At 47.2% G+C, this 71,809-nt stretch overlaps 1 protein-coding gene across 1 annotated transcript; it reads right to left on the reverse strand.

Moving 5' to 3' along the window:
- Positions 1 to 340: 340 nt before the first annotated feature.
- On the reverse strand, positions 341 to 55,419 carry VAX2 (ventral anterior homeobox 2). Its single transcript, XM_079991127.1, has 3 exons — positions 54,579 to 55,419; positions 16,205 to 16,392; positions 341 to 1,133 (listed from the first exon to the last, which is right to left on the reverse strand). The coding sequence occupies exons 1-3, from the start codon at positions 54,886 to 54,888 to the stop codon at positions 648 to 650; spliced, it is 984 nt and encodes a 327-aa protein (XP_079847253.1). The 5' UTR covers positions 54,889 to 55,419; the 3' UTR covers positions 341 to 647.
- Positions 55,420 to 71,809: the final 16,390 nt, after the last annotated feature.

The raw sequence follows: 71,809 nt of genomic DNA on the forward strand, positions 1-71,809 counted from the left end.
AAGCCTTCTTGCCTCTCATGGTTTTTGGACCCTCTTCATCAAGCATGCCAGTGTCCTCAATGGTTCCTTTCCTAATCTGCAATGTTCTTAAACAACTCCCAGGCCTTTTGGAGTGATTTGACCCCAATGGCTTTGCCTCTCAACTTCTTTTTTACCAACTTCCTCATTTGGGGTAAAGTTGCCTCTTCCCTCCTCCCCCCCCATTTTGAAGGGGGTTGGACTCGATGACCCTTGGGTACCCCTCACCCCTCACCCCGCCGCCGCCACCCAGCTCTATGACCCTACGAACCCCATGTACGTCCAGTCGCCCCTGCCGAAGGAGTCACCATACCAAGTCAGCTTTGTCTGTCGATGTCGTTTAATTTCCGTGAAAGGAGCACACACACGCACACACACACACACACCCAGGCACGCACGCAGAGGCACACATCACATGGTTGACATTTGGTAAAGAGTCTTCGAACACACACACACACCCTTGCGAAAGAGAAGCCCCTGGTGGGGTTGGGTGTGTGGGACTCAGTGTGAGGTGGGGTGGGAGGACGGGCGGTCAGGGGGACGGCGGCGTGGGGGTGTCCTTTTGACACTTCTCTTCGTCGTCGTTATTATTAATTAATGAATGAATTATCGTTAATCATCTCTCTTCTTTAAGGGCTGGGCTTCTTGCTGGCTAGCGCACCACTGTCTTTCCTCTCCAGCCGCGTGTAAGGCTCAAAGGCGGAGGTGCCCAGTGCGTATCCACTGGGGAGCTCGTGGAGGGTCCCCAGCAAAGGGCCGCCAAAGCAAAGAGGGGCCGCCGGCAGCCGAGGGGACGTCGAGGGGGCGGCCAGCGAGGGGACCTGCAAGCTGAAGGCCCCTGTCCCCGGAGGGCTGCCCCCGCCACCCAGGCCTGGCGAAGTGTTCCCTGACGCGCCCATCGAGGACCCGTTTCCGGAGGGGTTGCCGATGGGGTTGGGGGCAGGGGAGAGCAGGCTGGGGGCCCCCCCAGGAACCGACAGGAGCCTCCCCTGCTCCAAGAGTCTCAGGATGTTACAGGTGGCAAACGACTCTGAGGTGGAAGTGGCATGCTTCTCTGAGTCTCTGCTCTGGTCCTTCTTCTGCTTTGTGCGGCGGTTCTGGAACCAGACCTTGACCTGGGAAGGGGGGGAGAGAGAGAGAGGTGAGAGGAGGCAGCACCCATGTTGAATCCGGTCAACACTAGTCAGCTGGCAGGAGAGATAGAGGCCATGGGCAGTTTTCAGTCAGGACACAACACATTGTTGGGATATTCCGTTTAATAATAATAATAATAATAATAATAATAATAATAATAATATATTATTTATACCCCGCCCATCTGGCTGGGTTTCCCCAGCCCCTCTGGGCGGCTTCCAACAAAATAAAGGTAAAGGTAAAGGTACCCCTGCCCGTACGGGCCAGTCTTGCCAAACTCTGGGGTTGTGCGCCCATCTCACTTAAGAGGCCAGGGGCCAGCGCTGTCCGGAGACACTTCCGGGTCACGTGGCCAGCGTGACATCGCTGCTCTGGCGAGCCAGAGCCGCACACGGAAACGTCGTTTACCTTCCCGCTGGTAAGCGGTCCCTATTTATCTACTTGCACCCGGAGGTGCTTTCGAACTGCTAGGTTGGCAGGCGCTGGGACCGAGCAGCGGGAGCGCACCCCGCCGCAGGGATTCGAACCGCCGACCTTTCGATCAGCAAGTCCTAGGCGCTGAGGCTTTAACCCACAGCGCCACCTGCGTCCCTCCAACAAAATACTAAAATACAATAACCTATAAAACATTAAAAGCTTCCCTGAACAGGGATGCCTTTAGATGTCTTCTAAAAGTTTGGTAGTTATTTTTCTCTTTGACATCTGGTGGGAGGGCGTTCCACAGGGCGGGTGCCACTACCGAGCAGGCCCTCTGCCTGGTTCCCTGTAACTTGGCTTCTCGCATCGAGGGAACCGCCAGAAGGCCAGGATGAGCTCCCGTTGCTTGGTCCCTGCTCCTGCCAACCTAGCAGTTCAAAAGCACGTCAAAGTGCAAGTACCTTCTGGTGGGAAGGTAAACGGCGTTTCCGTGCGCTGCTCTGGTTCGCCAGAAGCGGCTTAGTCCTGCTGGCCACATGACCCGGAAGCTGTACGCCAGCTCCCTCGGCCAATAAAGCGAGATGAGCACTGCAACCCCAGAGTCGGCCACGACTGGACCTAATGGTCAGGGGTCCCTTTACCTTTACGCTAGGTGGGGGAGGTCTGTTAGGGAAGATGGAGCCACTGGTGCCATCTCCAGGGGGCCCTGGGGACCCAGGCCCCCCCATAATGTTTGCTGCGGGTGCCCATGGATACCTGGCTTCCACTCCTTGCCACTGCCGTGCACCACCTCCATGGCTGCCTTAGGTAAAGGTAAAGGTACCCCTGCCCGTACGGGCCAGTCTTGACAGACTCTGGGGTTGTGCGCCCATCTCACTTAAGAGGCCAGGGGCCAGCGCTGTCCGGAGACACTTCCGGGTCACGTGGCCAGCGTGACATCGCTGCTCTGGCGAGCCAGAGCCGCACACGGAAACGTCGTTTACCTTCCCGCTGGTAAGCGGTCCCTATTTATCTACTTGCACCTGGAGGTGCTTTCGAACTGCTAGGTTGGCAGGCGCTGGGACCGAGCAGCGGGAGCGCACCCCGCCGCAGGGATTCGAACCGCCGACCTTTCGATCGGCAAGCCCTAGGCGCTGAGGCCTTAACCCACAGCGCCACCTGCAACCCGATGGCTGCCTTAGTCTATTGTTATTTTAACTTTTCAGATGTCTTAAATTATTGATTCCACTTTTGCCTATTTATAATTTTATCGTTTTATCCTTTTTGTGAACCTCTTTGAAGTGGTGGCGGAGGTTGTTTTTCCAATCAAGCAGCGTATAAAATTCAATGATTAATCAAAATTAGTCCAGGTATGTATTTTAGGGCACTTTTTGTGAAGTATTCTCTGCATTTTCCCTATGCTTTTTGAAACTCTTGTCTAGTGTGATCTCTAATTGCCTCTGTTAGTCTGTTAATCTAGCCCATTTAATATACTCTAACAGTCTTGCCATTCCGTTTTTGTTGGCACAGTTTCTTTTTCCCAGTTTTTAGCAATTAGGATCCTTGCCGCTCCTGTCTGCAGGAGACTTGGTGGATATTTAAGTTATAATTAGAAAAAAATTAATAATTACTCATAAAGGAAACAGCTTATAAGAAGTAAATAAAGAGGCCAGATACAGGATATAGGAAGTCTTTTATTTGGTTGTTTATATTGTTGTATGTTATGCTCATTGTATGTTATGTTCACTTTATTGAGGGTGGATTTCTATATTTCGGGGTTTATGTTATGTTGTAAATAAAATTACCAATAAAATTTATAAATAATGAAAGAAAAGAAAAGAAAAGAAAAAAGTTCAACGATTAAGTAAATCTCCATGAGACTGGGGGTTTGCATTCCATGTACCAGGCCTTATGGATACAGAGCAAGAGTCGGTGGCAAAATCACCGTTGCTTGTGGGATTTGCGATGCTATAAATAGGGCTTGGGCGACACTAATCTGAGTGAGTCAACGAGGTCTGAAGAGGATTGTAAGAGACTCCAGAAAGGGTGAGTGATGGCGGAAGAGGAGAGAGGCAGGAGCCAAGGAAGATGCTCTAAAGACACAACTTGTGTTTCAAATGGACTGGGCCACACAAACACACCCTGAGGGGAAGAGGGGAAGCCCACCACTTGGACAGCACAAGAGTGGCTAAGTAGAGATTCCTGTCAAGTGCCAACCGGCCTGAGAGAGCAGGAGGAAATCAGGGCATGATGTTGAACAACAAACAGACTTTCTTTCATCAGTCCTGCTCTTCCAACATTCAGCTTTGTGGGATGTCTGTGGTTCAGATGTTATTAAAGAGGGAGAAAACACTTTCCCCTATGCATATGCCTTCTAGGGTTTCAGGCAGGGGACATTCCCAGCCCCAACTGAAGATGGGAAGAGCCACCGCTCAGTATCAGAGCCTCTGCCTTGAAGGAAGGATCTCCTGGGTTCAAACCCAGGCAGGGCTAGGAGAAAATCTGAAGAGCTTCTGCCAGTCACTGTGGACGATCCTGATGGACCAATGGTCTGAATGAGTACAAGACAGCTTTTTCAATTCCCATGATTGAACCCAGGACTTTCTGAATTTCACACTGAATTATGGTCCTTCCCCAATGAGTTTCCTTGATGAGACCGGTACGTTTCTTCCTATATACATAAAAAAGTAAGGCGGTCATCATGCAGTCCCCATGGGAGGATTTGCAGTGCTGCGCCGCAATCCTAGATTTGCATGAAGTGAGAGCGCAGCCCCTATTGGTGGGTTTGTAACGCCACATCACAATCCCAGATTTGCATGTAGAAAGGGGATTGGGAAGAGGAAAAGTCAGCTTAGCAGTTGTGTGGGGTGAGAAGGGGGAGCTTGCAGCGGTTCTCAACCTGTGGGTCCCCAGATGTTGTTGGACTACAACTCCCATCATCCCTAGTGAGCAAGGCCAGAGCTCAGGGATGATGGGAGTTGTAGTCCAACAACATCTGGAGACCCACAGGTTGAGAACCGCTGGCTAGGGGGTTACATACATGGGAGAGAGGAATGGTGGGGAGGCTGGTGAGTGGTGCAGTCAGGATGAACCGAAGCCCATATGAAGAGGCCTGCTGGATCAGGCCAATTGCCCATCTGGTCCAACATCCTGTTCTCTGGGAGCGGCCGTCAAGACCATATAACACCGGTCTTGAAAGACCTACACTGGCTCCCAGTACGTTTCTGAGCACAATTCAAAGTGTTGGTGCTGACCTTTAACGCCTTAAACGGCCTCGGTCCAGTATACCTGAAGGAGCGTCTCCACCTCCATCGTTCTGCCCGGACACTGAGGTCCAGCGCCAAGGGCCTTCTGGCAGTTCCTTCCCTGCGAGAAGCCAAGTTACAGGGAACTAGGCAGAGGGCCTTCTCGGTAGTGGCGCCTGCCCTGTGGAAAGCCCTCCCACCAGATGTCAAAGAGAAAAATAACTACCAAACTTTTAGAAGCCATCTAAAGGCAGCCCTGTTTGGGGAAGCTTTTAATGTTTAATAGGTTATTGTATTTTAGTGTTTTGTTGGAAGCTGCCTAGAGTGGCTGGGGAAACCCAGCCAGATGGGTGGTGTATAAATAATAAATAATAAATTATTATTATTATTATTATTATTATTATTATTATTATTATTCTCACAGCGGCCAATCAGATCCCTACTGGAAGCCTGCAAACGTGACCTGAACTCAACAGCAACTTTCAAACTTAATTTCCTGGATTAAAGGGCATCTGACCCATCTATGGAGAACCTCTTCCCCCTTGAGTAGACGTCACAGGCAAGGAATCACACCATTTCACCTGGCAGCTAATCCGCAGGCCTTTATTTCTGACTCCGGGCCGCCAACCTGGCGACTCCCTCTTGAGAATCAAGCCTGGGAATTCAAACATTCTTGCCTGCCCTTGGCAGTTGCGGGAGACCACAGGAGGAGAGAGAGCGCTCTGGCGGGTTCCCCACAGGCGTCTGGTGGTGGGCCACTGTGAGAACAGGATGGTGGGCTTGATGCGCCCCCAATGGCCCGATCCAGCGGGCTCTCCTCTTCTGTTCTTCCCAGCATGAGTTGGGCGGTTTGGCTTCTACACTGCCTCCTTGGCTCTCTCTCAACACATATGGTGGTCTCACGCCGCCCATCCCCTCTCGCTGGAAGAAAGGAAAACACATTTGGCGTTCTGGGCATCACCTGGGGGAGAGGGAAAGCCACCTGCAGCTCATTGTCTTAAGGCAGACCAAGGCAGAGGCTGTCAGCTCCAGCCTGATGTTTCTCCTTTTTTGTTGTCGTCGCAATGACAAAAGCAGGATCCAGAGACATTTATTTTATTTTTTAGAAAGGGTCTTGTCAGAGTGAGAAGACTTAATTAGGCATCCGGGGGGAACTGGAGACAAAGGCTGGGCGTATCATTATTTCCATCAGCAGCCAAGCTCTGAATCTCCCCCTTTTCACCCTACTTTCCTCATCCCCTCAATTAACTGGGCCTGGGTGGAGGAATAAAACCACATCAGCCATCATGGGAGGGGGGAGGAGATTGAGCTGGGGGTGCTCTGAAATGACCCCCATCGCACAAATAATACACACACACAGAGAGACAGAGGGAGAGGCAGCCCTAGTGCATTTTCTCCTGGCTGCAGGAGAAACAAAAGCTGGAACTGCAACCCCAAACAGAGTCAGCCGTAATTGCAAGACTCCCAAGCCTGCTTTGATCGGCATGTGAAAAGGCCGGTTTGTGTGAGCAGAGGCGTTCAAAGGAAGTGTTTGCTCAAGCCCTGGATCCGGTGGGGAGGGGGCGCAGGCGTTGCACCTTGGGCTGGGATCTGAGTTCAAGGACAGCTAGCCCGCTCCGCAATTCCCCACCACAGAGATACAGACAGACAGAGGCAGGTTCTGGGAAACTGGGCTTCCAGGTCAAAGGTTGGGGTAGGCTTATCTGTCCATAGGAGAGTCGCTGCTTGGTCATTTCGCTTGTCCTTTTCTTTTTCTTTTGTGAGAGGAATTTTAATCAGTTTCCTCTAACAAAATTCATCAAGAGGAAGACACTAGCCAAAATCAACATATTAGCATCTTGAGACTGTTTGGAACAATCTAGAAGCGCCCTTACTATGAAACTGTAATAATTAATAATTAGTCAAACCTTCATTTCAAAATCCCCCGCTCACTTTAATCCCTCAGCTACCTTGCTTCAGTATTTAAATAATGTCAGTACAGTGGTACCTCGGGTTAAGTACTTAATTCGTTCCGGAGCTCTGTACTTAACCTGAAACTGTTCTTAACCTGAAGCACTATTTCTGTACAGTGGTACCTCGGGTTATATATGTTTCAGGTTACAGACTCCGCTAACCCAGATATATACCTCGGGTTAAGAACTTTGCTTCAGGATGAGAACTGAAATCACTCAGAGGTGGCGCAGCGGCAGCAGGAAGCCCCATTAGCTAAAGTGGTGCTTCAGGTTATGAATAGTTTCAGGTTAAGAACGGACCTCTGGAACGAATTAAGTACTTAACCCGAGGTACCACTGTATATTTGTCCCAGAGGAGAGAGACTATGGAATTTACAGCTATGAGTACAATGTGCAATGGGGAAATAAAACTTTCATAAATTACCAGGCTAACAAAAATCTATCCAAATATTAAATCAACCCAGTGACAGATGCAGGATGGGCCCCGGGGTCATGATCACAAACAAGAGGCTATTTACAAGACACAAGTGGGAGGGAGATGCAATCAGATGCCAAAGGTGTTTTCTCCACTATAGGCCACATACAGGAAGCCATCCTCATCCTTCTCCTTCTTGTCTAGCTGCCCCGTTGTCAGGCTGGATTGTGGGACAGTCCTGTCTACAAAAAGGAATATTGCCTTCTCAGATGGCAGCTGAATCCTCTTCCGGATGATCCACATAAACTGAGCCACAGTTATGTCAGATGGAACCAGAAAGGGAAGGGAGGAGCCGGCCTGTCAGTCTTCCTCTCGGTCCGTCGGGCCCGTAGTGCCACCATCACAACAACAACCTCGCTTGTCCTTTTCTGAACTTTTTCTAATGCTCCACTATTTTGGAATTCACCTTTTCCACAGCTGCAATGCACTGGGTCGCCGTTTTCACTGAGCTGTCCACCCAGACCCCAAGGTTCCTTTCCTGGTCAGTCACTGCCAGCTCAGACCCGATCAGTGTCTATTTGAGATGTTATGGGTGTTTGTCCTGATGGGAACTTTCTTCCCAATTGAACCACATTTGCCCTTTTAATGCCCTTTTACGCATTTGGGAGAGATCCTTTCAGAGCCCCTTGCAGTCCCTTCTGCCTTCTTACCACCTTGAACAATTTGGGGGTCATCAGCAAGCCTGGCCACCTCACAGCTAACCCCTGACTCCAGGGTCATCCATGAGCAAGTTAACAACTACCAGTTCCAGTTCAGGCCCCTTGAGGGACCCCACTTCTTACACCACGGTTGCACTCAGGTGCTCCTTGTGGGCTTCCCATAGGAATCTGGCCTGGTCCAGGATGCTGGACTGTGTGGGCCTTTAGCCTGATCCAGCAGAGCTGTGAGTACTGTCCATTTATTCCTACGGTCCCTCTGGGTGCCCATTTATCATGCATTCATGATTATTTGTGCTCATGATGATATCAGGGTGGTTTAGGCTTGCCAGGTCTGGAGCAGCCCAGACCCTGAGATTTCAGGGCCCTAACCTGAAGCCTGGCGATGTTATGGGAGGAGACCTCTGGAGATGGAGGTTAATTGGGAGAGGGAAGCAAAGGAGGGCAGACCCCAGAATGCCTATCCTATAATTTGCAGCCAGCTCCTCCTCTTCAATTAAATACATTCTCACCCACCCAGAGAGTCAAACCTGGAGGTCCTGTAACCCAAGGGTGGTTATACGCAACATCATTTTCAATACCGTTTGTGACTGCAAACATTTCAGAGTGGTCGTCGTACTGCTTTGTTTCCAATCAGCGCATTTCTCTTAACTTGCTGCTGAAAACCCATAACCTTTTCTACCACCACAAATGTTCTAGCTTTTTTTGTTGCGCTACAGTGCAAAAGAGCCCCTTCCAGGAGGCAATAGTGCAATAATCTTGGGGGAGCATCACAAAGCAACTAATAAAGTGGAATGAAGTGTGGATGAGTCAGTATTAATCCACCACTACTGCATTTTTATTATTGCATCCATGACATATTGCAGAATATATTCCCCCACTCCCGCTGCAAAAAAAAAAAAAAAAAAAAAAGGGGGGGGGGGAGCAAGGTCCTGCAATCTGGAGATGCCCAAATTTTCTTCCTCCTGATCCTCAGCCAGATACCGGCCCATAAGCCGTTCTTATCCCATGTTCCAACAAGGCTTGGCTTATATTCTTATGATCTGCCATACGTTCCTATGCAGACACCCATCGAGTCACATGAAATCTGCAAGTAGATCTGTACATAAAGATGCTTTAAGAAGCTGCACGTTTTCCACACACGACGAAGCAGCAAAGTTCGTGCTTGTTCAGGGCGACGGTCTGAGTGCAGATTTCAGAGCAATTCCTGCATGAAAGCCCTTTCCACATTGCGGGAGTTTTGCCATGTAGGAAGCCACAGGGTGTGTGAAAGATGCGAAGTGTCGTTCCATCATCTCTGTTGCTCATGGTAATGAATTGTTAATTGCTATTATTGCGATTAATTTTTAACAGAGCAGTATTCGTTGTGCAGCTATAAATAAAATAAGCTGCTCCGACATCATTAGAACGTGACTTCTGCCAGCTTGGGGCTGCTCAGCCGGCTAGAGTCATATCCTGCCTGGAAACATCTCTCCAGGGCCACCTCCTTCATCATCCTTTGAAGAGTCAGCATGGTATAGTGGTTAGAGTTACGGACTAGCACCTGGGAGACCAGAGTTCGAATCTCCTCTTGGCTACGAAGCTCACAGGGTGACCTTTGGCCTGTCACACCTCTCAGCCTAACCTACCTGGCAGGGTTGTTGTGGGGGTTAAATAAGGAGGGATAATAATAATAATAATAATAATAATAATAATAATAATAATAATAAATAATAATAATAATAATAATAATAATAATAATAATAATAATTTATTTGTACCCCGCCCATCTGGCTGGGTTTCCCCAGCCACTCTGGGCGGCTTCCAACAAAGATTAAAAATACATTAAAATGTCATACATTAAAAACTTCCCTTCAGATGTCTTCTAAAAGTCTGGTAGTTGTTATTCTCTTTGACATCTGGTGGGAGGGCATTCCACAGGGCGAGTGCCACCACAAAGAAGGCCCTCTGCCTGGTTCCCTGTAGCTTGGCTTCTCGTAGCGAGAGAACCGCCAGAAGGCCCTCAGAGCTGGACCTCAGTGTCCGGGCTGAACAATGGGGGTGGAAACATACTGGGGGGGGGGGGAAGAACCATGTGTGCCACCTTGAGCTCCTTGGAGGAAAAACTGGCATGTGAATAAGCAATCAACAAAAATAAATCCCAGGGATGCAGCTGAGGCCTTACTACATGCAAAAATGCAGAGGGCAGTTCCTACCATTAGGCAGTGTGACCCAACTGCCTCAGGCACCATAGGCTGGGTGGCTCTTCCTCCTGAGCTCTCTCACCAGACCCTTTTGTTGGAGAAGGTAGCTGTACCTTGTCCTCTACCCTGCTGGTCTCCCTAGGGTGCAGCCCAGTGCCCCATTGCTTGTACTGAAGTAAGGTAGGATTCACTATGCTATGTAGAATGGGTGGCTCTAAGTCAGCAAACTTTTTCAGCTGTGGGCCAGTCAGTGGCGTAGTGTGGGGGGTGCAGGGGGGGCCGGCCGCACCGGGCGCAACATCTGGGGGTTAGGGTTAGGGGGCGCAAATCCACGGGTTAGGGGGCGCAAATTACTTGCCTTGCCCCGGGTGCTGACAACCCACGCTACGCCACTGGGGCCAGTCTATCCCTCAGACCATGCAGTGGGCCAGACTATATTTTTTTTGGGGGGGGATGAGCGAATTCCTATGCCCCACAAATAACCCAGAGGTGCATTTTAAATAAAAGCACACATTCTACTCATATAAAAACATGCTGATTCCCGGACTGTCCGCGGGCCGGATTGAGAAGGCGATGGGGCCACATCCGCCCCCCAGGCCTTAGGTTGCCTAGCCATGCTCTAAGTGTTCTACTGTCCTCAGACAGCAAAACATCTTGCAAATGTGTTTGGTGCCACAGTGAGATGGGGCCTTTTGCTTCTTCCTCAAAGTGATAAAGGGGATGGAGAGCAAGCCTGGATGTTTAGCCTGGGGGAAGAGAAGACTGGGGTGATGAGAACCACCTTCAAATATCTCAAGGGCTCCCACACGGGAAATGGAGCAAGCTTGTTTTCTGCTGCTCCCAAGGCGACGACCTGAACCAATGGATACGTTTCTGAGCACAATTCAAAGTGTTGGTGCTGACCTTTAAAGTCCTAAACAGCCTCGGTCCTGTATACCTGAAGGAGCATCTCCACCCGCATCGTTCAGCCTGGATACTGAGGTCCAGCCATAGCTTCCCTTTTTTTGCGGGAAATTCCCTTATTCCAACGCCGTTTCCCACTGCTTCCCGGTGCTATCCCGGATTGTTAGATATCCCGTAGACTGTCTCTGGGACAGCTGAGGCTACTGATCCCTTATTTTCAAATCTGAAAGTTGACAGCTATGGGTCCAGCTCCGAGGGCCTTCTGGCAGTTCCCTCATTGCGAGAAGTGAGGTTACAGGGAACCAGACAGAGGGCCTTCTTGGTGGTGGTGCCCACCCTGTGGAATGCCCTCCCATCAGATGTTAAGGAAATAAGCAGCTATCTTATTTTTAAAAGACATCTGAAGGCAGCCCTGTTTAGGGAAGTTTTTAATATTTAATGCTGTATTGTTTTTAACATTCGATTGGGAGCTGCCCAGAGTGGCTGGGGAAACTCAGCCAGATGGGCAGGGTATAAATAAATTATTATTATTATTATTATTATTATTGATTCAAATGACAAGAAAAGAGATTCTGTCTGAACATTAGGGGGCGGGGGGCTTGTTTGACATGAATGAACTCCCTCGGAAAGTAATGGTCTCTCCTTCATTTGGAAACTGAGGTTGGGTGGCCATAAGTCAGGGATTGCTTAGCTGTGATCCCTGCATTCCAGGGGGCTGGACTAGATGACCCTTGGTGCTCCCTTCCAACTCTACAATTCTATGATTCCGAGTATTTCGCAAGATCCAGAAGCTCCTTTGCTTCTGGGCACCACAGGACTCAGCCCTCAGGGCAAGCTTCCAGTGCTAGGGGCCTGGGACACTCGAAAAGATGATTTTTATATAGCATCTCTGTGACCGAACAGAATTCCCCTCCCCCTGGTCTCTCCCAAGTCCTGGTCCAGCACTCTCTAATCATTACACCACACAGCCACATGACTCCAGTTTCCTGCCTGGGGTGACTCATGCTGAGTGTCTTGTGGGTACTGATGTGGTCAAAGTGACATTTGTTGCTTGCTAAAGCTCAAAATAAGACAAAAGAGTCCCATTGTGTCATGAAAGCTGAGAGAGTGTGTGTGTGTGTTATGTACTAAGCTTGGATCCTAGAACGGGACGCAGGTGGCGCTGTGGGTTAAAGCCTCAGCGCCTAGGACTTGCCGATCGAAAGGTCGGCGGTTCGAATCCCTGCGGCGGGGTGCGCTCCCGCTGCTCGGTCCCAGCGCCTGCCAACCTAGCAGTTCGAAAGCACCTCCGGGTGCAAGTAGATAAATAGGGACCGCTTACCAGCGGGAAGGTAAACGGCGTTTCCGTGTGCGGCTCTGGCTCGCCAGAGCAGCGATGTCACGCTGGCCACGTGACCCGGAAGTGTCTCCGGACAGCGCTGGCCCCTGGCCTCTTAAGTGAGATGGGCGCACAACCCCAGAGTCTGTCAAGACTGGCTCGTACGGGCAGGGGTACCTTTACCTTTTACTTGGATCCTAGAACAATAGGCAAGCAGGATCCTAGAATGCAACAACTGATTGGCCTGCAGGAAAAGACCAATCAGGCTTTAGGAGGAAAGCAGAATCAGCCAGTCAGACGGGACTCATTGTGTAAATAATGTATATTAGAGAGGCTCTACCTCTCCTTTAAATCAGAACCAGTGAAGGCGGTGAAGGTCCTGTGTGAGTGTCTGGAGGCAGTTGGAGGATGGATGGCGGCTAATGGATTGAAGTTGAATCCTGACAAGACAGAAGTACTGTTTTTGGGGAACAGGGTGTGGGCGGGTGTGGAGGATTCCCTGGTCCTGAATGGGGCAACTGTGCCCCCGAAGGACCAGGTGCGCAGCCTGGGAGTCATTTTGGACTCACAGCTGTCCATGGAGGCACAGGTCAATTCTGTGTCCAGGGCAGCTGTCTACCAGCTCCATCTGGTACGCAGGATGAGACCCTCCCTGCCTGCGGACTGTCTCGCCAGAGTGGTGCATGCTCTGGTTATCTCTTGCTTGGACTACTGCAATGCACTCTATGTGGGGCTACCTTTGAAGGTGACCCGGAAACGGCAATTAATTCAGAATGCAGCAGCTAGACTGGTGACTGGGAGCGGCCGCCAGGACCACATAACACTGGTCCTGAGACATCTGCATTGACTCCCAGTACGTTTTCTGAGCACAATTCAAAGTGTTGTTGCTGACCTTTTTTTTTTTTTTTTTGAAAATAATATTTATTACTTTTCTAACAATTTAAACACTACAAAAAAGAACAATACAATACAATACAATACAAAAACACTACATAACACTAACACATTAAACTAACAAAACAAAACAAAAACAATTTAAAACACATCAAACAATTTCAGTATCTTATCTTTCATTCACTTATTTCAGCGACCTCCTCACACCTCCCTTTTTGTATTCCACTTCTGTTAATTGTTTCAGCAATTCCTTTCCATCTTCCTCTGTTTTCTATCCTATAATTATCTTAACACATTCTAACCTTATTTTTTCCTTTAGTACTCTGTTAATCTATTTATACTTAATTCCTTATAACATTTCTACTAAAGCCATATAACTTCATTCCAACATTTTTCTAACATTCATTAATTTTACAGTATTTCCATAAATAATCTTTAAAACTTTTCCAGTCTTCTTCCACCGACTCTTCTCCCTGGTCTCGGATTCTGCCAGTCATTTCCGCCAGTTCCATATAGTCCATCAACTTCATCCTGGTGATCTTCTATTCGATGCTCTTGGCTCTTTTCCAAGTCCCCTCCGCAGATCTTCTTCGCATTTACACAAAAACTTTACTTTATCTTCTACTGATCTTATTTTTATTTTCCTTCCTTTGAAACTGAAAGATAGACCTTGGGGAAACTCCCACCTAAAGATGATTTTATTCCTTCTCAGCAGGGCAACAATATCTCCATAGTTAGGCCCTTCTTTAGTTCGAAGAGTGATCAAGCAGTCTCTTATTCTATTCTTCTCTTTTTCCCCTCCTCTTCCAAACCTGAGGGGCCCTCACAATTCTAAACTCTTCTTGGCCCAAGTCCAAGTCCCAAAAGTCAGCAAATTCCTGTGTGAGAAAATCTGTCAAGCTTTCCTTCTCCAATTCATGTAGGGCTCTGATCCTCAAATTCGTCTGTTTTTCTTTAAGTTCAATCATAGCAAGCGTCAACTTACGTTCATTAAGTTGCCTCTGTAGGGCTGGGACTCTCTCTCTCTCGAGTTCCTCCGCAATCTGCCGTATCAAAGTAGATTCCTGAATCAATTTCTGGATGGTTTCTGTATTGGTATTCACCTTTTGTCCCAGATTATTTATACTAATAGTTGCAGTGTCCACTTTCTTGTTTGTCGCATCTGTTTTCTTGCTAAGCTGTTCCAGTGAATCATTTATCTTATTTAATGCAACCGCTAAGGCCTCTTCTGTCGACATTCCTCTTGGTTTTGAGTGTACTAGTGCAAAAGCAGTCGCAGAAGAAGCAGGGAGGCCTGGTGTTGAGCCTCTCCTGGGTTGCTGCAAAGTCCTCCCAGACCTTAATGTTTTTTCTGCAGTTGACTGGTCTGCTTTTTCCTTTCCATTTGCCATAGCACTTAAAAGATTCAAGGTCAGTCCCAGAGTCTCACAGTTTTTTATCTTGCAGCTGGAAATTCCCCTAGCCCAGCTCTTGTAAAGCAACCAGTTTCAGAGGCTTCCACTAGGGGGAAACAGTTTCTATTTATATTAATCAATAATGTCCTCTTTTAAACACAGTTCAAAGAATCCAAAGTTAGTTTCAATTTTCAGTTACTTTTACTCCTTTTTAAAAGCAGCCGGAGACAGTAGAAACAATGTATTTCTCTTATTAGCTAGCTGTCAATGAACGTTCTAAGCGCTGTCAATGAACATTCCAAAAGACGTCAGTCCTGCTAGCAGCCCGTTTCCAGGGTCAGAGCGGCGGTATTTTAACTTTCTTCACTCTCTCCTGCAGGCATATTCAGTCCACAACTCCCCCCCCCTCTTCTCCTGCCTCCAAGGGGGGGTTTAATGTTCTTTACCGATGGAAATTTAGTCTTTTACAATAGGCTTTCCAAGACTTCAGCTTGCAGCCTCATTGCTTCAGTCTATTTACAAAAGGGGAACGTGGACTTCCTGTATTGAACCTCCCCGTTACGATACCAAATTAAACGTTTAAAAATCCAATTCTCCCACTTCAGCTCTACTCACGGGTAGTTACTTTAGAATCAAATTGTCCACAGGAAAAAGTGAGCGCTCTCCGGCAACAGCTATGCGGCTTTGCTCCATGGGAAAAGCAGATGATTCGAAGCACCACGCCGCTCACCCCACGTCGCTCCGGACCCCCGAAACCGGGTTTCCCCGCGAGTAAGGGAGGCGCAAAAGGTGCCCGTCGAATCCCACGCTCACAGGCTTCTCCCGCCTGTGATTTTTTGCGGGTCTCCGCCTTCGCTGTGGCGGCCAGACCCAAATTCCCATGGGGCAAATTCCTCCCGATCAGAGGAATTCTGCCATTACTGGAGGCACCAACCCGGAAGTCCCTTAATTTTTTTATTTTATTTTTTCCCCACAAAAATATGGAACGCTTCACGAATTTGCGTGTCATCCTTGCGCAGGGGCCATGCTAATCTTCTCTGTATCATTCCAATTTTAGTATATGTGCTGCCGGCCTCGGTCTTGTATATTTGAAGGAGCTTCTCCAACCTCATCGTTCTGCCCAGACACTGAGGTCCAGCACCGAGGGCCTTCTGGCGGTTCCCTCATTGAGAGAAGAGAGGCTACAGGGAACCAGGCAGAGGGTCTTCTTGGTAGTGGCACCCACCCTGTGGAATGCCCTCCCTTCAGATGTGAAGGAAATAAGCAGCAATCCTATCTTTAAAAGACATCTGAAGCCCTGTTCAGGGAAGTTTTTAATATTTAATGCTGTATTGTTTTTAACACTCGATTGGGAGCTGCCCAGAGTGGCTGGGGAAACTCAGCCAGATGGGCGGGGTATAAATAATAAATTATTATTATTATTATTATAAAAGCCTGAGGTTTGGGGCCAATTCAATCACTGTTTTACCAGCTGCAATAAAGAGCTTGAAATCACTCCAGGACTCTGAGTATATTTCAGAGAGAGAGAGAAAATGAGAATGGAGGAGGAAGAGAGAATGAAAGGGAGTAAGGGAAGAATCAGAGTGTGGGGTGGAAAAGAGCGATGCCTTCTTCGGCAAAGGCACCCATCCCTCACCTGCGTCTCGGAGAGGTTGAGCTGCCGGGCGAGTTCCGTCCTCTCTCTGCCCACCACGTACTGGCAGCGCTGAAACTCCAGCTCCAACCGGTAGAGCTGCTCAGCGGTGAAAGAAGTCCTGGTCCTCTTCGGCCGGTCCAGGTCCAGACCTTTGGGAAGGACGATCTCCCGGATGGTCCCTTTGGCATCTGGGGGCAAAAGCAAAGGCAGAGCCTTGAGGGGAGGGCATCGGAAAAGGAGAGGAGCCCACGCTGGATCAGGCCAGCAGCCCATCGAGTTCCATACCCTGTTCTCACAGGGTCTGACCCTGGGGAACCAGCAAGCAGGATTCGAATGCAAGACCATCTTCTCGCCTCCTGTGGGTTCCAGTAACTGGTGTTCAGAAGCATGGCTGCCTCCAACTGTGGAAGACAGAGCCTAGCAGCACTGGCTAGTTGCCATCGACAGCCCTCTCCTCCATGACTTTGTCTAATCCTCTTTTAATGTTGCTGGATATCCCTGCCTTGTGGGAGGGAGTTCCATAGTCTAACTCTGTGCTTCCTCTGCCTCTTTTATCTGTCCCGAACCTTCCAATATTCAGCTTCATTTGATGTCCATAAATAAATAAATAAATAAATATACGGTAAATAAAAAAAAAATTATTTATACCCCACCCTCCCCAGCCAGAGCCGGGCTCAGGGCGACTAACACCAATAAAATCAAGGTAAAAGCATAAGTGGGGGGGGGGACACCCAATTTAAAATACAGGTTAAAATGCAATTTAAAATGCAGCCTCATTTTAAAAGTAGCCCATAGATCAAAACCATAAGGGGAGGGAAACATGAGGGTCAGACTGAGTCCAAAGCAAAGGCCAGGCGGAACAGCTCTGTCTTGCAGGCCCTGTGGAAAGATGTCAAGTCCCGCAGGGCCCTGGTCTCTTGTGACAGAGCGTTCCACCAAGTCGTGGCCAGTACTGAAAAGGCCCTGGTCCTAGTTGAGACCAATCTAACCACCTTGCAACTTGGGACCTCCAAAATGTTGTCATTTGTGGACCTTAAGGTCCTCCACGGGACATACCAGGAGAGGCGACCCCATAGGTACGTGGGTCCTGGGCCACATAGGGCTTTAAAGGTCAAAACCAGCACCTTAAACCTGACCCTGTACTCCACCGGGAGCCAGTGCAGTTGGTAAAGCGCTGGATGAATGTGATCCCACGGCAAGGATCCCGTAAGGAGCCTCGCCACGGCATTCTGCACCTGCTGGAGTTTCTGGGTCAGCTTCAAGGGCAGCCCTGCGTAGAGCGAGTTACAATAATCAAGCCTGGAGGTGACCGTCGCATGGATCACTGTGGCCAGATCAGGGTGAGAAAGGTAAGGGACCAACTGCTTAATACGGTGGAGATGGAAAAATACCACCTTTGCTGTGGCTGCAACCTGCGCCTCCCTGGAAAGGGAGGCGTCAAGGATTACACCCAAACTCTTAACGGAAGGGAATGGCACTAATTGGGCCCCCGCAAGAGATGGGAGTTGGCTCCCCAAGGGGTGCCAACTTAAACAAAATATTGGGGGGGAGGCAGGTAAGCCCCACCCCTCATAATCAATCACATATTTTTTTTTTAAAAAAATTTTATTAAGATTTTTTAATACAATACATAAGAATAAACAGTATAACATATATCTCAGCATAGTTTCACCACTTCTTTGGACTTCCTCTCATCTCCCGCTCCTACCTTCATTCCAATAAAATTTGCCAGCAATTTATCATCTTGATTCTACTCTTATATCTAATTTTCTGGTCTCCAATCCCCTTTAACCAAATCTTAGAAATTTAACTATAATTTAATAATTATTCAAAAAAATTTAATTATTTTAAATTGTTACATAGCTCATCTTCATTACTCCATCTAGTTTAGTGGTGCCATATTATTTATGATCCAGCATCCTTCTTAACATTCAACCAAATTACAATGTTTTTGCAAATAAATCTTGAATTTCTTCCAGTCTTCTTCCATCCTCTCCTCTCCCAGGTCTCGGATTCTGCCAGTCATTTCTGCCAGTTCCATGTAGCCTATCAGTTGCGTCTGCCATTCTTCCAGTGTAGGTAGATCTTGGGTTTTCCAGTATTTAGCGATAAGTATCCTTGCTGCCGTTGTTGCATACAGGAAAAAAGTTCGGTCCTTCTTTGCCACCCTCTGACCGATAATGCCCAAAAGGAAGGCCTCTGGTTTCTTAAGGAAGGTATACCTAAATACCTTTTTCAGCTCATTATATATCATTTCCCAAAAGGCCTTCACTTTAGGACAGGTCCACCAGAGGTGAAAGAATGTTCCTTCATTCTCTTTACATTTCCAACATTTATTATCAGACAAATGGTATATTTTTGCGAGTTTGACTGGGGTCATGTACCATCTATATATCATTTTCATAACATTTTCTTTCAAAGCATTACATGCAGTGAAATTCAACCCAGAGGTCCACAACCTTTCCCAGTCCTCAAACATGATATTATGTCCAATATCCTGTGCCCATTTAATCATGACCGATTTGACCGTTTCATCTTGTGTATTCCATTTTAACAGCAAGTTATACATTCTTGAAAGTACCTTAGTCCTAGGTTCTAACAGTTCTGTTTCCAATTTCGATTTCTCCACCTGGAATCCTAACTTTTTGTCATTTTTAAACATTTCTTTAATCTGAGCGTAATGTAACCAGTCTCGCACTTTATCCTTCATTTTCTCAAAACTCTGCAGTTTCCAGTTGTCTCCATCTTTTTCTAGTATTTCCCAATATTTTGGCCATTTGGCCTCCATATTGAGTCTTTTTCGGGCCTTAGCTTCCAAAGGTGAGAGCCACCTTGGAGTTTTGTTTTCCAATAAGTCTTTATATTTTATCCAGACATTAAGCACTGCCTTTCTGACAATATGGTTCTTAAAGGCCTTATTGATCTTAACCTTGTCATACCATAAATATGCATGCGGACCAAAAGCATTGTTAAAACCTTCCAGATCCAATACATCAGTGTCTTCGAGAAGTAGCCAGTCTTTTAGCCAGCAGAAAGCTGCGGCCTCATAGTACAACTTTAGGTCTGGCAGGGCAAAGCCCCCTCTTTCTTTCGCATCAGTTAATATCTTAAACTTAATTCTGGGCTTTTTGCCCTGCCAGACAAATTTGGAAATATCTCTCTGCCACTTCCGGAAGCACTCCGCCTTGTCCACAATCTGTAATGTTTGAAATAAAAAGAGCATTTTTGGCAATACATTCATCTTGATAGCAGCAATTCGGCCTAACAAAGAAAGTTTCAGTTTTGTCCAACTGTCTAAGTCTCTCTTAATTTCTGACCAACATTTATCATAATTGTCCTTAAATAGACTCAGATTTTTTGCTGTTATGTTTACCCCTAGGTACTTTACTTTTTTAACCACGTTTAGTTCTGTCTCTCTCTGAAACCTTTCTGACTCTGTATCTGTCAAATTTTTTCCCAGTACCTTTGTTTTCTGTTTGTTTAATTTGAATCCCGCCACCCGACCAAAGTCTTGAATCAATTGTAATACTCTTTTCGTACTAGATTCTGGCTCCTGCAAGGTCAAAACTAGGTCATCTGCAAAGGCTTTAAGTTTATATTGTTTCACTCCGACCTGAATTCCTTCCACCAACCGGTCCCCTCTAATCATATTCAAGAGCACCTCCAGAATCGAGATAAATAACAGTGGGGAGATAGGACAGCCTTGTCGTGTTCCTTTTTCAATTTTGAACTCTTCTGTAACCACATTGTTAACTATCAATTTAGCCTTTTGTTCTGAATAAATTGCATCAATCCCATTCTCAAAACCCTGTCCCAGTCCCATTTCTTTTAAATTTCCCTTCATAAATTTCCAGGAGATATTGTCAAAGGCCTTCTCCGCGTCTATAAAAATTAACACTGCTTACACAGTGTTCATGCATACCATTTGAATGGCCATGCATACCATTTGAATGGCCAAGACCACATAACACTGGTCTTGAAAGACCTACATTGGCTCCAAGTACGTTTCTGAGCACAATTCAAAGTGTTGGTGCTGACCTTTAAAGCCCTAAACGGCCTTGGTCCAGAATACCTGAAGGAGCGTCTCCACCTCCATCGTTCTGCCCGGACACTGAGGTCCAGCACTCAGGGCCTTCTCGGTGGTGGCACCTGCCCTGTGGAACGCCCTTCCACCAGATGTCAAAGAGAACAACAACTACCAGACTTTTAGAAGACATCTGAAGGCAGCCCTGTTTAGGGAAGCTTCTAATGTTTGACAGACTATTGCATTTTAATATTTTGTTGGAAGCCGCCCAGAGTGGCTGTGGAAACCCAGCCAGATGGCGGGGTATAAATATTATTATTATTATTATTATTATTATTATTATTATTATTATTACTACTATTACTATTATTATATTTTTCCCATTATCCCTATGGAGTAAATAAATAAGGGAAGTTTTTAACGTGTGATTTTACTGTATTTTTGGTTTTTATGGAAGCCGCCCAGAGTGGCTGGGAAGGCCCAGCCAGATGGGCGGGATATAAATAATAAATTATTATTATTATTATTATTATTATTATTATTATTATTATTATTATATAAAATCAACCAATGTATTTATTGTAGCATGAGATTTGGAAGTCAGAGGTCCACGCAATGCACTGCAGTGCAAATAGAGCTTTAAGATCAGCAAGGCAAGCCCTGCGCTAGGGTTTGGGATGTGAGACGGGGCCTTCTCTGTGGTGACACCCCAGTTGTGGAACTCCCTCATGCTGGAAATGCACCCCTTCCGGCATATTGCAACAATGTGTCTTTTTCAACAGGCATTTGACCACAGCTGAGACTGTAAGAGATGAGCAGCTGCATGTTTCTATACACTCCTCGAATCACAGAACCATAGAATTGTAGACTTAGAAGGGACCCCAAGGGGTCATCTACTCCAACTCTCTGCAATGCAGGAATCACAGCTGCAGAATCCCTGACAGATCGCCCTCCAATGTCTCTTTAAAAACCTTGAATGAAGGAGGGTGGAAGATGTGTTGTCATGGAAGGCATTTTCTTGGGTTTATTGAATGTAAGGTGGCCCTATTGAATGGAGACTGTACTGCAGTGTGAAACTACTAAATTGCAATTTATCAACCAGCTCAATCCTATCCTGTGGACTCAGCGTGATGGAGTTTTATCACACTACTTGTGCTAAGGGCCCCCCGCTGAACTACTAATGGGTCGGCGCCTTGCAATCAGACTGGACCGCCTTCACCCCAACAGAGCTCAGGATGAGGTAGTGGGGGGGGGGAGCAGGAACCCCCGGACCTTCGTGGCCCAGGACCCAGTCTACGCAAATAATTTTGGGGCAGGCCCAGCATGGGTACCTGCCACAGTCACCAGGGTCAGTGGCCCCATGTCATACGAGGTGTAACGGATGGGGGGCAATGCTGGCGCTGCCACTGCGACCAGATACGGCAACGATTCCCGGGAGAAAACCAGGAGGAGGACAGGTCAGAGGAGTCCCAAGGGAACAGTGGGGCAGTGAGGCCCATAGAACAGGAGGGGCCAGCAGGAGAGGCAGAAAAAGTAAATACAGAGAGGACCCACGAGGTTGAAAGGACACCGGAACCAGAACCACGACTGAGTGAGCCAGTTGCGCCAGACCAAACAGCCCCATCGCAGCCAGCATCCTCGGAACCCGAACCAGAACCCGAACCCCGGACCAGGGAACACCCCAGGCCGCAACGCACACATAGGCGGCCAGCGTACCTTGAGGACTATGAATGTGACCTCCCGGGCAGGACTGGAACTTAGAGGGGAGTTGAATAGGATCCAAAATGTACTGAGTTGAATAGGATCCAAAAGGGAGCAGTCTGATTGGTCCTAGAACAATAGGATTCAGAATGCAGCAGTCTGATTGGACCACAGGAGCCACCCAATTCAGCTCCAGGTGGAAGTGAATCCGCAACCTGATTGGCCTACAGGTAAATCCCGGAATTAGCCAATCATGTGGGGCCCATTGTGTAAATAATGTATATAAAGCAGACATTCTGGGGGAACTTCCATTCCTCCTCTCCGCTATGAGCTGAATAAAGAGCATGAAATCCACTCTCGACTCCAAGTATATTTCATCCCCCATGCCAGCATCTTCTGTTTCAACCAGCGGGGCTGTTTGTTGTATTCTACAACCGCTAATTACAAAATTACCTGGGCTGAACTTTCCTGCATCTCATTTCCCTCTGATATCTCACTGTCTACAATTCTTCCTCCGTTCCCATGGAGAGTGGTAGACTTGCAATCGAGGAGAATGCTTCATGCATTTAATACAGTGGACGGTGGTCTATGAAATCTTATGCCAGGGTAATTACTGGTCTCTGGCCGTAATAAATTGCTTGGCTTGAATAATGTGATGATAAACATTTCTTCACCTTTAAGGCACCACAGGACTCTTGGTTCTTTTCCTGCAAGAGAGGGATGTAGATTCTACCTCTCTGGAAATTGAGTTCGGTTCGCATTGCATGAGCGGGAGAGAGAGACATTGCTTTGCTGACATCTCGAAATGTGTCCCAGTTGTGGTGGCTTCAAAGAGATTGAGAATGCCTGTGCAGCAAGTCGACAAACGCCCAGAGTGGTTTAGCGATCAATGCCTCTTCCCAGGTGATACGGAAGGGGGGGGCATGCCTTCTTCACCTTCTTCTTCGCTACAATATATCCATTTATTTCCAATTGTCAATGTCAAAAGGGACTAAAATCTATAAAATTCATAGAAACTCAACGTGCCAATTTGCTCAATTTCTCTAGGACTTCATGACACCTCCCCTGTCCTCCATAATCCCTCAAGCAAGGTGTCAAGACCCTAATCCTGTCAAATCACTCTGCCAAGCCTTCCTCTGGGCAATGCCAGTACATGGACCATTGTCTTCTCATCACCGGTACTCAGGATGTGCTTATCTGCGCATATCTCCAGCCCTGCATATTCCCCCTCCCTCCTCCATATGTTAATCCTGTATAACCCAACCTCTTCTTAATGTATCGATGATGTAACTGGGATGTATTTTGCACTGTATTCTGGGACATGGAGGGAAGTTTCAAAAGTTCATGTCACCCCTTTCTCGCTGTTCAATCTCGCCTTGAACCTGTTGCGCAATAAACTTGGATCTTCTGCAGCTTGCTCCTGTCTCCAGCTGAGCTCATTTTCCTCCGCAGGGACTCACGGACTTAATCCGACGAGCTGGGTGGCAGAGTAGCCTCGCACCCAGATTTTACCGTAACACCAGGGAACTCTGGGAATTGTACTTCTGTGAGAGGAGGAAGAGGGGCTTTTTGACACCTCTCAGCGCCCTTAGTGAACTACAGCTCCCAGAGATCTTTGGCAGTAAAATAGCACTTTAAATGTGTGGCATGAATGAGGCCTTATATGCTCCTCTAAAGCTCTGTTCACACTCCTTATGCATTCCCAGAGGTGGGTTTTCCATCTGTGTTCACACAACCCTTATCCAAAATGCAAATATATCCTGTATTTTGTTGTAAGATGCTGCCTTTTGATGTGCTGTAGCTTCAGCCAGCTGCACACCAGTGGGAGTCCTTAAACTTTCCAAACTTTTCATGTTGGCAACACACTTTTTTAGATACAGTAATTCAGTTTTACTAGCAAACTGGAGGTTAAATTAACCATTTTCCAGCCCTGGGAGGAGTGTGGGGAGCATTCAAGTCATCATGACAGACAGTTTGGAAAGCTCTCCCTTAAGCTGTTCCTGTTTCCTCTCTAGCCAAGGTGCTTTGCATTGGGGTGAAGACATCAGTCCCTGAAAAACAACAATTTCACTACCTCCAAGGCAAGGATGTGAACAGACACATCAAGGAAAAGGGACATCTGCCGGCTGAAATCACACACTGCAAGTCAAACAACAAAGGCAGAAGGTGCCTGGTGGAAAAGCAAAACAGAAAACTAGGGTGGCAAGGGGTGAATTGAGCTGGCGGAGCTCAAACTCATCTCTTTCTCTCTCTCTCTCTCTCTCTCTCTCTCTCTCTCTCTCACACACACACACACACACACACACACACACACACACAGCAGGCCACTTGTCAATCCTCTGTTCCCATGATGCATGGTGGTGGGCTTATCACGAATAAGTTCCATGGAAGTGAGAGCTGGACCATAAAGAAGGCCGATCACCGAAGAATGGATGCTTTTGAATTCTGGTGCTGGAGGAGACTCTTGAGAGTCCCATGGACTGCAAGAAGATCAAGCCTCTGCATTCTTAAGGAAATCAGCCCTGAGTGCTCACTGGAAGGACAGATCCTGAAGCTGAGGCTCCAAGACTTTGGCCACCTCATGAGAAGAGAAGACTCCCTGGAAAAGACCCTGATGTTGGGAAAGATGGAGGGCACAAGGAGAAGGGGACGACGGAGGGCGAGATGGTGGGACAGTGTTCTCGAAGCTACCAGCATGAGTTTGACCAAACTGCAGGAGGCAGTGGAAGACAGGAGTGCCTGGCATGCTTTGGTCCAGGGGTCACGAAGAGGCGGACACAACTAAACAACAACAACAACAAGCTTTTTTATACAGTAACGAACCACGCACAGCTGATGAAGCTCCTTGGGGCGAAACAGGGGAATAACCAGGAATCCTTGCCTTGTCTGCCTGTGACAGCATCTACCAGTGCCAGTGTTCAAATGATTTAATGTTGTACTCTTCTAAGGAATACGTCAGATTGAAAAAGACAAGAGAAGATGGAGAAATTAGAATATGAATGTACTACGGGACAAAATAGGAATTGCATTTTGTACATGCTTGATTCAGTGGTCAACTGTATAAGCTACATTTTAATACATTATGTCACGATGTTGATTTTGACATTATGAGAAGCGTATCTAATTTTGAGAAGTAGTTTCTAGTAAATAACTTTACAGATGTTGTTATACGGCCTATTACGTTTATGTGTTTTTTCCAATTGTTTTTGCGTAATATAGGAATTCTAGTGGTTTTGATTTTGAGCCTGAGTTCAAGGCACATTTCACAGGGAGATCCAAGCTGACCCAAGCAGTGCTTGAAGCCGCCCTTGATCAGCTGATGGACGGGGACTTCAAGCCCCGCTTGGATCAGCTACATTCCAGTATTTCTGATCGGAATAACGAAGCCTGGATAACCCTAGAGAAGCTTGAAGTCAACACTGACCAGCTGATTATACTATGAGGCAGCCTGCTTTTCGTGGATGATGGAATGGTTTCAACAATAAGAAGAGCCTGCTAGATCAGGCCAAGGGCCCATCCAGTCCAGCATTCTGTTCTCACTGCGGCCAACCAGGTGCCCTTGTGACTTCCAGCAACTGCTGCCTCCAAATGTGGATCCAGACCGTTAACTATTAACAGACCTATTCGCCATGGATTTGTCCTACCCTTTCAAAAAGCCACCAAACCCAGCGCCCCTTGCCACCTCTTGAGTTCCATCGGTCAAATATCCATTGTGTGAAGAATAACTTCCCATTGCCCATTTGAACCTCACGGCCATCCTGCCTCCTTGTGTTAATGGATTATCTGCCACGGATACTTTAGCTGAGGTTCCTGTATTGCAAGGGGTTGGTCTAGATGACCCTTGGGGATCCCTTTCCACTCCACAGTTCAATTCTTCTTAGTGTATTAACTTACGGTCTGTGTGTGTGGTTTGGGAGCTGCAAGGTCAGGGAAAAAACAATGCTGTCCAGGGTTGTAAAGACTGCGGAGAGAATAATTGGGTGCACTCTTCCCACCTTGGATCAAATCTATGCTTCCAGGTGCCATAAGAAAGCTACAGAGATAGCGCAGGATAGTGCGCACCCTGGAAATGATCTCTTTCAGCTTCTGCCTTCTGGAAGAAGGTCCAGGGTTATAAAGACTAGGACTAGGACTAGCTGAGAAACAGTTTTTATCCAAATGCGATTTTGGTTTTAAACGAAGTGTAAGGTAGTCTCTGGGGACGCGGGTGGCGCTGTGGGTAAAACCTCAGCACCTAGGACTTGCCGATCGCATGGTCGGCGGTTCGAATCCCCGCGGTGGGGTGCGCTCCCGTCGTTCGGTCCCAGCGCCTGCCAACCTAGCAGTTCGAAAGCACCCCTAAGTGCAAGTAGATAAATAGGGACCGCTTACCAGCGGGAAGGTAAACGGCGTTCCGTGTGCTGCGCTGGCTCGCCAGATGCAGCTTGTCACGCTGGCCACGTGACCCGGAAGTGTCTGCGGACAGCGCTGGCTCCTGGCCTCTAGAGTGAGATGAGCGCACAACCCTAGAGTCTGGCAAGACTGGCCCGTACGGGCAGGGGTACCTTTACCTTTACCTCTTTAAGGTAGTCTCTATGGGAGTATATTGTATGTAATTATGGGGTATCAGAGTTTTAAGGGGGTTAACCAGGCTGGGATAGCTGGGATAGCAGGCTTGTTGGTTTTTGAATGTCTGATGTAGATTTTTTCAATTTCGTTGTTTTGTATGGGACAATGACAATAACGATTATCGTTACGTATCGTAGTATTAGCATAGCATTGAGGCACTGTAAGAAAACTTTCCTTCTGTTATCTCCACCCTCATTCATACTTCACAAACTACACTTCTCAACTTTAGCAGGGATTCCTACACTGTGGATCATTGGACGTGAGCTCCTTGGACAGAAAAAGTCGGACACAGCTGCAACTGTTCTTAAGTGTTTTAAATACATTTTATTTTATTTTATTTTATTTTATTTTATTTTATTTTATTTTATTTTATTTTATTTTATTTTATTTTATTTTATTTTATCACTTTTGTATTTGCCACTGTGAGCTCCTTTGGGAAGAAGCAGGGGACAGTCATTTAACGAAAGAATTAATATTGAAAGCACAGATTTAAAGATTGCCAGTCCAACTTGCACTTGGGAACAAAACTGCCGCTTTTTCCAGACCCCTTCCTTTCCTTTACATCGGTGGTTCCCAAAGTGGGAGGTGCCACTCCCTGGGGGGCAATGGGATTACCTGGGAGGGATGCACACATATGTGTGCTGGGGCAGTAAATGTAAAGGGACCCCTGGCCGACTCTGGGGTTGCGGCGCTCATCTCGCTTTATTGGCCGAGGGAGCCGGTGTACAGCTTCCGGGTCATGTGGCCAGCATGACTAAGCCACTTCTGGTGAACCAGAGCAATGCACGGAAACACCGTTTCCCTTCCCGCCGGAGTGGTACCTATTTATCTACTTGCACTCTGACGTGCTTTTGAACTGCTAGGTGGGCAGGAGCTGGGACCGAACAACAGGAGCTCACCCCATCACGGGGATTCGAACCGCCGACTTTCTGATCAGCAAGTCCTAGGCTCTGTGGTTTAACCCACAGCGCCACCCACGTCCACTGGGGCAGTAGGGAGGCATAAATGACTATCAGACTTTTAAAAGCTGTTATTGCTGGATCTAGTACATCCATTTTGCTGAATTAAAGAGTCTGAATGACTGCGAAAATAAAGTTTTACTCTTTTGAATTTTACTGCGTTATCCTGCTTTGCAGGGGGTTGGAATAGAATGGTCCCCTCCAGTTCTAAGATTTCATGACCTTCCTTAAGTGGGTCATGCAAACCACTCTCAGAATCACAGAATTGTAGAGTTTGAACCCAAAGGTCATGTAGTCCAACCCCCTGGATAAATGCTTTTCGTAGGGTAGAGGGGGCATTGGGAATGGGTTTATGGAACCGAGGGGCCGATGGCTCCCCCAAAGTTCAGGAGCCTCTGTTTTCGAGCTGGGCTGGTCTTTCTAAAAAGTGCTTGGAGGAACAAATCCTCAGAAATCACCTCTGACCCTCTCCCTGGACTGCCTTTGCGGATAGGACCCACGTACCTACGGGACTGCCTCTCCTGGTATGCCCTGCAGAGGACCTTAAGGTCCACAAATGACAACATTTTGGAGGTCCCAAGTCGCAAGGTGGTTAGTTTGGTCTCAACTAGGGCCAGGGCCTTTTCAGTAGTGGCCCCAATCTGGTGGAACGCTCTGTCACAAGGGACTAGGGCCCTAGTCATCTTTCCGCAGGGCCTGCAAGACAGGGCTGTTCCGCCTGGCCTTTGGTTTGGACTCAGCCTGACCCTCATGTTTCCCTCCCCTTATGGTTTTGATCTATGGGCTACTTTTAAAATAAGGCTGCATTTTAAATTGCATTTTAACCAGTATTTTAAATTGTTTTCCCCCTATTATGTTTTTACTGTAATTTTACTGGTGTTAGCCACCCTGAGCCTGGCGAGGGCGGGGTATAAATAATTTATTATTATTATTATTTATTAGAAGAGGGGGTTCACAAGTCACTGAGCTCAGCCCCATCTTTGGAAGGACTGATAACTCATTATATTGACTTCACAGTTTAAAACCTTTCTAGATTCCTGCCTCTCCCCATTTTTGGGTCAGCTTGCCAAAGCAGCAAAAGGACAAACCGAAAGGGGACGCAGTCGCTTTAAAATCTTGAGTTTCAAGACGATGGCCTCAATTTATATCGTTTATTAACAATGGTGCCGTAATCTCCCTTCCAACTCAGTTGCAGCAGCCATAATGGAGAAATTATCTCAACGCTCTCGATCTGAAGGATATTATACCCTGCGGATGGGAGCTTAATCTGTAACGTAATTTTTTTTTTCTCCAAATCTGTTTCAATGCCATACGGAGAGGACTGCCTGCAAGCCTTAACATCTGTATATGCATTTGTCCTGGAAGACAAAACCTTACGTTTGGCAATTGTCCCTTAAAAGCAATTTCAACGAAGTTTGGAATAAATAAAATACAACGTCTTGTGCAAAAGAAGAAGGTTAAAACAGACCCTAAAATCCATTTCATGAATTTTTATACCATTTTATCAAAATGGCTTAGATTTCTTTTAAAAGATTAAGCGCTGCAGTACATAAAGATATACCGTATTTTTTGCTCTATAAGACTCACTTTTCCCCTCCTAAAAAGGAAGGGGAAATGTGTGTGCGTCTTATGGAGCGAATGCAGGCTGCACAGCTATCCCAGAAGCCAGGAGAGCGTTGTTCTAGCTTCTGGCTTAGCCACACGAAGCCTCATCAGGGCAGGGGGAGCCTTCGTGCAGCTATCCCGGAAGCCAGAACAGTGAGAGGGATCACTGCGCAATGATCCCTCTTGCTGTTCTGGCTTCTGGAATTCAGAATTTTTTTTGCCTTGTTTTCCTCCTCCAAAAACTAGGCATGTCTTATAGCCTGGTGCGTCTTATAGAGCGAAAAATACGGGTACTAAAAAATTGAAGGTATATAAAGAGTCAGTGTGGCGCAGGGGTTAGAGTGTCAGACTAGGACCTGTTACAGATAGGTAGCCGTGTTGGTCTGCCATAGTCAAAACAAAAAAAATTCCTTCCAGTAGCACCTTAAAGACCAACTAAGTTAGTTCTTGGTATGAGCTTTCGTGTGTATCTGAAGAAGTGTGCATGCACACGAAAGCTCATACCAAGAACTAACTTAGTTGGTCTTTAAGGTGCTACTGGAAGGAATTTTTTTTGTTTAGACTAGGACCTGTGAAACCTGGGTTCAAAACCTCATTCAGCCATGAAGCTCACTTTGTGTGACCATTGGCCAGAGTGGCTGGGGAAGCCCAGCCAGATGGGCGGGGTATAAATAATAAATTATTATTATTATATTATTATTATCTCAGCCTAACCTACCTCACATGGTTGTTGTGGGTTTTAAATGAGGAGGTCCTTGGAGAAGAAGCTGGGATAGATAATTAATAGATCAATACATATTGTAAAACGAAAAACAAACGAAGCATAAAAAACACACTTCCTAGACTGAAAACTACCATGTCATATTCCCCATCAGAATAAGATATGATTTTCCTCAGGGGGAAAATGTTGCAATATACATTTGTTAAGAAACCAGAGGCCTTTCTTCTTGGAATAATAGGGTTGGAATTGCCCAAAAAAGATGTTAGATTGTCTTTGTATGCCACAACTGCAGCTCGAATTTTATTAGCCAAGAACTGGAAAACACAAGAAATACCAACAGTGGAGGAACGGCAGATGAAGATGATGGACTTTTCGGAGCTAGCCGAACTGACCGGAAGAATCCGCGACCAGAAGGAGAAGGACTACCAGGAAGAATGGAAGAACTTCAAAGACTATTTATCCAAATATGCTAAGATAAATTAAATGGAAATACTTGCAAAATAACAGATAGGCCAAGGATCTAAATATGTGAAATTAAAAAACAATATGTTTAAAGTTAAGATGATAAGAGATAAAGATGTTAAGAGGATTAAGTAAATCTTGTGAAATACTATTTTGGAAAACCGTTACAATGATATATAATGAAATTCAGTCAAGGGAATTTGAGGAAGTCATTTAATTATGATATTAAAAATGGATTAAGTTCAGTTATGATTTGTGTTTGTTTATTTGTCTAATAATGTGGAAAATTAATAAAAAAAATTGGGGGGGGGGAATATTATTTTCCTCAACCCCGTTCTAGTTTCTGCTGCGATGCCTGCAGATTTTGGCACTGTTATTTTGTGGAAATATGCCCATCCCTTTTAATAGGGTCTCAATCTTACGTATAACAGATTGTTACTGGGTTGTTATTGTTGTTTTTAAAAAGGAGGAGAAATATTGAACCCTTTCTCTTTTGGATAATTATAGACCAGGGACGTGGCAGAAAGTAGCCTGTCAAACCATCACGCCATTCCGCTATTCATGCAAAATCCTTTGCACAAAAGGGCCCTTTCTTCAAAGAAGCATCGGAGGAAAGCATGCTTGTTCCCTGTGTCTGTTTAAGACTTCTGTCCCCTGCCTTTCCATATAGCATGGAAGGAACACTAAATGCAACAATCTAAAAAGAGAAGGGTCAATTCAATAAAATTTGAAAAGCAAGCGGCTAAAACAAAACAAAATTGCGTACGTCAGGCGAAAACCTTCCTTTTCAAACCAGGCCTTTGGCTTCTAATGATCATTCTAGGGCAGTGGTTCTCAAACTTTTCCCCCTGCACCACACAAAATTGGCTTGCACCATGCCAAATTTTTCATTGATAAGAAATACGCTGGAAAACACAGCTAGGATTGTCCTCAGTATGACTTGATGCTCTTGCTCTCATTTTGAAAAGATATCTATCCATATTCTGCAAATAATAATAAAACTGATACTATGCCATACCCTTTTCTCTGATGAAAATAGGGACGTCCTATTCCATAATAATAATAATGTTATTATTTATATTCCACCCAGCTGACTGGGTTGCCCCAGCCACTCTGGGCAGCTTCTAACATATATAAAAACATTAAAAAATTAAAAACCTGCTTATACAGGGCTGCCTTCAGATTTATTCTAAGGTTGTCTAGTTACTCGCCTCCTTCGTCAAAATCCCCTTGGTTCCCAAAAGTCATTCCCCACCTGGTGGTGCTGGGGGGAAGCTCCCTCCCCCATCTAATAAATGAATAAAAATACTTAATTAACCAACCAATTGCATCATGGATAACTTGGTTCTGTTCCCCCCACCCCCAGCATAAAGTCTGCCCCCGCTAAAATGAATCCTGTCTACGCCCAAGTCCCCCACTGTACCCTATAAAATGTATCATTTATAACAGAAGTTTACTTGCCTCACTAAGGAAGATAATAACACAATAAAATCCAAAGCAGTCACAATTAATTGCTCACTAATTGTCTATTCAAAATCCAGTTAAAACTATTTAGTTTGATTGAGTCAACAAAATTGCTGAACTTGAAGCTGTGATACCAGCTAGGAGTGCCAACTTGGCTCTGAGACCATGAGTGCCCAGAGCCATGGGTGCCATGCAGTGTGCAAGGCCCTGGCACTGAAATTTGTGGGTGCCCGGCCCCATTGTGGGGGATTTTGTGGGTGCTTGGGCACCCCAGGGAGTTTGGCACCTACCATACCAGCTTTTCAAAGTCTGGTAGTCATTTACACCTCCAGGGTCCATCGACTGCCCCTTTGCCTCTTAGCACCCCACTACAGGGAACGCGGGTGGCACTGTGGGTTAAACCACAGAGCCTAGGGCTTGCCGATCAGAAGAAGAAGAAGAAGAAGAAGAAGAAGAAGAAGAAGAAGAAGAAGAGAAGGAGGAGGAGGAGGAGTTTGGATTTGATATCCTGCTTTATCACTACCTGAAGGAGTCTCAAAGCGGCTAACATTCTCCTTTCTCTTCCTCCCCCACAACAAACACTCTGTGAGGTGAGTGGGGCTGAGAGACTTCAGAGAAGTGTGACTGGCCCAAGGTCACCCAGCAGCTGCATGTGGAGGAGCGGGGAAGCGAAGCCAGTTCACCAGATTACGAGTCCACCACTCTTAACCACTACACCACAGTGGCTCTCAGGTCGGCAGTTCAAATCCCCGCAAAGGGGTGAGCTCCTGTTGCTCGGTGCCTGCTCCTGCTCACCTAGCAGTTTGAAAGCACGTCCAAGTGCAAGTAGATAAATAGGTACTGCTCCGGCGGGAAGGTGAATGGTGTTTCCGTGCACTGCTCTGATTCACCAGAAGCGGCTTAGTCCTGCTGGCCACATGACCCGGAAGCTGCACACCGGCTCCCTCGGCCAATAAAGCGAGATGAGTGCCACAACCCCAGAGTCAGTCACGACTGAACCTAATGGTCCTTTACCTTTACCTTACCCCACTACAGTATTGCCCCCAAGGGCCGTCCCTCCTACTGTGGGAGCAACTGGTCTAGATCTACTGCAAAAAAAAAAAAAAAAGATTCCTGAGAACCTGCTTTCATTCCAAAAATACAATATCATTGCAGGTTGATGCTGCAAGCTAATCCACTTTGGTTACTGGGACGCAGCTGTCCCACATTGCAAAACGCCAAGCCATTTTTAAACATTTCCTCCTTCAAATCTCAAAGCCGCACACTTTTTTCCTGCCCTCCCCCGACATTGCACACATCTTTGAAAGGTGTTTCTGTCAATCTCCTCAACCCTCAGCACGACTCAGCCAATCCTAATCCAAAAGCAGAGCAAAGAGGTGTCCCCATGTGTCTCTAAGCGGAAATGTTCTGATGTGCCATGGCTCAGAGAAACAACAACAAGAGGAATAGTTTATTGGATTCATTTAATTTAGGGGAAAGGGATTTGGATAATGAATAGTTAAATTGATTTGTGGTGGGGCGGGGACTGCATGCAACTGGAAACAAGTTTTCTTCACTTGCTACAAGTTTTTCTGTGTTTAGGTTTTGGGCAATGGGTGCAAATTGATGGGTTCCAAGAGTTACGTCATAGATACAATCATAGAATTGTAGAGTTTGAAGGGACCCCAAGGGCCATCTAGTCCAACCCCCTGCAATTCTGTGATCACAACTAAAGAGTCCCTGACAGAAGCCAAAATATTGCCAGCCAAGAGTGATTGTTCTGCAGTGACTGCATTTGAAAACGGATGCTGGTGGTCCCAGCAATGGGACCTGACAACATTGTGGTTGGACATAGACCGAAATCGTGATCGCCACTTCCTTCTTCATTTACCTGGGACACGTGCAGGGAGCAAAGAGTATGGACAACTTAAGGGTTTTTCAGGTAACCACACCCACTCTTATGGGTGGCGGGATCTAGAATCAATCTAGATTGAAAGCAGGTTGCGGATAGGCCTGAAAGATTCTGGAATGGGAATCTTTTGTGCTACAAATGGGCTAGTGAACCACCCTGAGATCAACGGATGAAGGATGGCAGCATACAATATTTTATTATTATTATTATTATTAGTAGTAGTAGTAGTAGTAGTAGTAGTACAAAGCCTTACACTCAACATCCAGGACGCTGTGATATGTTTTCTATTCATAGCTGTCAACTTTCAGATTTGAAAAGAAGGAATCTGCAGCCTCGATAATACGGGATCAGCAGCCTCACCTGTCCCAGAGACAGTCTACGGGATGTCTAACAATCTGGGATAGCAGTGGGAAACAGTGGGAAGCGGTGCTGGAATAAGGGAATTTCCTGCAAAAAAAGGGAAGGTTGACAGCTATGGGCATGGGCAAAGCCGGGGTTTATGTTGGAGGGGGCAGCCTTTATGTTAGGGTGCAGAACTGAGCTATCTGCGACACAATTAGTCGGTTAGCTAAGTATTTTTATTTGTTTACTTGATTGGGCGGGCACTCTGTGGGCTATGCCCATGCATACTGAAGGTGGCTTTTAGCGTTGTGCCACCCCCAGTCCAGACACACCCCATTTCTTTCTGTGCCGTAATGTGCTTCTTCACAAACTGGTTTTGATGTGAAAAGAACGCCTGGGCAATCCAGCCCACCTGTCTGCAAGCCACGGCACTGTTAACAAATGATCCCAGCAGGACCAGGACAATTGGGCTGGGCCCGGGGGTAACCTGAGTAACACAGTCCAGGTCCGGTCCAGAATCCAAAGGTTCGAATCCCCGTGATGGGGTGAGCTCCTGTTGCTCGGTCCCTGCTCCTGCCAACCTAGCAGTTCAAAAGCACACCAGTGCAAGTAGATAAATAGATACCGCTCCGGCGGGAAGGTAAACGGCGATTCCGTGCACTGCTCTGGTTCGCCAGAAGCAGCTTGGTCCTGCTGGCCACATGACCCGGAAGCTGTACGCCGGCTCCCTCGGCCAGTAAAGCGAGATGAGCGCCGCAACCCCAAAGTCGGCCATGACTGGACCTAATGTCAGGGTTCCCTTTACCCTTTACCTTTACTATAGTACCGTAAGGGGGAGGCGGTGAGCAAACTGCCTGCAAGTTCTGTGCTGTGTTTTTGAGGGCTTGTGTCTTCCTACCACTTCAGCCGCCCTACAGCTGGGGGGGGCTGCGGAGAGGGTTCACGCAGCGCACCCTGGCCTGGCCACTTCCAACCCCCCTGGGAGGGAGGAGGAAAAACAGCTGTGAGAATATTGCTAGCGAATAACTGGAAGAAACAAGATTTACCAACTATCGAAGAATGGCAGATGAAAATGATGGACTATATGGAACTTGCCAAACTGACCGGGAGACTCCGAGACCAGAGAGGAGACAGTGGAAGAAGATTGGAAGAAGTTTAAGGAATATTTGAAAAAATATGTTCATATTTAAATCTTTGAATAGCTTTGGAAGTGAATATAGGATGTAGGGTTAGAAGTAGAAGTTAGTGTATTTTAAAATAGTATTATTTGTAAATGATAAAATGTGAAGTTATTTTAAGTGTGATTAAAAAAAAAAGATGGTTAGAAACTATGATATATGTAAACTGCTAAAGATGAAGTAAAATGAAAATCAGATAGGTGGGACCTGGGGAAGCCCAAGAAAGAAAGAAAGAAAGAAAGAAAGAAAGAAAGAAAGAAAGAAAGAAAGAGGGACACTTGGAGGGTATGCAATAGGCCTACTCTAAGCACAGCAAAGTCTGGACCCAATCCAATCCAATCCTGATATACAGGAGTTGTTTTTGATTCATGATTGCAACTCCAAATAATGGTTTTCCTGAAGCTCTTTGGAAATGAACCCATGAAGGAACTCTCTTGAGTTTTTCTGACTTTCCCACTCATTTGAAAGAACTTTTGCAGGAGGAAGTACACCAGATATGGCCCCTAAGCCCATTTACTTAGAAGTAAGTTTCATCTGCTGCCAAAAAAGAAGAAGTTTTAATGTGCAAAGGAAAAGCAGTCCCAGAAACAGCACCAGGCTAAAAGTTGTTTATAAAACTTTCAGAAACAAATGATATAAACAGCACGTGTAAGTAAATCATGCAGGTGGAGCTCCTTTTTCCTCCAGTGCAAATGTCACTGAGGGCCTTGTGCAAATTTGAGGTGCGTACATTGACGCCATTGACACCGAAGCTTCAGAATGAACAGAGACACCACATGAAATCTGCCCAGGTTCGGTTCGCTGCAAAAGCAGAAGATTTTTAGTGATACGAATTTGTGCCTTTGCAAAATGTCTCCAGCTATGTATGATGGCCCGGCCAGTCCAGGGAGACAGAAAAAGATAAGCCAAGCATTTGAGGTAATTTTGCTGAGGAAAGGAGAGAGGGAGGGTTTCTGCAAATGGAAAATCTGATGCGATTTGAAGGAGGTATATAATTGATAAACGCAGCTTTCAAGAGCTATGGGGGATAGCCATTCTTACGGTAATAAATCAACAATTACATAAGTGAACTGTGGTGTGCATAGCACACAACCCATTTATTCATCATCAGCCCTTCATAAGCCGCCTTGGAAACCCCACCAGAATTTCACTGCTAAGATTTCAGAGTTCAGAAAGTGATGCCCTTAGCAAGTTGAACACAGACCCTCCAAGTGTGCCTATTTTCCAGGGACACTACCAGATTTACAGAAGCCGATCCAGCAATGTCCTGCTTTTCCTTAGGATGGCCCTATTTTCTTCGGGGAAATGTCAGAGGCTATGGAGTTATGCAACCCCTGAATCAAGGAGATAAGTAAGGAGATAAGTAACTATACAACCTTTAGAAGACATCTGAAGGCAGCTATGTAGAGGGAAGGGATTTTTTTAATGAGATAGCTATATTTTATTATTATTATTATTATTATTATTATTATTATAATATTTGACACCCCTATTTTCATCAGAGAAATGTTGGAGGGTGTGTGAGCATGGGGAATTCTTTGAGGCAGACACACCTTTCTGTCTCAGTGAGAGGCACACCACAAGGATTTGGGTTTAGGGACAACATTTAGTTTGTAAGAGACAGATGATCTGGAAAGGTTCAAGCCATGTGCTTGCATCTTGAAATGTACATCATCATCATCATCATCATCATTGATTTTTATTTCTTACCCGCCCTTCTCTATAAAGTCCCAGGTAGAGTTGCCACAATATGCAAATCCAAGATTAAGATCCGTTAAAATCATTTGCAATGGGAAGACAAAGGTGGACTCTAAAAATAGGTTATCTCAGGAGTGAGAGACAGGCTGAAGTGGTGCATCTTCAGAATATGATTAAAGCTGTACAGTTTAGGCACCAGACAGACATCTGGGGGAGGAAATTCCACAGCTCAGCCGCCGCCAAAAACAGTAGCCTCTCCTAGGTTGCTACAACCACCATCCTGAACTTCCCATCTTTGTTCAGACAAGCCTGCTCACCTATGTACATAGAAAGTTGGTGTGAGTTTTAATCTGTTTCCAGTCTGCTGTTATTTTAGCTTTCCAAAAGCCTTAAATTATTGATATTGTATGTGGGCTGGAACTGGTCTGTGACCGAAATAATAAAATTCATTCATTCAAATTATTGTGGTTTTTTTAATTATTATTATTTACTGTTTTATCTTTTTTGAGATTTTGTTGCTGTTTTTTAACAATTAAGCAGCGTACATATTTTATGAACTAAATAAATAAGGGTGGGCTTTCAGATATTCAGTTCTGCATGGTGCGTTTTCTCAGTCTTGCGTATGTTCAGACGATTGTTCTATATACTCCTGAAGTGCCATAGTGGCTTCCAAGCAGTTTACAAATATAAAATACCAATTAAAGAAAAAGTGCACAATTAAAGCAAGCAAGAAAACAATTCCATAAGCAAACCTCACAATTAAAATGTGCAGTAAAAGAAACAACAAACAGGCACAAGAACTTAATTCAAGTTCATACACCAACTATTTCACAATATTCTGCACTGAATTATTCCCAGATTCTTTCCTTCTTCTTTCTAGGGAAATATTACCTTCCTCTCACCTTCAAGGGCTCTCAGTTCATCTCCTCAAAACAAATTTAGAGAGTTTTCTATTTCCTTTCCCTTCCACCACCTTGATTTCCCTCCTCCCATTTCTCATTCCTGCCCCCCCCCCCCCAAGGATCTCCCAAACAAGGACTGCTCCTCAAATTTCACTCAAACCCGGTTGGACTAACTGAAAATCCCCACTGCCGCCATTTATTTTATTTAGTTTTATTTATTTAACAAAGTGTATATACTTCTTGTGTGTCAAATACCTCTCAGTGGTTTGCAAGAACATCAAACTAAACATGAAAAATATTGCTAAACCGCTGTTAAAGCGGGTCTTTAAAATATTGAAAAGATTATTGAAATCAGCAGTAGCCAAAAAGAAATAAAGCAAACCTAAGTTTTACATGCTGAGAGCAAAAACGTTTTAAGCAGGCACCAAAAGGAGTACAGTGATGACTCTAAGCCTGGCAACAGGCTAAGATATGTTCATCTTCTCGGGCTTTTCATAAAATCATAGAATTGTAGAGGTGGAAGGGGATCCCAGTGGTCATCTAGACCAACCCCCTGCAGTGCAGGAATCATAGCTGAAGAATCCCGTGTGTGGGTTAAGTTAGCTTCTCCACATCTTTTAATAGGATGGGGGCAGGACCTGTATTGTTGGCTGAGCATCCTAGGAAGCATTAAGCATTAAGATGTTAAATTATTTTTGTATGCCACAACTGCTGCTTGAATTTTACTGGCTAAGAATTGGAAAACACAAGAAATACTAACAGTGGAAGATTGGCAGATGAAGATGATGGACTTCTTGGAGCTAACCGACCTGACTGGGAGAATCCACGACCAGAAGGCGGAGGACTACCAGGAAAAATGGACAAAATTTAAAGATTATTTAGCTAAACATGTTAAGTTAATTTAATTGAAAAAGCTTGTAAATACCTGATAGGCCTAGGATTTTAATATGTTAAGTGATGAATTAAGATGATGTAATGCTGAACTGAAAAGAAAGAAAGATGTTAATGAATAAGTTAATTTTTTAAGAATATTGGTGTTGGAAAACCGTTAAAATAATTTACACTGAAATTCAACCAGGGAGATACGAGGAAGTCACTTAACAAAGTTACTGAAGTTTGGTTTAAATAGAGTGAAGATTTATGTCTGTTTGTATTGTTTGTCTGTTTGTTTGTTTGTTTTAAAACTTTGTTGAAAAACTAATAAAAAAATGGGGGGGGGGGAAGGAATTTATCATTGCATGCTGTTGCTTTGACATGGGCTTTGCAGCACTGATTTGCCTGTTTGTATTTTGTTACTCAGTTGCCTCCAGATTCTTCTGTATAAAGTTACTAACAAATGCAAATAAAGAAGAAGAATGTGAACCAGTCCATCAATTTGCCACCTGTTAATCAGACTCCTTGCTCAGCTGACGCCCCAAAACATCCCTTCCCATCTGAGCCTCCCCATCTATTCCCAACCCCAGCTTTATCCAACTTATCTAGCTTGTTATTTTCTGCCTCCGTCCACCTGAAAACAAATACTAGATTTTCTATCCTTCCGCAGTGGCCACAGCCTAGTAACAACAGAGGCATTGTTTAAGGTGGCGGACTCCCCTTCCTTGGAGATTTTTAAGCAGAGGTTGGGTGGCCGTCTGCCGTGGATGCTTTAGTTGAAATTCCTGCATTGCGAGGGGTGGGGCTGGATGATCTTTGGTGGACCCCTTCCAACTCTGCAAATCTATGATTCTATGACTTATCAGAGGGTCCTCTTTTCTGCTGGATAGTTTTTCAGAACTCTGCATCTGGAATGGAATGTTCTTCATACCCTTCTCTTGCCTCCCTGCTCTTGTTTATAGTGTCATTGTGACAATGAAAATGTTTAATAAATTGCTGGTTTTCTCAACATCGTGGAAGTCCATAAAATGCATGTTTGTTTGTTTGTTTATTAAGTTTGTATACTGCCCTTCATCCCTAGATGTCAGGGAGGTTCACAACATAAAAATACAATATAAAAACACAAAATATTTTAAAACACAAGAGTGAGAGGACAGCGGGTAACTTGGCAGCACCCACAAGTCCCCATAAGAAGGATGTGGGTGTAAAGGATGAACTTGTGGGGAAGAAGAATGCCTCTAACCCCTAACCTAATTTGTTTGGATGGGCAGGAGAGAGAAGAGAGAGAGAGAGAGAGAGAGAGAGAGAGAGAGAGAGAGAATGAATATTTTTGGAGGAAGCCAAAGAATGCCACCTCTATCGAGAGCAGCCCAGGTCATTTTAGTGGGACTAAAGTTCCATTTATTCCAATCCTAAAGACATGACCCAGAAAAAAATGCCATTGATTCCAAATGTTGTTTCCAGAAGCACGACAATCCTCTGCAGCTATTTGTCTGGCCTAGACAACAGGACATTTTGTTGCTCACTCCGCAGAGCAACAAAGACTGGCTACAAACTAGAAAATTTTGTAGGCTTCCAGACTGGCACTATTTTCTCAGAATACCAGCCATTGATTAGGAGGTCTTGCACAACCAACCTGCTATCTCAGAAGATCAGAGTTTTGTGATAAGGGATGTGATGGAGAACCACACTGGAAAATGTGAAGTTAACACTCTTTGTTGTCTAACCTCCCTGCAAACTTATCAGAACAAATGCCCATCGAGGAGCAAATATCCAAATTCCCTGCAAACAGATCCTAAGGAATGCTCGATAAACAAATCATCTTGAAGTGTTCCATGTGGTATCTAAGGAGGAATAATTGGTTATGGTCGATTGGGAACATCTCCTGCACAAGTCCCTTTGAAGTCACTGGGTGCTATGCATATGGAAGGTGCTACTACTACACGTCTCCCATTCATAGCAATGGGTCTTGCGCAGGAGACCTTCCCAATAGACGCTGCCCACTAGCATTTTATGTACTGAAAATTAATGTGGGGCTTTTGCCATCTGTAAAGAACAGAAAGATGCACGAAGAGGCAGGTCTGCAAAATACGTTATTAACCTCTTCATCTACACAGTTCCAGCAGTACATGTCAAAAAATCAACAACCCAGATATACCAAACTGGAGGTGCGGAAGGTGTTGATTGGTGAAGCCCCTTCTACCCCACATATATATCGGATGTGATATAAAACCTGATCATTCTACCCTATATCTGCTTAGAGAGAGCAACCTTGAATAGCATGAATTAAATGACTGGTTTCCAGGTTCGGTTGAAAGTGCTGGTTTTGATCTGGAAAGCTTTGGTGTGCCTGAGGAGCCCAGGACCTCAAGGTCTGCTTCTCCCCACATGAACGAAGCCAGCCCCTGTGTGCCTATGGAGCCTCTTCTTCATGTGCCCCCTCTGAAGGTGGAGAGCAGAAGCTGGCTGATGTGAACAGGCCTGTTTAGGAATGGCTACCTTCTCGGTAGTGGCACCCGCCCTGTGGAACACCCTCCCACCAGATGTCAAAGAGAAAAACAACTACCAGACTTTTAGAAAACATCTGATGGCAGGCCTGTTTAGGGAAGCTTTTAATGTTTAATAGTTTATTGTATTTAGTGTTCTGTTAGAAGCCACCCAGAGTGGCTGGGGAAACCCAGCTGGGTGGGTGGGGTATAAATAAATTACTATTATTATTATTATTATTATTATTATTATTATATTTTATTATATTTGGAATGCTCTCCCCAGCCATCCTTCGCCACTTCTAGCTGCCAGGCAAGGACTTTCTTCCTCTTCATCATCATCATCATCATCATCATCATTATTAAATTTATTTACTGCCCTAAGCGCAGTTCACAACATAAAAATACGAGATAAAAATGCTAGAATTTTAATTGGGACCATACCTTTGCCTGTTTGGAGGTTCATATTTTAGCAGGGTGTGGCTGGCTTTTTCCTTTATATAATATTGCAAGATGGGCACTCTTAGTACATGAAGTTGCTTAGTTCCTTGTGGCGATTGTAGGTGTGGCATTTTCATAAGTCACTTTGAGACATTCTGTGTAGTAAGTGGCTGATATTATTATGCTGCAATTGTTGTTGTTTTTCCTGTTTGGGATGCATTGTGGTGGGATATAGAAACATCGAACTGTAGAATTGGAAGGGATCCGCCCCAAGGATAGCTTGGTTCAAACCAGTGCAGCAGTGCAGGAATCAAAGCTCAAATAGAATGCTAATATATAGAGAGATATAGAGAAGATAAAGAAGATAAATCGCACACACCCTTCTGGAAAAGCATGGCCTCTTTTTGAATACTCCGAGGCGACTAGCAGGAAGCAACGGTCATTTTATGCTTGCTGGTAAGAGCGGTTGAAAGAGCCAAGTCTCTCTCTGAAAAACAGAGGGGCGGCGGCGCGCAGTGCACCGCTAAATACGATTTATTTAGCAGGGGGGTCAGGGCTGCAGCTGTAGCAATTATAACGTGAGCATCTCAAGCTTTAACGTATTTCATCTGAGCGATCTTCACACCAACCCTGCCTGGTAGGCTAGCATTACTATCAAGATATTGCAGAGAAGTTGGTGATGGGGACGGACCCAACCTTTGCATCCTCTTTTGCTATTAAAGGTATTGGGCAGATGATCTGGACCAGGCCGCGGAGCCGAGGGCGCAGATCACAGCGCTGGGTGTTATCCAGAAACGGTCCCGCCCTGGAGGGGACTGATCGTGTGAAGGAAGGACGCCAGGTCAAGTGTCCACCTCTCTCCTCGCAAGAGGCACACCAACTGCTCAATTCTCCAGCCTACTAAAGATCTGCCTCTTGCACAATGACTTTTTTTTAAAGGAGACGTCTCTCCATGTCTGCCTTTCTGGGCTGGCACTGTTTTTAGAAGTTTGGGTTGTTCGCCGCCTTGGGCTCCTTTGGGAGGAAAGGCGGGCTATATCAATGTAAGCATTAAATAAATGCATCTTCTGCATCTCTCGTTCGTTTCAAGGGGGCTTGCTCATGAGAAAGACGGTCAAAAGAAAACACAAGAAGCACCCCACCTTGCACCTACTTTCGAGTAAAGTCGGGGCCTTTACCGTATACTCTTCCCTAGGACTGAACTCTTATAGTTAAAGCTATGGTTTTCCCAGTAGTGATGTATGGAAGTGAGAGCTGGTCCATAAAGAAGGCTGATCGCCGAAGAATTTATGCTTTTGAATTCTGGTGCTGGAGGAGACTCTTGAGAGTCCCGTGGACTGCAAGAAGATCAAACCTCTCCATTCTGAAGGAAATCAGCCCGGAGTGCTCACTGGAAGGACAGATCGTGAAGCTGAGGCTCCAAGACTTTGGCCACCTCATGAGAAGAGAAGACTCCCTGGAAAAGACCCTGATGCTGGGAAAGATGGAGGGCACAAGGAGAAGGGGATGACAGAGGACGAGATGGTGGGACAGTGTTCTCGAAGCTACCAGCATGAGTTTGACCAAACTGCGGGAGGCAGTAGAAGACAGGAGGGCCTGGCGTGCTCTGGTCCAGGGGGTCACAAAGAGTCGGACACGACTGAACGACTAAACAACAACAGGACTGGACTCAGGACCTCGCAGCCCAGCCGTTTCCAAAATTTGCAGCGGCCAGCAGCTCCGGACGGACACTCCAGGCCAGGCCTACCGGTGCAGCTGCGGCCTGAATTCTGCCTTTTTGCCTTCCCGGTTTGCAGCCAGGAATGCACATATAGCTACAGATGCTCCTTTTAGTATCTTTCCTTTGAAAACATATTTTCCTGTCCTGCAACTGTTGCAGAGGGTCACAACGGCTCTTAATTCCAAAGGAAATGTATTCGACCTCGGGGCTGCAGAAACCGACCCCTTTTTTATTCCCACAGTCATGATGGAGCTATAATTTAAGCGAGTTTAAAAGGCCAAGCTGCACATGCTCAGAGGATTCCCCACGCCCTTCTGAAAAATAAAATAAAATCGGGCATGGCGAGCTGACCCGCACCTCCCTTCTCGGTGACACTCCCTTTCCCCGCCCCAAATATATCAGGAAGTTGTAAAGCTGGGAATGAAATTGGAATGGTGCGTTCACACGTGATGGAATACCCCAGAGAAGTCCAGCGTCCCCAAGGGTCGTTTATCAAACGCTTCCCATAAAATGAAATAATTTCCGGAAGCCGTTTCACCATAAATGCACTTTTTTTTGGGGGGGGGTGGACTAGAAACGACCCAGCGGCAGCCATCGTCTCCCAGCTGGGGGAATGCGCCAGGTTCAGCGGTCACGGGCGCACGTGTGAATCCGCTACTCCCACCCCGGGCCAAGAACCAGTCAGAGACCTTTCAAAAGTCGGGGCGCCAAGAGTGTTCGTGCGTGGTGATGGCGCAATAGTATTTTCAGTTTCGCTTCTCTTTCTCTCCTCCTTTTCCCTCCCTCTCTTCTCTTTCGAGTAAACCTTGTGATTGTTGCCAATTTTCAAAGGAGGCGGATTCTTCCTCCGCGCTGGGAATGGAGGCAACGTAAGGGGCGCAGGAACGGGTTGGATTCGGCTGTCCAACCAGAATTATGGCCGCGCAGAATTTCCCCCTCGCAGGACAGCGAAGGCGGCAGAGCTAGTCTGATATTTCCCAGCGAATTCTAGAATTCAACTTGTCTAGGGAGATCTATCGGTTGGTAACAACAGAGGAGAAGGAAACTGATTTATCCTACTTTATTGTGCCAACTTATTATTATTAAAGACTGCTGTAAACTTTTCTTTTCCACCAGGCCTGGGCAAGCAATTCAAAATACATCTCTCCACAATGTTTAATTGATGTTTTAAATTTTTTTCTGGTCTTATTGCATGGTTTGATGTTTTATTTGCTGTTAATCGCCTGTGTGTGTGTGTGTGTGTGTGTGTGTGCGCGTGTGATGACCCAGCGGTATACAAATATTTTAATAACTAAATAATGGTTTCTGCGCTAGAAAGGAGGTGTTTTTTCTCGGTGGTGGGAAACACAACCATTGCAATAAGGAATTTGCATTTCGGAGTTATGGCCGAAGAATCAGTGAAAACTTTGATTTTTGAGGACGGAAACATCGATCGATCGATTGATAAATTACAGATGGTGTGTTATTTACATACACACACACGAGTATTTTATGGGCAAAGGGGCCGCTTAGCGCAGCAGGCGCTGGGCAGACTTTGTGTAATATAAAAATAAAAATGCAAAATTCCTGGAATGGAGGTCCGTGGAGTAAAACAGCTCTGACGGCGGCCTTGGTACCGTCGCAGGTACCTGTCCACATCCACAGCGTTCGCTGGAAGCTAGTGATCCGCCTGTCTGGATTTGCCCCTCGTTCTTCTCTCCCGGTATCAGTTTCCCATCAAACGAGAAATATGGGGCCGCTTTCTGGAGGCGGCTGAAGCCGAGGATCGAGGGAGGTGATGGGAAAACTCCCCTAGCAAGCAGATCTTGCCATTCCAGGGGATCGGGGCCGTGACGAGGAGATGACGCGGTCGCTCGCTGCGCAAAAACCCAGGCAGCTATCTAGTTAGATTTCTTAAAGCCGGAGGGGGAGGAGAATGCAAAGGCCTCGATCCACAGGCCCTTTCAACGGCCAGCCAGATCTCATCTGACTTTTCAGGAGAAAGTCCAGAGACATCAAGTGTATCCGCTTTCGAGAAAAAGCAAGGGACGTGGCGGGACAGCGGACCGTATCTTGACATATTCGCGCATCGAAAAGGGCGCCTCGCCTGTGGGTTCTGTTTTATTCTTCTGTCGTCTATTATATCTCTATTCCTTCCCACCTGTGATCGAAATCACCTCTCTGGGAAGGAAGGAAACTCTAGTAATATTTCCAGATGAAAGGGAAAGGGTTGAACCACTCTCATCTATCTATCTATCTATCTATCTATCTATCTATCATCATCTATCTATCTATATCTATCTATATCTATCTATCTATCTATCTATCTATCATTACAAATATTATCTCTATATTTATTAATATAAATTTCATAAGCTTTACACATCCTTTGATTGTTAAAAACAAACCGCAGTTTTGTTATTTAAAATAACCATGAAACTTTCAAAAAGTTAAAATAACACTAGACTAAAAGCCGCTTTAAAACTCCACTCAACTTTCTAAGGATCCGGGTGGGTTTGCCTCAACAGGAATGTTTTTAGCAGCCGCCGAAAATGCAAAGAAAGCGCCGGCCTGATTATCAATAAGCAGGGAGTTCCAAAGTGCAGGTGCTGCCACACTAAAATACGGAGTTCTTACAAATGCAGAACGTGGTACGTGGCACCTGTGAATAATCCTAATCCTAATATGAATAAATAAATAATAACGCCATTTGATGGAATTCTTCCCGGTCTTTCACCATCAGGCCCCAGGGCGGGCGACAACAATATCAAAAATAAAGATTCAAGCCTGTTAAAACAAGTTTACAGTCTGGAGATTAGGGTGGGCTCTGAAAAGATCTCTCTCCCGGGAGGAGCCTGTAGATTCCCAGCACCGCTCGGCTCTTGTATCTGACCGAAGGGGAACGAGATCCCCGAAAACTTCTGCCCTAATAAATATATGCCATTTTCTAGGTACCGCCAAACTCTGTTTTTCATCAGTCCAGCCGAAGCCCTGGAGTTTGGAGAGCTGATTTGCTGGATACGGGTCCTCAGCCCCCGGTGTTCCTCTGCGGGAGATGGGCTAGGCCATAGGGCGGGAGATCCCGACGAGTCCGTGGACCGGGCAGAGGCCCAGAGACCCCCTCGCGGAGCAAAACGCTCCTCCGGCTCGTGCAGAAGTGGCCCCGAGGCCTTGGATCGACTGGATCCCTTGGCGCTTATTTTTGCGCCTCGGGTCCTTTCGGTTCTGCGTGGATGCCTCGTCTGAAGAATTGCGTTCGCAAATTATACGTGTGCGCGAACCCTGTAGGTCGTGTGTGCGCTACGTCTATATTATCTACCAGCGCGGTGTTACAGAATTTCATGCATTATCATATGTATAGCACTTTTCATGTTGCTCCAGCACCAGATAGATAACGTCTCTCTCTCAACACACACAATTTATCCATATAATGATTACGTACACGGGCACATGGGAATACAGTATAAGATAAGGCAATGGACTGCCCCGCTACGGGTGTTGCTGGTGTATATTAAAAAGCAAAGTCGTAACTGGCAGGTTCCTACCAAATTTTATTTTATTCGGTTCTGATTACATGTGAATACCCATGGCTACCAGCCCTCTTCGCTTCCACGAAAATATCCTCATCCTTTTGACTGATCTTGGAATGGACTTCTTTGTGTTCCGAAGGAATATCTAGCCGCTTGGTTCTTTGCTTTGCTGCGTTTGGATCACTCAATAAAAGTCTTCAAAACTGGGGTGTATTAATTGTCCAGAAATATTCATAGTGCCCTTGTAAATGTGAAATAAAAACAGTTATAACATGACGGGGGAGGGAAGAGGCGGAGTCGACTTTCTCTTAGCAGTTGCCCGCAGTTTTTGAAGATAGAAAAAATAATAATTTCGAAATAAATGATAGTAATTAAATCTCTGTTTTCATGCTACAAAGGCAGGCATGAAGCGAGTCTCAGTGAATTCCTGTTTATTTCGGTGACGCCCAATAATTTATCCCTGGATAAATTGCATCCCTGGACTGTGTTCAATTCGCCCCCCCCCCCCCCCCGCAAAGCATGTTAGGGGGGAGAATCTCTCCACAGGAAGGAGTAGGAGCGCACATACATACACACAGAGACACACACACAAACAAACACATGCACACTTCATATCATTTCAAAAACAAAGAAATACACTATCTGGGAATCTATCATTTAATAGTGACTATTGTTACACAGTTTTCGAAGTTGAGGCAATAATAAAAATATGAAATTCATGATATTATCTGAGATAAATAAGGTAGCGGCGCTCTCAAGCGACCGAGCGGGAAGGTCTCCGCAAGCCAGACGGAAATTACTGCGCAAAAGCGCTACGGTGTTCCCTGGGTGGGGTTAAACAGCAGGCCTCGAGGACAGATCCGCTCCGAGTGTTTTGGGGTTTTTTTGGGGGGGGGGACGGGACACCGGTGTATATTTGCTAATATGAAATTTGTACATTTAGCCCCCGAATCCGCAACAATTTTCCATTTTTCTCACAAAAGCAGCAACAAAGAAATCTATATCGGAATTAAAAGAGAGAAAGTAGGGGCGGAAATTGCGAGAGAGTAAGTGGATTTGCTTCCCGACGAAAATTCCAGGCCGGATTTCGGAAAGGAAAACATCCTCAAATCTCGATTTTTGAGGCCGAAGCAGTTAGACACATAGTGATCATGTATTAGAGTCGCTAGGCCAAAAAAGGCTATAAATATAAATCACACTCAGATAAACACATATAAACCTGCGGTGGTTTTGAAAGTGAATCTAAGACCGAAATCAGTGGGTCTTCATCTCTGCGTAAAAGCGTTGTGAGCTGCGTTTGCGCGCTCGGGCCTTGATCACAATCCGGCAGAATTCTGGGCATTGATCCCAAGGGATCTTAGGACTGTCTCTCCTGGTCCTTTTTATGGAATTACCACCCTTTTTGCCTCCATTTTGTCAGAGCTGGGGGGGGGGGCAAAATGGAGGAAATCTGACAGCGCGAAGCGGAATCTCCTCCGGTTCTTCATTTCTCCTTTAACTTTTGCAATCCGGATCAAAATCAGATGCTGCAGGAAAAGGGAAGCGCGTTCCGGTTTCGAAGAGGGGGAGGAGAGGAGGAGTTGGGAAGGCAAGTGGCGTGGGAGAAATGGTCCACGAAGGCCTCTGGCTGCTTGTTTGGAAGAGCAAACGCGGCGCCACGTCCTCAAAATGGCACCGCGGGCGCCTGGAAGCAGGTTTCGAAAAGGGTCAGGCGTTGGCGCAACAGAGAAAAGCGCCCTAGAAATCGTTATATGGTCAGAATTAGGGTTTGTTCCTTTATTCCTCTTCGGCCGACACCAAGATGGGGCTCGATCCAGCTGGTCGGGCTCCTGAGCAGGGTCTCCTCGAACGCCAGGGGCCTACCGCTGCTGGGTTCCTCGGATGTAAAGTCCAGTCCAGCCACAATCCACGGGAAGGAAATGGTGTGTGATTTTAAAAGGCCTAAATATTTCCATTTTATCTTTTTTTTAAAAAAATCACATATTAAAGTTATGAACTGTAAGCGATTTACGCCAGTGGATATAGGACGGGTCCTCTATAAATTATATATGAATTAAAGAAGTCGTGTGTCCCCCACCCAAAACCTCGCCAAGGCAGTGTTAGATATTTGCAAATAAATCACCGATCTGTTTACACACGACAAGGATTTTAGATAGCACACAATTTAAGCAGAAATAAAACCGCATCTCGTGTCCTGCGGTGCGGGGGCGTGTTGTAGGCAAGGTAAGTAGGCGAATGCACTTGGCTTTGTTGGCAAGCGAGCACTGGGCCCGATCCACCCAGAGCTCAGCGCTTTCCACGGCTGGGATTTCAACGCGCGCTTAACCCTCTCATTTAAATCAATGTGACTTGGAAGTACTTAGCTCCGCCCGGCTCTTTTGCGGCCTGTACCGCTGGCCCGGTGCGGATTCTAGCTACCAATGAGACCCTCGTTTCCCCCTCTAATTCCACTGTGCAGTAATCAGCCTGCCTACCTACCGACCCACCTACCGGCCTAATCTGTCTCGATAAGTTAGTTTCAAGCCAGGCTGATTAGGATCTGATGAGGCACGTCCCAGCCCAACGAGCGTCCAGGCTTTTGCTTGCTAAAGTGTTTGGCAAGGGAGCGCAGGAGCTTGTAGTATAAGCGTCCCGGTGCCCTCGGGATGACCCCGGCTTCTCTCAAAAGGTATCCGGTGCATCCTCCAAACGTCAGCTTTAAAATAAGGCCAAACCCTGGAACACACTCCAGTTCCACACACGTAGGCACGCAAACACACACAAACACACACGCGCGCGCACGCGCGCGCACACACAAACTCGGGTCCCCTTTCCTCCCCGCCCTAAATTCCCTGCAGCAGCAGCAGCAGCAGCCCGCCCCCGCAAGATGCAAAATTTGAGATCTGCGCTTACACAAAGCCATGTGCCTCTCGGAAACTAAACAAACCCCACCTCCCCATAAGGTCCTAGGGAAAAATTGACATGATGAAACTGAAACATACAAGAGGCCTCCTTGGCTTGTTCCGCACTCCCCCCCCCTTGTGTGTGATGCCAGAGCCAGGCCAGACGCCCTCAGAAGCAGGTCATCTGTTGACCGACCACGTCGGGGGAGGGAGAGTGGGGGTCCTACTAAGAATATATGTGTGTTGGAAGCTTTCCGGTGTGGCTGGGGCAACCCAGTCAGATGGGCGGCATATACATAACAATATTATTACTGTATTATTATTACTGTATTGTATTGTTATTACTGTATCATCCTCATCATCGTCATCGTCATCACTGTTCTCTATCAGTAGGAAAAGAAACAGGGGACGTGTGGTGGCTTTTAAACAAGGGTCTTTCAGAGATGAAAGGGAGGAACTAAAAGAGGAAGCCTTAGAGAAAGAAGGAAGGTTAGTTCGTAGTTAGGGCATTTTTCTAGAGAAAAAATTAAGGGGTGCCTCCGCGTTAGGGGAAAACAGAGGTGAGCGAGACTCAGGGACCTCAGGGAGGAGGATGTGCGAGCGCGTTTTAATGCAACTTACATAAAAAGATCATGGGCCTAAGAGGTTAGGTTACACAACTGTCTCTCGCAAATGGTCGTACATGTAGGTGGAGAGCGAAATTGAGAGAAGGGGAAGGTGCAAGGGAGGCTTAGGAATACACACACACACCAACACACACACACACAAACACACACACACCCCTTGCGCAACCAGCTATATTTTATAACTGCTCTATTGAGCAAGGCCAGATTTCCTCTCTGTTTCTCCAGAGAGGATCCGAGCGTTAATTCTGGGCAGGTCAGCGCGGAAGATCTCCTGCGCAGACAAGCGCAGTTACTTCCACCGGTTCTGGCGCGGGAGACCTTCCCGGTGGATTGGTGCCCTAGAATCAATATGACTTTCAAAGCTGTTTTCTCTTAGCCTCGATTGCGTCCTCAAATGACAGCGAAGGTCAACTTAAACCCCTGCCATTTCCCTCACCTTCCCTTCTGCTTTCTTACGTGAGCAACGCATACAAATATACAAATCCGACTTTTTTAAAAAAAACACACCAATAAAATCATCAGTGGAACAAATACTATCTTTGGCAAAAGCCACCGCACCCTGCAGGGTTAGATAATACGAAGGCTGCAGTTCCGCACACGCTTTCCTGAGGGTAAAGAGCCTAACGGGAAACGATGGGACTTACTTCTGAGTAGACACGTGCAGAATTGCACTGGAAGCTGCCTAACCAAAACAGGGCACGATCCAGCCGCAAAGTAAGCGCCTTCGCGTAGATTTCGATAGGAGACACTCGACTCTCCCACCGAAACCAACGAAACTATCCCAAGTGCCTGGGCAATCCGACTGAATCTTGCCCCTTCTGACCAGATCCCATCACCCATTTGAGGTTATCTGGATCTAAGCTGATTTCAACTCCCGTTGAAAATAACTGCAAACAAAGCGTGCCAAACGTCCAGGCCTCGGGGTACAAGCGAGCCTCTCTCTCTATTGCCTATTAAATTTATTTCCATATGTGTGTGCATGTAAATTTAAATCAATCACTTATTTTAAACAAATAATGCACGTTCCTCTCGCAGTGACTCTGGAACGCGCCACGGTTTTTGTTTTTGTTTTTTTGCAATTTTGTCCGTGCAAATGTCAGGGAGTCTGCACGGCCGCGTGGATCCGTCCTGTTTGACCATCGAGAGTGACTCGGCGGTGTGTACAAACGCACAGTACTTGCCTTCAGACCTATGGCTCTACGGTTATCTAGCCATCCTTCCATCCATCCGCCAATTCAAACACGCATCAGCCATATATTCCCAGCAAGCAGGCGAGGAGGACGGAGAAAGAGACGGTGACGCGGAAATCTTTCTAAAAAACCACCTTGAATTCGCGCAGGCTTCGAGGCTAAGCTGGGGAAACGGAAAGAGAAACGGATGAGAGCGAGGGCGCCACGGAAAAAAGATGGCCGGGGGCTTCGCTGGGTGGGCCAGACGGCGACGGGAGAACAAGGAATAGGCTGGACCCAGGAAGCAGAAGTGCCCAGATTTCTCTTTCTCCTTCTATGGGATTTTCTGCAAATATTCGCCGTTTAGGCCCAGGCTTGGTACCAATCTCTCAGGGGCAAATTATCTTTTAACACAGACACATACACACAATTCAAATCTGCAGAATTCAAGCCTCTCCCGCCTGTTCCTCCTCTTCAATTTGGGTGGGTGCCAGAAAGACTTAGGGGTTGCGGGCGAGCTTGAGAGGGACACAGGGCCGGTCGCCACTTTAGGCAGGTCTCCGATCTTTTCGCTCCCGCCGTTGCAAAAACATATTTAAAATCTTTGCAAGGAGAATACGCCTATTCGCTTCAAATATTTTGAGGTTTCGCTGGGAAGGCCTCGTTGCAAAAGGAGATAAACAGTTGTGTGTGGCGTGTGCATGTACGTGGAAGGACTGATGTCTCTAGGGCGCAAAACCCGGCAGTAACTCAAACAATGAAGGGCCGTGGTTTTTCAGGCCCAGCAAACAAGGAGGGCTTTCTCGGCCCTTGACTTTCCTTCCTTCCTTCCTACCCTCCCTCCCTGCTCTCTTGGCGATGCTTCTTGGCTATGGCTCCTCCGCCACCGCAGCCCTTTGGGGTGTTTTTTGCAAAGATCAACGGGCCAACTCCAGAGAGGATCCGGACTCTGCTGTAGAAGTCACCAGCCGGCCCTCGCCAGGCGCAAGGCCTGCAGCTCGCCCGAGATTTCTTTCCGAGAGTCTCCAAAGGCCTCGGAAGGCCTCGGAAGAAAACCAAGTAGTTGCATGGATGCATTTCTCAGTTATTATCCGCGATTCTTTTTGTTTAATTTTGCCCACCTGCTTTGAGCGCAACTGTGGGCGAGAGGAGTCCGTGGATCCTCGACAAACAACAACAACAACAACTCATCTATCTACCATCACGAAAAGCAACGAAGGAGAAAAACCACGAAACGTCACGAAACGAAAATAATTAGATTCGGGCGGGCGGAAAAAAAAGGACGGGTCAATCGAGTAAAAAATAGAGCAAATGTAGCTGAAATGTTGTATTTGCGAGAAAAAGATTCACGCGCCTCCAGACTAAATTTCATAACAAGGATACCTGATAAGCATCGGGGAAAAACGAGAGAAAGAATGGGGAAAAAACAAGCCAAACCAAGACAGAGATTTATGATTTATGGCGTGCATCTAATAAAGATTGCCATGGTTTTTAGGATTTACGCACGCACACACACACACACACACACACACACACACGACCAATAGATTGAAAGATAATCGAGAGAGAGAAATTGCTGGCTGTGTGACTCTTCTAGTCCTGCATAACTGCTACTGCCATCTTCAGCAAAAGCAGCTCTGAATTGAGAGAATATTCTTTGTGCTGCCTTTGGAGTCAGTCTATTGTGCGTCTACAGGGTAATAATTCGGCCTTCGTAACGGGGGAAGCATTTTCATCTTGAAATCTCAGGCTTGGATTCCAGTGAAAGGATCTCTCTCCCCCCCCCCTTGCGCAGCCCACTTTCTATGGGGTCCCGTCCCCATCCTCGAAAGACTTGGGCAAAGGGTTGAGCCCCTTTTTGAGCGGGCAGAGCCGGGGAGGGTCACTAGCAGAGGGGACCCAGGGGAACGTTTTCAGCCTCTGCCTTCCTTCCAAGAGCTCAGGGCAGGATGTGTGTGCTCCAGAGAGAGAAGCGGGGAGAAAATAGCTTTTGACTTGCTGGTGCTGCAGTGACGCTGTTTTCCTGCGACAGCAGCTTGCCAGCCAAGGCAGCCACCTGGAATTATTATCACGCGCGCACACGCGTTGCCCCCCAAAGACGGGCAGCTCCGGGGGAAGGGGTCAGGTCCGGGGAGAAAGAGACCAGGGCAAGACCGATTCCCTTAAAAAAAAAAAAAAATCGCCTCCATCTGCTGCTTCTGTTGCAAATGCCACCCCCGTGCCACTGCCTGCTTGGAATGTCCCAACCTCCCCCCACCCGCGCCAGAGAAAACCTCCAGCCCAAATCAGCCCCCCACCCGCGCCCCTAGCAGTAACCATGCGATCGGACTCCTGTCGCTATCTGTGCCCCTTCCTTGCTCCATCGGGAGGGTCCTGGAAAGGAGCATAGGAGGCCAGATTTGGGTAGGGGGTAGGGATGTGATGGGAAGTAGGGATTCATGGGGGGAGAGGAGGGCCGCTTTTTTGGAGAAGGGAAAGCGTTCATGGAGGGTGAGATGTTGAGGGGGAAGGGAGATGCTGGCTGGCTGGCTGGCTGGCTGGGCGGTGGGAGGACACAATTGCAGCCCAGCCACAGTTGGAGACAGTGAACTGGGCAGCCGAGACCCGGCCGGGTCTCAAGAGGGCGAAGGAGACTGGCAGCAGAGAGGGACCCGGAGCAGGCTGGGGCAAGGAGAAGCGAACGCACAGCGGGGTTTGGGGTCTGGAGAGCCAGGGGGAAAGGACAGGAAGCGTTTAGAGAGGGGCAGAGGGAGAAGGAATGGGGGGCAGAGTGTGGCTGGAGGGCGATGATAGGATTGGCGCGCATCTTTGCAGAAAGACAGAGGTGTTCTGGTTTTTAAAATGCCCCCCCCCCCAAAAAAAAGAACAGGTGGAGCAGGAAGCGTGCAAAAAGGGTCCAACGTGGGGTTGGGTGAAGAAGTCTCTGGAGCCGAACTGTGGCGACAGATGTGGAGAAGGGGGAGGCAGATCTTGACCGCGCGGTGGGTGGGTCGGGATACATGCAGCAGGTGTGCGTTTTGGTCGAAGGAGTTGGGTTTGGGATCGGATGGAAGGCCGGGGTACAAGAGCCGCCGCGCGCCCCTCCGCGAGTTTGGGGGGGGGCTTTCCCTTACCTCGCACCAGGATCCGGCGGCAGTAGTCCGCCTCGCCCGCCGAGGGCTGGCTCTCCGTCTCCGGGACGCACTCCTTGGAGGAGCCGGGGCTGGCAGCCGAGGTCCCCGCCGTCAGGTCCTTGATTCCTCCTCCTCCTCCTCCAGGAGCCCCTCCGCGCAACTTTGCGCTCTCCAGCGCGGCTGCGCGTGCCTCCTTGTCCCGGGCTCGCTCCGGGGCGCCGCCGGGGTCCCCCAGGAGGAGGGCGCGTCGGCCAGCCTCGCTCCCCCCATCGCTCATGCCTGGGGGCGCCCCGGCCCGGGGATGGAACATCCGCCGGCTGCCCCCTCCACTTTCCCCCGCTCCTCTTGCTGCCTCCCGTTTGCGCTCCCCGAAAGTGGAGGGTCAGCAATCGGGGGCCGGGAAGCCCAGCCAGGCGACCCAGGCCGGCAGCAGCAGCAGCATGGTGCTGGGAGGCGGATCTGCCCCCCAGTTTTCCCCGTCTTGAGGTGTCCAGAAACCCCTCGCCTCGATTGGTTTCTTCCTTTTCCAAGCTGCTTTCCCGGAAATGCTCTCCTTTAGGAAAAGGTGCGGATGTCAATCGGGCAGGCGAAGAGTTAAAAACTTTCCCCGCTCGGATCCAGGCTCCTGAGCTGCCCCCACCCCCATTGGAACTGCCGCTGCCCCTCGGCTCGGCAGCCCCGGCCAAACTTCACCGGTCCGGCCTGCTGGCGAGAGCTTCCCTGCCGCCCGGTTCCATCCCTCTCTTTCCTTCCTCTCTCTCTCTCCCTCTCCCTCTTTCTCTTTCTCTCCCTCCGTCTCCCTCTGATGAGCAAAGGCAGAAAAGGAGGACCAGGCGCGAGAGGCGAGAGCGCAGCTAAGCGAGCCCTCCCTCCCTCCCTCCCTCTCCCTCCCCCTCCCTCCGGCTTCTCTCCCCCCCCCCCCCCCCGCACTTCACATCCTCCAGGTTGGACCTTCCGTCGATGGGAGATCGATGCGTCTTTGGCAACGTGGGCGGAGAGAATTTCGGCGTGCGGGGGCAGGCAGAGGAGGGTGGGGGTGGGGAGGTGGGAGGGATCCGGCGCTGAAGAGGAGGAGGAGGAGGAAGAAAAAGAAGAGGGAAGGCAAGGAGACAATCCATAATTCCTCTCCACCCACCGCTTGGTTGTTGTTGTTTTTTCCTATTCCCAATTCCCATTTATTTGTTGAAGAAAGGAAATCCTTCTCTCCACCCCCCCAACCCTACACGCATACACATTCCGTCCCTGGCACTTTAATGTTCCTTTGGGGGGGGGAGGAGGGAAGCAGAGCGAGCTGGGGATAAAGAGCCAGGCGTGGAAGGGAAAGGAGCGATTTCAAATGGACTGGCGGCCACACACGTAATTTCCTGCTCGCGAGTCCCTCGCCATTCATTGGCAAAACAAAGAATCGCCACTCGGCTCTGCACGCATTCTCACCCCCCGCTCCGCAAAGGAAAACTCCCCCCGGGTTTGGACTTTGTCAAAAGAAGCATCGCCAGGGAAGGGATAATAATAATAATAATAATAATAATAATAATAATAATGCAGCGTAAGGAACAATTGGTGGGCTTGCTTAAAGCTCTCCCTTTCGGGCAACGGTGAGCACTGTAAAGTGAATTAAAGTGCGCCACTTTCAAGCTGTTGCTCTTGTCAAATACAAGGCAGCTAGTCTGTTTCAGGCTCTGAATGCTTGGCCAGTTTGGGCAAAGTCCGTTTCAGCAGGCCGAGCGACGACCAGGCGCGCGCTCCTCTGCTCTCGCCAAGGGCGAGGAAGGCCCCTACGGAGAGATGGGTGGATGGATGGAGAGGTGAATTATGGCGCTTCTGGGTGTTTTTGTTGTCGCTGTTTTCAACAGACGGGTGAAAACGTCTCGCCCACTTTGGAAGGTGCCTTCTGTTCCCGCTTCATTAGGGGAGCGCTGATTATTATGATTAGCAGGGCGGTTGAAAGGGAAATGGAAGGGTTGGCGTGATCCTGAAGCATTTGCTTTTGAGAGGAAAAGAGACAGAGGAATCGAGGGTGCTTTTCGGATTTCTAAGCAACCTTTTATATATATATATATAAAAGGGGGCTGGTAGGGGGATAATGTGGGTGAGGCGGGCTTATTTGGGTGGGGAGCTGATTGAATTGTGTGTCTATAGAGAGAAGTGATTTCTCCAAGCCCCCGCAAATGTTGCTCCAACACAGGGAGCCGCTTTTGCAGGACCGAAATGGGCCGCTTGTGTGTATTTTCATCCCTGGTCCTCTCGAGTGACAGCCTTCCACCTGACTAACAAGTGATCCTGGGATTTGTGCCTCTCCCCTCCCCTTCGCCTCCACCCGGAGTGATTTGCTTTCTGGGCTGTGGGTGGTGGGAAAGGGGAGATGAGCAACTCTGGAAATAAACTCTTAGGTCCAGCTGCCCGCTTCTGATTTTATTTGTATGGCCTCACCGGCTGCGCATCTAGAGAGCCGTAAAAGCCACAGCAAAAAAATACATTATCTGAACTTGCTTTCACCGATGTAATTCGCAGCAACGCTCCTCCACCGACTGACTCCTGAGCCAGCTAACGGGACTCGGGACCCAGTCGAGGGAACAAGCCAGTCTCGACTCCCTGAAGCCCCACTGCTTTCAGTGGAGGCCAGTAAGGGTCAGGTTTACCTAGACTGGGACCCTCCGCTGGCTGGCTTGGCGTGGCAGGCGCGGGCCAAGTTGAGGATCATGGAGATTTCACTTTCCGATCGCCAAATAAACCGGGCATCTTTCTTCTTCATGTTTACTCAAAAGCAAATCCAGTTTACATGCTTCCTGCTAAGCGTTCCCAGGGTTATATCCCAAGAATCCCTTTCTGGCCCGGATCCTTCCCTTCCCTCAGGCCCTAGAAATTATTAGAGGGCTTTTGCTGAATCGTAGGAAATGCCCGAGGATGGCCCTTGCTTGACCTGCCCGCAGCATTCAAGGCAGCGCCGGGCCCTTTGCAGCGAACTGTGGTTCAGAAGGATGCCTTAAATTACTAGTATTATTCTTAACTTCAAAGACTGGGATGGTTTCTCCACAAAAAAATTATAAAATATTTGGAAGCGTGCGGGTGTTTACGTTTTGCGCATTTAAAAGATATGCGAAAAACTCTGCTGGAGATGACGCTGGAACCCAAGTTGCACAGCCAGCCTACGATGGTCTACTTGGGTGTAAGACCAAATTGTGCACAGGAATGTATAGCCCAGAGCACAATCTCGGCCTCTTTGCGTATCCAGACCAGTTAAAACTCTCCAATTGAAAGAAAGCGGGGAGAGGCTGCCTTCGTTTTTTACTTGGATGGTGTAAAAAAGCCGGGAAAGAGGGAACCAAACCTAGGCAGGCCGGTTTCAAACCCGGCTCTCGCCAACAAGAAGTTCTCCTGCGCAAGCCCCGATGCAATGACCCGGGTCCCCCACAGCTCCAGCTGGAGTGAGAACTGCGCAGGAGAACTTCCCTCTAAATTGGGCCGAAAGGTAGTAGCGCCTCGTAAGGACTTCGGCGCTCAAGCTTCTCTCTGCTACTTCCTTCCTTCCCTGTATCGACTTGCAGAGAAAGAAAGACAATAATTATTATTAATAAAGATTTAACACACACACCAAAATAAACCAAGACATAAAGAGATCCGTTTTCCTTTCATTTTTCAAGCGCTTTAAAAGCCACTTAGAATGCTTGAATGCGTCCTCGTCGGAGAACGTATTTTATTTTCAAGTCACTTGTTGAAATCGGAAATAAAATCAAAATAAACCCCGCACAACGTGTTTACCAGGCAGAGCGGGGAAAGGAGAGGGGGGAATGAAGAAAGTTCCAGATATTGGTTTAGGCAGAGATCAGCTTTTATTAGTCACGGGAAACGTCGAGACGCAAACGACTCGCTTCTTTTACAGGTAAAAAGTCAAGGCCCCCCGAGGACACCGACCCAGACCGAAGACCACCGTCTGCCGCTCTTCTAGCTGGAGGTCAGCATTTGATCTATTACAGTTTTGGTCAGTTGCGGTAACCTCAGGGACGCTGACCTAAATCCGGAGTGACTACCGATTCCGAGGGAGTTTGCTTGCACGCCTTACAGTCGAGACGGTGCCCGCCTGGAATATCAGTTTCTAGAAAACATTCGCTTTTAAAAAACGTATGTGTGGCAAGAACACAGGCTCAAGCACACTTCTGTGTCCTTCTGCGTCGTCATTCCTTCCTGCACGTGCTTAGCTCTCCCATTAAAGTGAACGGCGCTTGAAAGTGCTGGCAGGATCATAACCCCGCGTGTCTGCAGGATGGCATCCCATCCCCGTCATGTTTGAATGCTTCTCACGTGCTGATTATTTCCCGGAGCTGGAACGGTCGGTCGGTGGAATATATGTATAGAATTTTTTTAAAAAAGGACAATCATTTTCAGCTATCAGACGGGGCTGCTTTCTTAGACATTTAATAGCAAGGGGGGGGGGAGTTAGCCTTTCACGTGAGGGCTGCAGCTGCGGCATCGAAGTACAGTACTAGAAATCTCTTTGGCAAGGCGCCCATCGCCGCCTCTTGCCAACCGCACCCTATATCGAAGCAAAGTGTTCCCAAATGTGCCCCGATCCTGAATCTATTTACTTGTTTGCTCTGTTGGACAAAATGACTCAGAAGAAAAACAATTATCTCCCTGTATATCATCTATTAATCACGGTCCATCTCTTCCTTCCTTTTAGCCCGTCAGTCTTTTTGGGAGAAGGCACATTTAGCTAAATACATTTTTAGCTTGAAGTTTTACTTACATGCTAACCTTCTGATGCAGCCTTTTTTACTCATAGGTACTAGTAAGCAAATTACTAGTAAGTATACTAGATACTAATTTGTAGTAAGTAATATAGAACATATATGTAGTAAGTAATATAGAACATATATGTAGTAAGTAATACAGAATATATGCTAATATACAGGAAACATACAGGTAAGTATACTAGTTACTAATCTATAATAGGTAACGCAGAATATATACTAATATATAGTAAGTGTAGGCTAGCACTATAAAATACTGGCTGCGTTGCCATTGTCGTTCCCAGCCTTCCAGTCTGCCTTCCGATTTACTTAAGGACTCCTATAAATCCAGATGGCTCCAACTCATGCACAGCAAAATTAGACCTTTTGGTATTGACTTGGAATTACTGTACTGTATAATTCTAGTGATCAATATATTTATCGCCATATCCAAATTAGATTAAGGGACATTGAAAAACAAAACATTGAGTCAGCTGTAAATAAAATCTGCTCCCCCAAGTTCTGTGGTTTAAATACAACCGATAACAGGATCACTTCTATCTCAAGGTTAATAATTCCAGCCCAACGCAGGACATTTACGTTAGCCCGACTGAACGTTTTCCCCTCAGCTTTTGTTAAGGGCGGATATTTAACCATCCCTAGAAATGATAGACATTGCTGATGTTATTTGAATATGAGGGACACTGTAGAACATATTCTTTTCTACTGTCTACTGTACAACCAACTACATAAACGCGTGTTGTCTCCCCTTTTGGGTTGTCTAACATCATGGCACAATTAAAATATCAGATTCTACCTGTCTGTTCTTAACCCGGAGGTAATTCCAAGGGTGGCTGAGCTTCTGTCAATAGTATCTCTTAGAGTGGTGAATGGCACAGTTTAGCAGGAAGACACTCCAATGAAATTTTCTCTTACTATATATCTTATATGGCTGTTTATTTGTACATATATGGATGTTTTAAGATGGTCTGTATCTGTAATGCCTAATAAAGATTTGGAGAAAGAAAGAAGGAAAGAAAGAAAGAAAGAAAGAAAGAAAGAGCTAGTATTTCTTACTAGCCCCATTCAACGCTGCCAAGAAAACAGCGTTAGGGACCCCTCGTTCATTTCCTTCTCTGGTACGAAACTGGATGCCACCTATTTGCAATTTTACGTTCATTCATTGCTTCCGTTGCACTAATTTTTAAATAAAAAAAATCCTTACAGTAGCACTTTAGAGACCAACTAAGTTTGTTCTTGGTATGAGCTTTCGTGTGCCAGCACACTTCTTCAGATACCGGTTGGTGGGCTTTCGTTTCATGCGGCTCAGTGTGGCGCCTTCCATAGTTCTAGCTCGTACCAATAACAAACTTAGTTGGTCTTTAAGGTGCTACTGGAAGGAATTTTTTTATTTTGTTTCGACTACGGCAGACCAACACGGCTACCTACCTGTAACTAGAACTAATTTTTAACTTTGTATCCTCTTGGAATGCAACAGGGGAATGACTTCCGAGAAGGGGGAGAACGGGGTCTCCTTCGGGGCAAGAGTGACCCTCGCTCTACACTGAAAAGGAATTAGGAGTCTCAGGTGGAACTCAGGTCTCCTCTCGAGTCAGCGGCAGGCAACAGCGATCCAGGGAGACCCGGATCCCCAGCGATCCACACCTCCAAGTGAAAATAAACGCCTTTTTCTGAGGGTTTCATTGCGATCCTGAAGAGACCAGCTCAGGCCTCATGAAAGTCAGTGACACACACTCTCTCTCCTGTCTCTCTGACCGCTGCTGGATTTGACCTTAGCAGCAGCCAAGGTGAGGTCGAGCCTGAAGAAGAGGCGCGGAGCAGAAGTTGCCTGGGCAGAAGGAAGTTTGGTGTGTCACTTTCTCGGAGCACACCGACCTCGCCCTCGGCTGCGTTTTGGTGTATTTCCGGGATGGCGTCTGAATGAGGTCACATAATGTCTCTTGCCCTGTATCTCCTTTCAAAATCACGAGTTCTCCCTGTGTAGACAGACAGTGGGAACGGGTTGGATGACATGGAGAGAACTTCACGTAGCTCCTTAAGCAAACCTTCGGATCCTAAAATGCTAATTTAGGCGCTCTGCCTCTTTAATTTAGGTGCGCCATCCACCCACACATTTCAATAGGCTGGTGGGGATTGTGAACCAGAATGTGTAGGATTGCTATGGATTGATTTAAAACATTTCTATGCCACCCCCATAGCTGTTGTTGTTTTTAATGTTCAGGGCGTATACACACAGAGAGGAAGTATAAGGCAGTCTGAAAACAATCTTAGGATCCGGCTGCGCGCCGGTTCAGACATCGCCTGTGTCCCTTCTGTGGCCTCGGTTCGGGCAGACTGAGGCTGAAATGTGCCGAGGAGGCGCCCCAGACGATGATCCATCTGAGATGGAGACAAGATGGGGAGTCCAAGAAGATCTGAGGCCCCCACCTGGCTAAAGCAGGGCGGATGGTCAGAGCCTGACCGACGGGAAGCCGCACGGACGAAACTGTCGGACAGAAATGTAAGGGCATAAGAGACGTTCAGGGTGATGTTGGCATCTTCAGGTGTGGAGGGTCGCCAACGCGAGGAACCTGAGCCCCACCTGGAATAAAACCCAGGAAATCTCAGCGTTCCCCTGTAAATTATAAAGGTGCCCCCGTGGCATTTCCGTTCTGCTGAATGTTTCACTATGTTCAGTTGCATCGTTTGTGTGCGGATCACTTTTCAAACTTATGTCCCTGCTTGATGGACCAAAAATGGACTGCTCAGAGAGGCAACAGGTCGCTAACCAGGCAATTAACAAACCAGGCCAAAGCAAAGTGAACTCGGGCAAAATCACCTGCTCGGCGTACGAGACAGGAGCAGCCAGGTGCGCCCAGGTATACCTGCCTCTCAGTGCCATAAGGGAGGTTTGAGTTTTTAGCGCGATGATGCCCTGTCCGCACGCGCAACAAGATGTTCTAGGCTGGTAACTTTACGGCGCGATGGTATAAGGCGCCTGTTGCACGTCTGAGCTGTACGCCTGGGCAAATAAAATTATGATTATACACCGTGTTCCACACACAACTTCATAAAGGCTTCACCCTTGCAGGAGAGGCTTGCCCAAAACAAAGGCGTGCATTAAAGATCGATGTGTTAGAATCCTGTAGTAGCTAAACCGCCCAGGAATATTGCGGCGCCTCAAATGCCATCACATTGTTTGATTATGGAAGAGGGGGTTATTGGTTTAGTTTGTTCTTGTTTTTATTATGTGTTTTGTGTTTTCATCTCGCATTTTTATGCTGAGAATCGCCCTGGGAGCTACGGACGAAGGGCGGTATAACAATTCAATAAATAGATACAGTATAAGTTTTCGTGGACTGAAAGCGGACTCCTGTTCTCGGAAGCCTGCGCCACCATAAAATGGCGTGAGCCTTTAAAGATGCGACCAGATTCTGGGTTGTTCTTCCACGCACTGCAGAAAGCGATGCGTGTTCTGGAGGCCTAATTCTTTCTTAGAATTCCGGGCAAAAAATCTATTTTATCCGAAGCTTTACGGAGAGAGAGGCAGAAAAGCCCGTTGGCTCAGGGGGCGAAGAAATCGGCTTTCCCCGAGCTCAAATAGTAGGTCCAAGTAGGGAGGAGCCGAGAAAGTGGCCTCGCTCGGCCTGGCTGCCCGGCCAGCTAAGCGCTCGCCAGTCCGAATTGCCAGACTAAGGCAGCTTCAAGACAAGGCTGGGACCGAGCCCCGATCTGGCTTTTCAACATTTTCTGATACTGGGATGCTGGCTGCTTCCTGTCAAATTATGGTCTTAAAGCCACTGAAATGAGGAGATGGGTGGGAAGGAGCATAGCCCCCCACCCCGCTTCCCCGTCCATCTTTTTCTCCAAAGAATTTTCTCCAAAGAAGCTCCGCTTTGCCGTCGCTGCGGTTCGCCGATTCGCCATCCCTGCTCCTGTTTTAAGGGGGAAACAGAAAAGATGGCAGATAATAGAACTCTCCCGGTTTCCAGCGCTGCTGGTGCGAAGAGAGGAGTGAGGGGTTCCGCGTAGGATCCTGCTGGGGGAGCGGAGGAAGGGACGCAGCAGCAGGCCTCGGAGCTTGCATTCCCTCCGCAATGCGTTTCCGCCCGTCCAGCCTGGAAGCCGAGGCCAGTGGCCTGCAGGAAAACGAGGAGGGAGAGGCGGTCCTCATGAGCAGCGTTTTGTGGCCGTTACCCTTCAAGATAGATTTCATTTTAAGGCAGGCCTTGAGGACAGAACCGATGTAATAATAATAATAATAATAATAATAATAATAATAATAATAATAATATAAAACAACAACCACCTCAGCCACTATGAGAAGAGGGTGCTGCAAAAACCTCTTCTGAATTCTGTAATGTTAGGAATGCAGTCGAACAGGGGGTTTGTTTTGCTCGCCCCCCTTCCCAGAAACCCCCAAAGATCCAGGGGCGCGAATCTGGCTTGCTGGTTCATTGAATGGGCGCGATCTAGCCGGAAGGTCTCCTGCGCACAGCCTTGCTGCAATGAACAGCACCGCGCAAGAGCACCGCAGCCCGCCGTTCGCTGCAGTGGGAGACGTTGTCGACGGATTGGTGTCAATTACAGTTGGGGGGGGGCGGGCAAGAAATTGACAAACGTCTCCCTTATTTTCCCTCTCGCTGCCTACTTCGCAGCCTAGAAAACGCCGGCCTGGAAAGTGTCTTATTAGGAGATCTTTTGCAGGGGGAAACAGAAAGAACAAGAACAAGATCGCTCGAATGGCGGCATTCCTCAAGATTTGGGAAGAATTTATCTTGCGGAGGGATGCTTTAGCCACCCTGCAAATGCAGATGGAGCTGCAATTCTGTTGGGAGAAAAGCCGGTCTGAGAGCCTTGACTGGGCTGCGGGTTTTGAGAAAGAGCTGGGACGGATAATGTTGTTTTTTAATAAAAAAAAACCAACAAACCGAAAGCAATCTGGCTAGATTATAGGATGTTTCGGCTCTGAGAGGGAGGTTGCTGAGGGGGCAGGAAGGAGAAAGAGAGAACGCTAATGTGCTGCTAAATAGAGAAAAATATTCTCCAGGAAAATCCAGGCAGAGAAAAAGGATTAAAGTGTCACCATCGCCGAACAATAGAAGTGCCTCGTCCATTCACATCCTGGGTGGTTGTTGACGAAGCAGCCTGGGTGCAAATTAAGCAGCCCGTTTTACGCACAGTTACTCTTGAGAGTAAGTCCCACTGACCTCAATGGATCTGCCTCTGTGTAAGACCAGTGCATAGGCTTGAACTGCGTTTTTCATTGAAAGCAATACGCATAAAACACATTTAGAGCACACCGAGTCCCCCCAACCGAGTCCCCCCACCGAAAGTCCAGGGAACCGCAGTTTGCTCCCCACAGAGCTACAATTCCCAGCGCCCTAAACTTACTATGGTTCCTAGGTTTCGTTGCGGGGAGCCGTGTGCTTTAAATAGGCTTTAAATGCCTGGTGCGCGCGCAACAGGCATTGGGGTTAGGCCGCTTTAACTGAAGGATATCCGTGCCTCGGGTCCGCCATCCAGGACGCCCCCCCGCCCCCCCCCCCCCGCAGTCTTGCTTACAAACCTTTGCTGCTTTCAGCTTCTCCAGGGGTGACCTTAATTCTCCTGAGTGTCAATATTTAGGGCCCAGTCTACTGGGAAGTTCGCCTGGGCTTCGTCCTATTATCCACCCCAGCCCCTTTCAGGTTTAACCCTGAAAAATAAAAGCAGCGGCGCTGATTATTAGAGACCTGAATAGTAACCAGAGGGGAACTATTGCATTCTCCCTTCCCTCCGGCTCCTGCCTCGTGCGCGCTTGAAATTCCCACCCCGACCGCCAACGCGCCTCGGGTCCCCCATCTGTAAAATGGGTACAAGAGCCTCTGTCTTTATCAGCAAGCACTGTGGAGCCTTTTAAAAAGCACTTCGCCGCGCTAACTCGCCAGAGCTGCTTTGCTGCGAGATACCAGCCTAGAGAACTCGCTAATCTAGTACCCTGCACCCAAGAGAGGCAAATCGCAGCACCCCGGAAGTGATGGGCAAGGTGTGGGAAAGACAACCTGTGGTTTATGCCAGCAGCTGACTTTGCGATTGAATCACGGGGTCCTAATATTGTAGAGTTGGAAGAGACACCCCAGGGTCATCTAGTCCAACCCCCGAGGTGCAGCAACCACAGCTGAGGCGGAGGTTGCATGGAAACGATCCTGCTCCATGTTAAGCGATTTAGAGACTGCCATCTTAACCCGAATTGCTGGAAGGGAAAGTCAATGGGTGGAGTCAATGGGAGTATTTTCCCCAAGTGGACGGGATTAGGCTTCAGCTGTAAAACTGACCATGAAATATCCTAAACAGGCACCGTATATATTAAAGCAACAAACGCGGCTGTCTGAAATTGTGTACGTTTCACCTGAGAAGACCGAAGCGCCTGGAGTAGGGTCTGAAGGCAGAACAGCACCTCCACTTTTGCAAAGCATCAGGGCCTGGGTGGGCGACCGCCTGGGAACCACGTTCCTTGAACGAAGAAGGAGGGATGAAATGTGTTCTAAAAAATTGGAAACAGAGAGATTTATTTTGGTAGGATATTTTGGGATGAGATGGATCAGAGGCAGGCAGCGAGGTTCTTTCGAGGAACGGTCAATGAGGAGGAGATAGGCAGTTCTCCTGCGCAAGTCCCCTTGAAACGAACGAAACGCGAGAACATCTGTCTGTAGACCTTACACTAGCTGGGAGGGAAGATCTCCTGCGCCAGCCCCACTGCAATGAAGGCGAACTTCCCAGTCACTGGAGGTCTTGCGCAGGAGAGCATCCTGCCTTAGGTCTACCGTTCTAAGAATTCTTATTTGGAAGGAAGCGCGGGACAGGATCCAGACATGCTTAAATCACCGGGAAATCCCATTGTTCATGATTTTCCTGTTAGAGGTTGTCCACGCGGAGAAGGGGTTTGGGGGTGGCGAGCGAAGGTGGGGATAAGTTAAGGGGAGTAAAATATCACAGAGAGAGAGCTCATGGTTTCAAAATGGAGGGAATGAACTACGACAACTCTACCAGCGTGTTCACACGTTCACCTGACTGGTAGATCAGATGTAGCAGGTCTTAGTCTGAAGGTAGCGGCTCGCTGCTGGATCTCTGGGAACAACGTGTTCCAAACACTACTGAGATATTTAACATAACATACCTGGGAATTAAAACAATTAGATTAAAAGTGAAACAAGGCTGCAAAACTACACGTGCTTACTCGAAAGTTATTTCCATCGAAATCAAGAGCTCGTCATTGAAAAAATGCTTAAAAGTGAAACGTCCTCTTCTTCTCTTTCAGAACTCAGACATGGAATCAATTTCTGCCCCCTTGTTGCTTTTTGCAATTTCTTATGCTTACCTTTTGCAATTTCTTATGCTTACCTCCGTGGGTCTGTATGGGAACCAAACTGAAATAATAATGATTTTTTTTTAATACCTCGCCCAGCTGACTGGGTTGCCCTAGCCATTCTGAACGAGATAGCTTTTTAAAAAAAACACCCAAAGGTTTTAAAGTGGATTTAATTCTGAGGTGAGAGAAGCTGGTTAAAAAGGAGAAGACGAGGAAAGGCGGACGTAAATTTACAGGGAAGAGGGGAAAATACTCTCAAAATGTTATAGTTAATTGACAGATAAAGAGGCCAAAGGGTTGCTCAATCGCTCTTGAGAGCCTCGGCTGATACCAGCTAGACAGAAAAGGTTCTGTGGCCGAGAAAACCTGCCTTTTACTGAGCCAGACCACCGGCCTATTTGTGTTACTCGCTATGGTCTACCCCAGTGTACGGTGCTGCCCCCTGGGGGTGGGGCAGGGCTGGAGATGTAAATGTCTATCAGACATGGAAAAGCCAGTCTCAGTTTTGCTAAACTAATCAAACTGAACATTTTTAATGGGATTTTGAATAAATGTGCCTTCAATTATGATTGGTTTGAATCTCGTTGTGTTATTACTGTACCTTTCTTACTTAGCAGGTCGTGGAAACAATAAAATAATAATGCTTTTTATACAGTGCGGGGGGGGGGATGAGTTTATGGAAGCAAGCAAGTGGCAGCCCCCCAAAAAGCCCCCCAAAAAACTTTTCAATCTTTTTAAAACCAGGCTCCAACTTCAATCCAAATCCCCATGTCTTAAACCATATATTACTAGGATGGTAGCAATGCTGTTAAGACCCACGCTAGATCGAGCCATCACTGGGAACTGGGTCCCGACCCGCCAGTTGAAGACCATTAATTTACACCGACTGGGTCTGCAGGGTTTCAGAGAGGCGCCTTCCCAGTCCGACGTTGAGGACTGGACCTGGGGCCTTTGGGGTGTAAAACTGCTGCTGGTCCACTGAGCTGTAGCCTTTGAGCAGAGGGCCTTTTCGGTGGTGGCGCCCACCCTGAGGAACGCCCTCCCCATCACATGTCAAGGAGAAATGCAACTATTCGACCTTTAGAAGACATCTGAAGGCAGCCCTGTACGTATAGGGAAGTTTTAAGTGTTTGGTGTTTTATTGTGTTTCTGTATATGCTGGAAGCTGTCCAGAGAAGCTGGAGCGATCCAGTCAGAATGGTGGATATTAATAATAATAATAATAATAATAATAATAATAATATTGCAAATCCCAAAGGCAAGCGAGCCAAATGTGTCCGGAGACACAAAATGCCCCTGATTCCATTTCCTAACTTGACCTGCCCCAGTTTTATTTTTATTTATTTTTTTCCTTTTGCATATATGTATCTTAATTTATATCCTGCTCACTATCACGGAAGAAGAATAAATCCAGGGTGGCTAAGCGAATTATTTTTGTGTGTGGGAGCAAACCGATCCATTGGGCTTTAGACAAACAAGCTGGGCAGTTACGCAAGGTTTTATAGTTTTTAAAGCGGGGCAAGTCTTACCTAATTTGCCGGGTGGAAAGGGTCACCTAAACCCCAAGAAGGACCTGAATTGCAGGGTTCAAGCAAAAGAGCCCTCTCTTTCCAGAAACTGGTATTCGAAAGCCTTGCTGCCCCTCATTGTGAAGTCAGAGCAAAGGCTTAGTGGCTAGTAGCCCTGGGGACCCCTCTCCTCCTCCAGGAATTTGTCCGAACCTCTTTTAAAGCCATCCAATGTGGTGGCCATCCCTGCCTCCTGTGGCAGAGAGTTCCACAGTTTAACTATCCGCTGCATGAAGAACGGCTTGCTTTTGGCAGTCCTGAATCTCCCAACATTCGGCATCAGTGGTTATCCAACAGTGCTAGTGTTAAGGGGAAACTTTTCTCTATCCATTCTAATAATAATAATAATAATAATAATAATAATAATAATAATAATAATTTATTTATACCCCGCCCATCTGGCTGGGTTTCCTCAGACACTCTGGGCGGCTTCCCACAGAATATTAAAATACAATAACCTATGAAACATTAAAAGTTTCCCTAAACAGGCCTGCCTTCAGATGTCTTCTAAAAGTTTGGTAGTTATTTTTCTCTTTGACATCTGGTGGGAGGGCATTCCACAGGGTGGGCGCCACTACCGAGAAGGCCCTCTGCCTGGTTCCCTGTAACTTGGCTTCTCGCAGGGATGGAACCGCCAGAAGGCCCTCGGCGCTGGACCTCAGTGTCCGGGCTGAATGATGGGGGTGGAGACGCTCCTTCAGGTCTTCTGCACCGAGGCCGTTTAGGGCTTTAAAGGTCAACACCAACACTTTGAATTGTGCTGGGAAACATACTGGGAGCCAATGTAGGTCTTTCAAGACCGGTGTTATGTGGTCTTGGCGGCCGCTCCCAGTCACCCGTTTAGCTGCCGCATTCATGCAGAATTTCATTAACTTCTATCATGCCCCCCTCAACTAGAAAGCCCCAAACCGCTGCAAACTTCCTCTTGCACAAGCTTTATGGAATCTTCCCCCAACCATATGCTTCGAAGTGCTGGAAGTTATAGCAAGAAACGTGGCGAAACTAGACTCAGCGGGGCCCCTTCGTTTCCAGGGGGCTTTCGCAGGAGAACATCTCTCCGTCTCCAATGCCCGACATGCTGGAGGGAGGCAGTGAGCTCAGCAGGGTTGGCTTTCGCGCCAGTCTGAATATGTCCGGGTTCAAGGGTGCTTTAACCACTGTGCCACACAGCCGCTTCTCTGCACTGGGGCCCCTTTGCTGGGGCTAATCCAGGTTTCATTCTGAGGAACGTGATCCCTTCCCTTCCTCCTCCTCTTCCTCCTCCCACCTGCTGCCACCCTCAATAAAACCGCAGGGGAGGGGACGTCCCCCCTCCACTCCAGATGCCAGGAGGTGAATGAACCGCGTCCCGGGTTGTGAAAAGGACACGGCCGCCTGCTGCCAGGCTCTGCTCCTCTCGGCCCCTCCTCCTGCAGAAGACCCCTCCTGAACTTTGCTCTCAGCGGGAGGGCAGAGATCCGTTGCCAGGTGCAGCTTCGGGATCGCGCAAGAGCGCAAGGCTTTGGATGGAGGGGGGGTGCTGGCAACTTGGGGCCTTCTCCGGGGAGCTGGGCCAGCCTCCACTGCAGGTTCCTCCCTCCCTCCCTGGGAGGACGTCCTACTCCCCAGGAGACTCATCTGGACCAGAAGAAGACCCCGAAAGCTCATCGCACCAGCTCCAGACTCTCTCTTGCCCTTCCGGGAAACGCCTGGAGGAACAGCTCGCTCAACTCGGAAGCCCTGCATGGATGGTTTGTGAGTTGTTGTTGTTGTTGTTGTTGTTGTTGTTGTTGTTGTTGTTGAGTCGTTTAGTGGTTTAGTCGTGTCCGACTCTTCCTGACCCCCTGGACCAGAGCACGCCAGGCACTCCTGTCTTCCACTCCTCCCGCAGTTTGGTCAAACTCATCCTGGTAGCTTCCAGAACACTATCCAACCATATTGTCCTCTGTCGTCCCCTTCTCCTTGTGCCCTCCATCTTTCCCAACATCAGGGTCTTTTCCAGGGAGTCTTCTCTTCTCATGAGGTGGCCAAAGTATTGGAGCCTCAGCTTCAGGATCTGTCCTTCCAGTGAGCACTCAGGGCTGATTTCCTTCAGAATGGATCAGTTTGATCTTCTTGCAGTCCATGGGACTCTCAAGAGTCTCCTCCAGCACCAGAATTCAAAAGCATTAATTCTTCGGCGATCAGCCTTCTTGATGGTCCAGCTCTCACTTCCATAAGTGGGTAAGAGTAAGTGGGTGCAAATATAATTCTTATTTCTATTTATTTTTTCAGTATGTTAACCTTGCCTTTTCTCCAAAGAAGCACACGTAGTTCGCGCTTCTCAGTTTTATCCTAACGTCAACCCTGTGAGGTAGGCTAGATCGAGCGTTGTAATGACTGGCCCAGAGTCACCCAGTGAGCTTTCTGAACCCTAATCTCCCAGCTCCAGAGTTCTGATGATAGTGATTAATAATATATTTTATTTATATCCCGCCCTCCCCAGCCGAAGCCGGGCTCAGGGCAGCTAACAATCATAAAATAGTACAACATTCTAAAATCATTTCATTATAAAATTAATTCAACTCAAATTGATGGCAACCATAAGGCTAAAGTTCTGTGAAGATTGCCAAAGGAGGGGGTCAGACTGTGCCTTGGCCAAAGGCCTGGTGGAACAGCTCCGTCTTGCAGGCCCTGCGGAAAGATGTCAAGTCCCGCAGGGCCCTAGTCTCTTGTGACAGAGCGTTCCACCAGATCGGAGCCACAATCTGTACTTTGGATATAAAATAGCATTCATATCAGAGTTTTGTAATGGGCTGTATACTGCCAGTATCCCAAGCCTCTTGTGAATCGTCCTGTGGTTCCTCCCACCAGATCACCTCCCTTCCACCGTGTATACCGGAAAGATCCCTCACTTCAGACGTTTGCCTTGTACACGTCTGAGCGTTGGGCTATTCACTCGCTCCCCGCGTCCTCATTACTTGTGAGCAAAGACTCCCCATAGGTGGGAAGGGAGCCCTCTCTTGGAAAGATTTCCACGCGAGGAACCCCATCCCACCCCCCACATTTTAGTGTTTCGACGAAGCACAGGCCTTGAGAAGAGACAGTTCGGGCACCAGACTGCAATCTAAATAATCTCTCTCCCTCCATCGCAACCAAAGGAATTGAAAAGTACTTTTCGTTTTGAGTAACACTTGAACTCGTGGGCATTCAAAGAAACTGATTATTGGAAGAGGGCAGATAAAGGAAGCTCTTTTTCATGCATTGTTAGACTGCGGAACTCCCTCCCACAGGAGGCAACGATTGCCGCCAACCTACATGGCTTTAAAAGAGGATTCGACAAATTCATGGAAGAGGAGAGGGCTCTGGATGACTTGTAGCCACGATGACTATGTTCTGCCTCTACAGTCTGAGGCAGCCATGCTTGGGAATATCAGTTGGAAGTCACCGGAGGGGAGAGGCCTCTGGAGTCCGGATCCTGCTTACGGGTTTCCCACAATAGGGTGGCCACTGTGAGAACAGGATGCTGAGAGAACATGGACGAAATGGGCCCTTGGCCTGATCCAGCAAGTGGTTCTTATGTTCCTAAAACTGGTTCATCCGTGTTGCCGATGTACGGATTTATTA

The sequence above is a fragment of the Podarcis cretensis genome (genome assembly GCF_951804945.1).
Source record: "Podarcis cretensis genome assembly, chromosome: 9".
NCBI classification, from domain to species: domain Eukaryota; kingdom Metazoa; phylum Chordata; class Lepidosauria; order Squamata; family Lacertidae; genus Podarcis; species Podarcis cretensis.

Coding starts and splice junctions, on each gene's coding strand:
- VAX2 (XM_079991127.1), bottom strand. CDS start 54,888: ATGTTCCATCCCCGGGCCGGGGCGCCCCCAGGCATGAGCGATGGGGGG. Junction 16,393..54,578: donor CCGCCGGATCCTGGTGCGAG/GTAAGGGAAAGC, acceptor TTTTGCCCCCAG/ATGCCAAAGGGACCATCCGG. Junction 1,134..16,204: donor TCAACCTCTCCGAGACGCAG/GTGAGGGATGGG, acceptor CCCCCTTCCCAG/GTCAAGGTCTGGTTCCAGAA.